The 71,676-nt window shown below is 44.5% G+C and overlaps 3 protein-coding genes across 6 annotated transcripts; 1 reads left to right on the forward strand and 2 right to left on the reverse strand.

The window, feature by feature from the left end:
• Positions 1–5,893: 5,893 nt before the first annotated feature.
• LOC127586306 (NF-kappa-B inhibitor beta-like) lies at positions 5,894–26,101 on the reverse strand. Of its 2 annotated transcripts, none has more exons than XM_052044149.1 (6): positions 25,517–26,101; positions 14,049–14,154; positions 13,618–13,858; positions 12,576–12,664; positions 11,405–11,650; positions 5,894–7,616 (listed from the first exon to the last, which is right to left on the reverse strand). In XM_052044149.1, the coding sequence occupies exons 1-6, from the start codon at positions 25,846–25,848 to the stop codon at positions 7,581–7,583; spliced, it is 1,050 nt and encodes a 349-aa protein (XP_051900109.1). In that variant the 5' UTR covers positions 25,849–26,101; the 3' UTR covers positions 5,894–7,580. The 2 variants fall into 2 exon arrangements, with proteins under 2 accessions (XP_051900109.1, XP_051900108.1); XM_052044148.1 differs by lacking the exon at positions 5,894–7,616 and adding an exon at positions 8,315–8,485 and having other exon boundaries at positions 25,517–26,056.
• A 9,425-nt stretch (positions 26,102–35,526) lies between these two features.
• LOC127586308 (NF-kappa-B inhibitor alpha-like) lies at positions 35,527–50,164 on the reverse strand. Of its 3 annotated transcripts, none has more exons than XM_052044153.1 (6): positions 45,376–45,702; positions 41,499–41,598; positions 40,047–40,263; positions 38,686–38,774; positions 37,653–37,913; positions 35,527–36,533 (listed from the first exon to the last, which is right to left on the reverse strand). In XM_052044153.1, the coding sequence occupies exons 1-6, from the start codon at positions 45,627–45,629 to the stop codon at positions 36,483–36,485; spliced, it is 972 nt and encodes a 323-aa protein (XP_051900113.1). In that variant the 5' UTR covers positions 45,630–45,702; the 3' UTR covers positions 35,527–36,482. The 3 variants fall into 3 exon arrangements, with proteins under 3 accessions (XP_051900113.1, XP_051900112.1, XP_051900111.1); XM_052044152.1 differs by lacking the exon at positions 35,527–36,533 and adding an exon at positions 50,097–50,164 and having other exon boundaries at positions 37,432–37,913; positions 45,376–45,603; XM_052044151.1 differs by lacking the exon at positions 35,527–36,533 and having other exon boundaries at positions 37,432–37,913; positions 45,376–45,678.
• Positions 50,165–63,591: 13,427 nt separating this feature from the next.
• On the forward strand, positions 63,592–71,405 carry LOC127586309 (gap junction delta-2 protein-like). Its single transcript, XM_052044154.1, is given in 3 exon segments — positions 63,592–63,662; positions 70,554–71,170; positions 71,173–71,405. Coding segments are annotated over 3 exon segments (921 nt in total).
• Positions 71,406–71,676: the final 271 nt, after the last annotated feature.

Consider the following 71,676-nt stretch of genomic DNA (forward strand, 5'->3'; position numbering starts at 1 on the left):
GGTTAACTTGGGGGTTTAAAATGGGCGGCGCAGACTCATTGGGCTGGAAGGGCCTGTTACCACGCGGTAAATAAAAATTTTTTTTTAAAAAATACATAACACGGCACATTGTTTTCCAAGTGCACATACAATCCAGTCTTGAAAGTCCCAACTGAGTCACAGGCAGCAGACTCCAGATCACAACCACTCCTTAAAACTCCCTCACATCCCACCATCACTCCCACCCAGTCTTTTTTGCCCATCGCACTGAACTATACTTAAAGTAAATATCAAGAAAGTTCTTGCGGTTCAGTATGCAAAATACTTGGAATAAGTTGCTCAAGCAAAACACTGGAGAAGCCCACAGTGCTGGGGTATCCCGCTAGATGACTTTTATGAATCAGAGTTTTTGTGTTAAATAGAAATGGGGTGATTCAAAATACATTAAAGTCTTTAACTGAATTAAAATACAAGAATGAATGGGTGAGGGATTTTCCCCACCTTAGCTCAGAGTACAGACTAACCCTTCCGAGTCTGGATGGAGCATTGCTATTGGACAATAACTGGTTGAACTGCATTTCTCCTGTGTCTCTATCTTGCATTAATTGCTGTTTAGTTGATGACCCCTGTTAGATTAGGGCTCCAGATTGTTGTTTTTAAAAATTGCGTTTTTCCTTGTAGCTTTCTTTATGCTTGCTCATATGTTTGTACAATGACCTGTAAACTTGTATTTGGTTCTATACTTATGTAGTGTCTTTGTCTGCAAAGCTGAAGTGCAACTCAGTTCACAGGTTTCTTTATCTAACTGGTTCAGACTAGTCTGCAGTATAAACAGAGCATGTGTGGTCAAGCTCTTGTTACTTCTTTGCTTGTAGGTACAGGCTGACCCTATCTGACCTGTACTAAAAACAGCTGTAACCATGAAATTTGCACTTCAATTTTGACTTCTGAACAACCTTCTGGGCAACATCATCTCCAGATCTAACACCTCTTCCAGCAGAATGTCCTACATTCAATGAGTAAGTTATTTCAGGAATTTTTCCCAATGCACATTCCTTTCATAATTCTGTTTGGAACAAGGAGGGAAAAAGTACTACTACTGCAAGTAATCTCATAATTAAATTAGGTGCTATTGCCACTCATCACAAGCTTTTAAGCACAGCAGTTGGCAGGAATTTGGCCTGTTAAATGTAACAATATAATGTGGGACAGGGAAAAGGGTCACCCAAATGACTAACAACTAGAATTATTAATGACTTGGAATTCTCGATTTCTTTTCAGGAGTTGAGTAATCTGAGTTTAGCCAAGTTACTGTTATGAAACTGCAGACTGGAAGTTCCAAACTTCTCATCAAGTACATTGCAATTCAGGCACAACTGCAGATTTTAAAACAAAACCCAAAAGGATGGAAGTCATTTGTTTCACATCCAAGACTTTGACACCTGTGCATAATAGTATCTGACCAGCTAAGTTCCTTCTGATTTCTAGTTACTCACTGTGCTGTTGAAAAATACTTCTACTTTTATCATGCCTTACATCATTTCAGCCCATCTCAAAGCACTTTACAATTAAAAGCACTAATTTAGATACAACTTATGTAGAGAGCTGTTGGAAACAGAAATAAAATGAAAAATAGAAAATAATGTTTTAGGTTGATGGCTGAAAGACCAGGGTACCCACCCAGTTGGCTTTATAATTGCACTGTAAAATCTTATACATCCACTTTGCTTTGAAGTTCTAAATGAAAGTGCTCACTCCCTCAGTAACAGATCAACGTATCAAGTTCTTTTTAATCACAATTATCTGTATGAGATATCTTACACCTTGCAACTTCCTATCAACTTCCATTTTAAATCAGAACTGTAAATTTACCATATAAACCACCCGGTAATTGGGATTGGTTTATTATTGCCACATGTACTGAGGTACAGTGAAAAGCTTTTGTTTGCGTGCCATCCATACAGATCATTCCATACACAGGTACATCAAGGTAGTACAGAAGGGAAGAAGCAGAATATAGTGTTACAATTACAGAGAAAGTGCAGTGCAGGTAGACAAAGTGCAAGGGCCACAACAAGGTACATTGAGAGATCAAGACTTCATCTTTATCGTACAAGAGGTCCATTCAAGAATCTGATAACAGCAGGATAAAAGCTGTCCTTGATCCTGGTGGCCCATATTCTCCAGGTCTTGCATCTTCTGCCCAGTGGGGGAGGGGTTTAAAGTAGTGGAGGGCAAGGACATGGGAAGAGATCCTTGATTACATTGGCTGTGGGAAGTGTAGACTTGAAGGGAAGCTGGTTTGCATGATGGACTGGGCTGCGTTCACAACTCTGCAATTTCTTGCAGTCTTACTTATGTAGATTGCGTTTTAATTACATCCCCTACCACTGAAGGTTTGACATGGAGAAACAAGAGATTCAAAGATCCGTATATTTATATTAAAAGACGAGCATGTGCAACTTCAATATAGGTACTAAATTGCATTTGCTTATCTTCTAATCCTGAGGAGGTCACTTGTTCTCTCATACCACAAGCTATCAGCTGATACAAGTTTCTTCTACTTAAATTTATCCTGTGGCTCTATCAACTCTCTGATTATTTCCTGCATTTATTTTACTTACATGGTAGTTTGTGTACAAGATTCCATTGCTCATTTTCGTACAGCTTTACAAGAAATGTTCTGAAGGCAAAATAAAAATCAGGGAGAGAAAGATTAATTAAATTCATATGTTTGTTGTAATACCTTACTTGTGCAGGTCCTTAATTCACTACTTATGCTCCATCCATATCAAATAGGAAGGCACATTGCATTCAACTGTACGAATACACAGTGGTGCAGGTCACACATCATAGATGGAAGTTTTTTTAAAATATCTGCATTCACTAAGTATCCTTCTTCACTTTAGGTCACTCCAAAGTACTTTAAAAACCAATTTCTGTACTTTTTATTGGGAAGGTTAGTCATTGTTGTATTGCCAGCAACAATAACTGTGCTGACAAAAGTATCCTAAGAATGCAATGCTTTCCCACTTCTGACGGAAATGGGTTAACTCAAGCATGGCTTGAAACAAACAGTAGGTTAGCATTTGGAATTATTGCCATCAGCTCCATCTCCAGTATCAGGAACCAGTGTTCTTCTGTGTTGAAGATCTATTTACTCACCTGCAAGGACACACAACTCCTCCTATAACTTCCCCCAGTACTACTAATCACCCCAAAGGTGCACTGACACTGCTTCCAAGTTTGGGGAAGGAAGCTTACACAAGACTGAAGGAGCTACCTCTTGTTTCCACATCTTGGAGGAATTGGAAACTCATGCAATTTAGAAACTGCCACATCTTGACATTCATCAGAAAAATGCCATAATAGATAATAGGGCAATTTGCATCGCAAAGGAGGAAGAAATATTTAAAACTTAAATTGAGTGAGGGAACGGGGCCAAAAAGATTCTGACAGAATTGTTTCCTCCCAAGTTTGAATTAGGCTCAGAAACAGGCCCCGTGAGCCTCCTCCGCCATTGAGTAAGATCATGGCCTATTTGACCTTTGGCCCAAACTCCATTTCCTCCCCAGTAAAACTGCACCCCCCCCCCCCCCCTTAGTTCAAAACAAAATCTTAGCCCTTAATAAACCTGAAGTTGAGGATTCTAAAGATTTGCATCCTTCCAATGCTCGTGGTGTTCATATTGCCAACGATCAAAGGATTCCATTTATGCAATATAAATTTTTTTATGCCAAAGATCAAAACTACTGATGTTCTCCACCCACACAATGTGCCCCAAACTTTTGCAATCTTATGACGATATTTAGCCTAGCCTGTACAATCATGGGAAGTCCCATGGTCTTGAACACAAATGAATAAGCTGGCAATAATCAGCCACATTAGTAAATTAAGAAAAATGCAGTTTCCTAATAAACAGCTTCACATCTTTGAAAGGGATCCAAAAATTCTATTTGCTAGGCTAATTGTTGGGAACAGCCTCAGTAGATTTACAGCACACGTGAGTGTGAAGAGCAAAGACCCTAAGGAATGTGCAGGTAATTTATATACAGCAACAGAAATGTGATAATGACCAGAGGCTGGTTGAGGACTTCAGGTGGACTCACCTGTCATGGGACTTCTATAATATCCATCCAGGAGGACGAGCAGGTACTCACTTTCTGAAGGGTATTCACACATCAATGTAAAAATACTTCCAGGATAGTAACCTAGCTGCTGCACTTCAATACTGTTTCAAAGCAGGAGAGGGGATGATAAGCTGTAGTGGGGCTTGAACCAACAGGTAAACCAAGGCTGAGAGAGAAACCAAAGACTGCACTCAACAGCACCAAGACAAGCCTGTATTTTTTTAAAACCACAATATTCGCAACATTTATTTGTCAGTTTTCTTTTAAAAAAAAGTGCTGGTTATCCTAAAGTGGTTACATCTGTCTGTAAGGCAAGCAACGCACTAGTTCGCATTCCTGGTGCGTGGCTACAGTGAAGCAAGGAAATAAAAAGATACGATTAAAAATACAAGTCAAACCACTAACACAAAGGCATGGCTGTACACCAAAATACTGCTCAACTTTAGCAACATTATGCAAGACACATTCTCGACACTTCACATCTCTGGAGCATCTACAGTGAACTGAGCATTCTGGACACATGCAAACAAGGTAAAAAGAAATAAAAATATAAAATAGAAACAAAATGATCTAAACGTTGTGGTCTCATCGAAGACAACTTACTAATAAATTGTTCACATCCACAAATCTTCAAATAAAAAAAAGATGGTGACAGGTTTCAGAAACCAGCATATCCCCACAGGTCAGAACTTGCAACTTGACCACGATGAGGGAAGTTTATATGCATGGCTCCCATTCTGCATACTTTTATTTTACAAGCAGCATCAAATGCTGAAAGAAATGTATAATGAAAAATCATTACAATAGAAATTTGAAGAAAGGTGCATGTTAACGTGTGTTTAAACGTGTACATCTCTTCTATATATCACAGCATCTCTCCATTTAGGTTCAAAGGAATTCCAAGAATAGAACTTGAACAAGCTGCTGAGCCAGTTAGATCTTATTTGATACACTCTACTGGATGAGTTTAAATTGAGTTTTTTTTCCTAAATGGCTAATTTCAGTCTGAAGCTTAAGTTGGAGCACATCAGTCAGCTGCCAATCTTCGTCACTCCTGACTCTTGTAAGAAAATGCTTATTGAAAGTTCGTTGCAGGTTAAGATGACTAAATCCATCAGGAATCCTCTTAGCAACTATGACTAAATGATAGCAAGGCAGAGGCTTTCGTGGTACAGCTGATCAAAGCAGTGGTTGGATCACATCTTACTTTCAGTAAGATATATTGGTCCTGGTGGGAGCTCAGGAATGAAACCCAGATCTTCAAATGTTAAGTCAAGAGGAGACATTACACAAAGTAGGATTTTGCCTTGGAATTTACAGTAATAGGGTGATCTGATTGAAGTTCCCAATGTATTCTGGGGAACCAATAGGATAGACAGAGATATTTCTGCTGGTCAGAAAAGCAAAATACTGCAGACCAATGACTTTTATATTAAATACTGAACAGATTAAGCAGCATCTGTGGAGACAAACAGTGTTAGCAGAGAACTGCTCAAATGTCACTGGCCTGAAACATTGTTTCTTTCTCCAGCGGCACTATCTGATCTCCAGCTTTTTCATTTCTTTTTATTCTGGTTTTAGTTTGAAAATTAGAACCAAGCTTTTAGAATGAAGTTAGGAAACAATCCTAAATGCACAGGGTGCCATATGCTTGGAACTGTTTAGCAAAGGATGAATAATGCTGGGAGTCGAGTGTTAATTGCAAATTTGAGACTGCAGATAGGGCAAAGGTGGAAACATGCTGGTAAGTCATGAATCAATCTTGACCTCACTGAATGGCAAAACAGGCTTAAAGGGTTTTATTTTCATCTTCTGATCCCTCTTCTCTCTAGATTCTCTTAAAGGAATTACAGCTGGAAGCAGGAAGTTTGCAAAGGCAAAGCAAAGATCTTAAATTACAACAACTAGGTTGTGAGAAACTTCACCCTTCTATACTAGCTCACAAGGAGCTTGCATTCATCTGAATGGAATTCCCAGTAGACCAACCGATCTTTTCACACACTTATTTCCTTGATAATGCTTCTAGCAGTAACAAACTAGCTTCAAGAGGGATTTCCAAATCTCAGCCTACTGCAATCCAAAGGCCAACACCAAACTTAAGCCTTCGATGAAGGATGAAGGATGGCCAAATTCCAAGGACATAAGTGTTATTGATTGTGGGTCTCCGAATGGGAACCATTACAATGCGTGAAACTTCTGAAGGAACAACAGAGAGGAAGCAGTGAGTACACCCCTACCCCTCACTCTTCCTGGCTTTCAAAAGGAGTCTCACCAAACATACCAATGCAACTGAGAAGGACAAGCTATTGAGGCGAGAAGACTCCTTTAAATATCAAAAAAATTATGTATGAAATTCATCAAATCAAGAAATGGTCTTAACACATGGACTTCCTATAACTTACTTTTATGAAATCGGGAAACTCATTTTGCTTTATACTTTTATTATTCAATTCCCTTCCTTGTCCTAAGCCACTGAGCATATGCTTGCACATTTAAGCCAAGGGAGGTTAAAAGGAAAACTATGAGTATTTTGAATTGCTGAGTTGCAAATTCTTTTACTAATCATTGTGAATGAAGTGATTCTACGCCTCACACAATCAGTAGTCTAAGGTGCAGCTACACACAGACTCTATTCTCCCTATCTGACCAAGAGGGATGAATCCAATTGCATTAAGTTACTGAAACAGCTGTAGTCCATTCAAATACATTGCAATGTAAATCCTTAAATGCTGACTAACTTCCTACAAGTAATTTTGGTACACTATTGCTGGGAAGCTCCTGCAGCAAAAGAAACACAATCAGCATTCATGCAGTAACAAAAGTGACAAGTTTGCACAAGTCAGCATGCACAAAGTGTTCTTTGTCGGTGCCAAGGAGTCAGATGCAGCAGAGCAGAAATACGGGACTACTTCTTTAAAACTTGCGCCAGATTCACTTCCATGGCTCCTGCCAGGAACGACACTGATGGAACCTTGGCTGAAGGGCAGCCATGTTGCAGTGGGAGCAGCAGCAGAGCTGCACATATTAAGAACATCACCCTTTCCTTTTATTCCCACGTGCCTCTTCCCCACTCCATCACTACAACACAACCCAAACCCATCCTCACACTCCTTCCTCCACCATTCGGGTTTAGCGATCAGGATCAAGGCCTGTTTGCCTCACACCATGTACACATCTCCACACTCTGCCCACCCTATGCTGCCAAACTCCAGGACCTGCTCTCTATCCCACCTGCTTGGAATTTTTCTATTGAGTTCCCCTTTTGAAAGGATGGCAGCCAGTTGCATTCAAACCACAAACCCATACTTGCAGACACAAGGATATAAAGACTACTCCAATGCTAGATATTGTTTCAATGCAAAGTTACACAACAGTTAAAAAGGGATTAAAGGATCTTCACAGCAGTCAAGCTGAACCACTTTAATGCTACAGTTTTAATCTTTAAATATGACACTGCAGGATTTTCTGATCTTAACATCCATGCACCACAAAGTCATCATACTCGCCCTAAAAGAGAAAAAAAATTAATAGATCAGAACATCTGAAGAATGTATTTCACAGAACCACTACACATGCACCATTTAGTTTAATTAAGGTCCTCGTACCTTTCATATTGCTCCTTTGGTGTCAACTATATGGACCTTCCTTACATAATATTCAGCACAAAGACTGCCACATCCTAACCACCCACTGTACACTGGAATGGCGTTCTGATCTGCTCATTGGATCTTTGTGGTTGCTCTGAGTTGGTGCTTTGTTGTAATCATCTCAAGAACCAATGCAAATGTTTACAATGCTTCAGCTTTGATCTCCCTCTAATCTTTATCGCGTGCCAGAATAACACTACCAGCCAGTTGAAGATGTAGAAGAAACCAAAATACTTGTTCTGTTGAGACAATCAACTAATTTTTTTTTAAGTGATCTGTCTGCAACAAAATTTACTGTTAAACAGAAAGAGGAACTATAAACATCTGACAGAAGATTAATGCCTAGCAACTGCATGGGATACGCAAAACATCTAGGTCAGTTTTCTGGCTTGTGCGTGTTGAATACGTGTGCTATTGCGCAGGAGGGGTTTTCTAAGGCAGCTAATTTTCACAGTTCTTCCTCCCAACAGATTTGTGCAAATTTAGGTGAGGAGCTAACCTTAGCGAGTAAACACACTGATCAGGAAAGTAGGGAGGCATCCAGAACAAAAATCACTAAGTTTCAACCTCACATTAGATCATCCTACAAAACTGAGAAGCAGGATGCACATCAGACCTCAATGCCAATTGGTAGGGCAGAACCTTTTTTTGGAGATGCTGGGGGTGTGGGTGTGATGAGCGATGAGCAGCAGCCAATTGACAACCAGCAACTTGTTCCTGACCGTACTCCTGGAAGTAGAAAAGTAACCAATTGTCAGATAGCCTGTGTCTAATTTCAGTCTCGCATCTGAACTATGGTCACCACAATTCAGCTTCAAAGTAACTCGTGGACCAGCACCAGTCATTTCAGCAGAGAGCAGTGCAAAACTTGAAGAGCATATTCTTAACAAAGTCTTCAAAGTTTAAGGTGGCTGGGGTGGGAGGGAAGGGGTGAGCGACTAAAGTAAAAAACGGTTTCAAATTATAAACCAAGCAGCTGATATCAGGGGCAACACCTCGACACCACAAGGTCAAAAACCACAATGGTGAAGTGTGCCAAGTATTTGAATATCTGTGCCCCAGTTTTAACTGCTGGCTCACTCAGAGCTATAATACTCTCCAAAGTGATCATTCTTCTTTGGAGATAATGAGTACTGTTCATCCATTTGACTGCACAAGGCTAACATCAAACTACCCTCCTCACCAGCCATGTGCACACTCTTTCTAGCAGTATGTTGTCAGACTAGGGGTGATGCACTTTGAGCAGAGGGAACAATTTGGCCATCCTAGCCGAGACGAACTGCATTAGCATTTACTGCAACAAGATCTGAGCTTTGCCAGCTCTGAATGGCAGAGCAACATAACCAGTATATTTAATCACTGAGTGAACTAGGTCAACAGCTGCTGAGATTCCAAAATCATTCGATTGATGTTTATCACTTGAACACTGCTTGGCTTCCTCGAAGGGGTAATGGTTTCAAGTGAGGATGTGAAACAGCTGAGGTTAAGTTCCCTCATCAGCTCCAGTGCCCTTCTTGCAACATTTGGAGCGAAGGAAACAAAATGGAGGAAAAATGTTGACACTAGCAAAGGTGCACAAAGACTAATCCCCTGGTCTGGGAAAAATTCTATGACTGTTTATTCCAATTATGTTGCTCAAGCACACAATTTAAAATGCTCATTTGACTATCTAATTTTCCTGTCAGTTCCTACCATTTTTCTTGAATCTCATTTCCCCCAACCTGGAGCTGCTTTACCTCACATCCTTGCCACATATTAGGAGGCCAGCCAGTCCCTCAAGTCTATACCAAATCTCTGGGCAATCCTATTCTACCACATTTGTGTAATCTATTCTCTCTAAGGCCCATCAACTCCTCCTTAATTCCCCTGCCACCCACCTACACTAGGGGTAATTTACAGTGGCTAATTAACCTAACAACTAGCATGTCTTTGGAAAGAAACTGGAGCACTCAGAGGGAACCCACGCAGTCACAGTGAGGACATGTAAACTTCACACAGACAGCAGTGGAGGAGAGAACTGAATCCAGGGTTGCTGGAGCTGTGAGGAAGCAACACTACCTGCTGCACCACCCTTTCAAGACTTTTCTCACTAGCTTTATTTTAAATAAAAGGCCTCTAGATTAAACACATTTTTTCATTGTGATGTTAGCATGTTAGAATCTTAATTTTCATGCCATTGTTCCCTTCTTCTGCCTATTGTTAATTTGCATCAAGTCCTGTAATCACTCACTTAATGTATTGCTATAGATCAGGCTTTTTTTTTAATTCTTATTCCATGGTGGCTACTGGAACTCTTTTTTTGTGGTTCCACCTACTGCTGGTTAAATTTTCACCATTAGCAGTTGCTGCAGGCTACATCCCATTGATAAGACATCTACTATAACATACGACCAAGATATTATGTAAACTCACTTGAACAGCCCCTTTAAACCCTAACCAGTTGACTATATAGCACTAACAGTTGCATTCTGTGCAGTCCAAAATGGAATTGTTTGGAGTTAAGAAGATAAGTTTTGATGGAGGAACTTCAATTTTATTGTGGGAAAATGTTCCAAGTACTTTACAGGAGTATTTTCAAGCAAAATTTTATTTCAAGCCATATCAGAAATTAGGGTAAATATGGTTAAAGAGGTTTTGAGATTCATTTAAGGAGCAGTTAAACAGGAGGGAGCTCCAGATTTTAAAAATTGGGCAACTGAAGGTGCAGAAACAGGGAAATCAAGGGTGAGATCAGTGGGAAGATGTAGGGCTGGAGAAGATTACACTAATCAAGACAATGTCATGGAAGGATTTGACAGTAAGAGCAAGCATTTTAAAATCGAAACATTTATGGATCAGGAAGCAAAGTAAACAAGCAAACACTAGGGCAATGGGCACTTGGTGAGAGTTTAGTAATGGACTACAGAGTGCTGGAGCTCAAGTTTACTGGCAGGAGAGTCAGTAACCAAATGACACATTTAATAATACTGGTAAATAACCAGAGGGGAGGCAGTGATTTTTTTTTAAAAACATTCCCTGCTGTCACAATCTGGAATTCATTGCTTAAAAGGCTAGTGAGAGCATCATGCAAGTTTCCAAAGAAAACAGCATGTATGTTAATAGAAGGAAAAATTCACAAGGCTGTGAAAGAACAGGGGAGTGGAATACCCTATGAAACAGCTGGCACAGGCATGATAGGCCAACTAGTCCACTTCAGTGTGCGATACTTTAATAAGGGAACTTATATTCTACATCTTTCTTTATGGTGTGAAAATAGGAAGTTCTTGGAGAAAATAAGGTAGGATTATGCTGCTTAATCAGTACATGAGCAATCCTGCTTGAAACTGCTTGTCCCAATCCCAGGGGTTGCACATTAGGGGGCATCTGTGAAGCTACATTAACAGCACCAGAATTTAGGATCTCACAATGTTAACAGACACAAGATCAGGGAACCATCAAACTGTGCCTCAATTTCAGACAGGAAGAGGAAAGACAAATTCCATTTGTGCAAGGCTCAACTTTACCCTAATAATTTCAGTCTAACGTGGAAATATCCTCCCTCCTTGAAACTATTCAAGTGCAGAAACTCCCCTCTAGTGCCACAGTTGAACTGTACCCACCCACGAGCATTTAGAGTTCATGCACATGCCATTAAACAGCTTTACGTACCACACCGTCTTCATCAATTCCTTCATCTTCATCTGACTCATCGTCTGTAAGCGGTTCTGAAGAGCCATAGTCTCTGAGCATCTGAGTTATTCCAGAATCAGGCATGTACACTGCCAGACAAATTGGTGTGCAGCCATTGTACATCTGGGCATGAACATCTGCTCCCCTATTTAGTAACAGTTTGACGACGTGACGATTCTGCTGTTCTACTCCCAGATGTAACGCAGTCCGACCTGCACATTTCTCCTACAGACAGAAATTGATGTATAAAGCTTTAAATACACAATAGGTTTCTCTACAAAATATCAAACACCTTCTCATTAATTCTAACAATTTAATGTGCAGAAGCAGTAGCAAGATAATAATTTCTGTTCATGCATCACACCCCAGAAACCCTGTTTTAATGCACTTAGAGTGATAAAGTGAAGGTGGTGCAAGTCATTCTGATTGTTCACGTAGCCAAAAATGTTCACTACTTTGTGCACTGAAGATCCTACAAACAGGAGCATAACTAAATGACTTTTGGACTTCCTTAACTGATCGTTAGGAGGCAGGTTTGAGAGAGGACCACTGCTGCTTTTAAGAGGAGTTAAGGAGTAATGGAAGATAGGGCTAAAGCACAAAGTAAACTCTGCTGAATGGGGCACCAGCAATAACAGCCCTGATATTTATCACTAATTACTTTGAAGGCAAACATTTCTGATGTCAGAAGATCCTATTCAGAGAACATGAACTAGTTAATATCTTTGTTGGGATAGCAAGGAACACCAGCCAAGGCACCAATATCTGTGCTCTTCCTTGTAAAGTAAGATGGGATTTTTAACATCTGTCTGAAGGTGGCAGACAGAGCCTCTATACTTAGTTTCAGAGGGTGACACGTTCTGTTTCAGGCTCACATTCTGCAGTGCCTGTCCAGGGGACACTGCAGCGAGACTATGGAGTGAGCTGCCCACCCACACTTTCAGCTGAACAAGGCAACCTGTGGGAGGGGAGAAACCTAAATGGGAAGAGACAAAAATCATTTGAAATAAAAATGGGCCAGCCCCCTCCCCCGTCATAATAAACCAAGAGCAGTAAAGATTATTTGATTCTCTCCTCTCTCCTTCCCCACCCCAATCAACCCAAGGGTGCCTTGTATCTCAAACTGTTTGAGAGAGATTAGAGAACTTGCCTTTGCATTCACATCCACTTCAAAATGCAGAAGATACTCAACAATCTGAACATCATTAAGCAGCACAGCCACATGGAGGGGCGTGAAGCCTGAGGAAAGGGATAAACATATTAAAATGCAAGAAATAAAATATGGAATAAGCCACTCAGTCCCAATTAATGGCTGATTTTTCACCCCGTGCCCCTTTAATGCTCGATTTATAACATGCTTTTGATTTCTATTTGGCTTTTGCACATATCAGCTTTCCCTTTCATTTCAATTTTCTTCTCAGCTTTCCTGAAGGGGCCACTTCCTAATTGGGTACTCTTCCAAGGTTAGCTGAGAACACTTCCAAGTGAACACCCCAAAGGGAGGGTTACAAACCATCCTCTTTTGATGTCCAATGATTCTTACTGGAAATTTGATAAGAGGAACCCTGACACTTTACCACTGAGCAATGTTCTAGGTCTGCCAAGACCCATTTCAATTCTCTTGCTGAGATAATTAATGTAGTGCAGTTTGGATCTGAATCTTTGGGTATATATTGCTTCCACCTTTGACAAATAGGTCATTGGGGTACCCTGCCTTTCCAACAGCTTTCCAACGGCTGAAGACAAGGAGGTCCGAAATTTGTGTAACGAGATATTATGCAAAGCAGTAAAATCTCTGTGGCTTAAAGGACTCGAGAATTGCATTATACTATCCAACATCAGCTGTAAAAAGTTAATTAAAAATCTTCCTGTCATATTTTTACAATCACTGCTCTAATTGACAGGTTTGGTTTGCTCTCTACTAGGTGAATACGCAGTCATAACAATCATCAACGGTGACATGCCCCAGAGCTCCCACCCATCCTGCTCCTGCTGCTTCCATTGGGACAGTGACCACAGACTTTGACTTTGTTAAAACAATGGACCAGGAAGTGGGAAAGCCATTGTCAAGGTTGGAATTTAATTAAGAGTTGGAACCCCTTCAAAAATCAAAGCCTTCCTGTCTCATAAGCAGACTGGTGCATTCCAGTCAGAATTTGTTGAAAGTGAACATTAAATCTCAGAGACTTTACCTCGGTAGTTATAGAAATGTAGCTGCTGTCTGAACTGTGAAGGGTCCAACAAATTGGAATAACTTAGGTCGCTGGAATGGTGAAACAGGAGTGCCTGAACACAGGCAAGTGCCATTTCCTTGCAAGCGAGGTGTAAGGCAGTGTTCCCATCCTTCTCTTGAAGCAAGAGGTTCGCTCCAGCTGCTATCAACTTCTTCACTAATTCTGGTCGCCCAAGGATCACAGCCAAATGCAGCGCAGTCTGCAAGAGATTTATGGTGGGGAAGAAAGCTGAGAATTTTTGGAAACTATAGCGAGGGATGTGGAAGGAGAGTTTGCACTTTCATTAGAGAAAAACAATAGAGAATGATTTGCTGGTGACAAGGAAACATTCTAAACAAATGTCTGAATGACAAAACCGAAGTGATTATTTCCATCTGCACTCTAATTACCTGCTTCATGTCATTTTGCAGGTCGAGAAAATCTGTACCCTTTGTACAATAGAGAAGGTGCTCCAGTAGGCAGTCTTCCTCATGAATGATGGCCAGGTGCAGCATCCTATTAAAACAAAAAATCCAGGCATTAGCTGATCATCCATACTGATAGCCACAGCTTAAAAACCGCTAAATACAGTTTAGTAATGATACAGTGTGAGAGATAGCAAGAGAATGAAGATGAGAGAGAGAAAAAAAAGTAGAAATAGCCAGTAAGAGAGGGGGAGACAGACAGAATTGGAGACTGCCACTACTGTTTTATTATGTGCCCTAGAGGCTAATTAAAAACTGGGTTTACTGTTTGCCCAGGGCAGGTAGTCTGCTCTCCTAATTGCAGGCAACTTGAACACAATGAGGAAGAAAACCAGCAAAAGGGAGGGACAGATGTGCGTTAGGCTTTTAACATCAAAAGAGCTGAAAGCTGCATTGACACAAAATATATTACAATAGATTTAAGCTCAACTCTAGTAAATAGTATATTATTGGAACTCCTGCACCAACTAATACACATTCTTCATTAACAATGGCATCACCAGTCCTCATCCCTACAAAAACTTAAGAAAAAGTCGCCAATTCAAAATGGACATAAACTAGAACAAAGTCAATTTATGCATATCACTGTTAAACCAGGGCAACATTCAAGCAAAAATAACTGTTAACAGAACTTATCAATGTGAGGGAAAAAAGCAGGTACACATTCAGACAAATGTACACGAGGCAAATGCAAAGGCCCAACTGAATTTTTCATTTTACGCGAATCATCATACAAGCCACAATTTGAAATTAGTAATAAATTCTTGCCACAAGTTATTGGACTGTGCTTGAAAAACGTACACCTTGTGGAAGAATTTCCAGGGCATAGACTTCTGGACCAAGTTCCTTAACATCCTCTCATTAGACACCTGGTGAGCAACATGACTAATTTGGAAACTACTGCAGCAAAATAAAACAGGGCAGACATTTTTTGAGAACAAAGTTGGCATTTAATCCCTTTTGTATCAAATTTAGAAACCTCCACTTAAAGGTAAAAATGCTTCAGTTACATCAGTGCCACCAGATCTTCACACTGCTGGATCACTGGACCTCGGTTTAACATTGCATTTCAAAGACAGCATCAACAATAATGCTCCTTTGGTACTACAAACAAAATCCAGAGTGGCACTTGACCCCAAAGTTATCTGGCCAAGGAGGCATGAGCAAAGCACAACATCAGTGGGAAAACAAAATCTGCTGGAGGAACTCAGGCTGGGGGAGGTGGGGGGGGAGAAAGAGGAATTGTCGATGATTCAGGTCAAAATCCTGCATCAGGACTGAGAGGAGAGCAGGAAGGTAGCCAGTATAAAGAGAGGGATGGAGGTGAGACAGGGGCCAACAGGAGATAGGTGGACCAAGGAAGAGTGAAGGATGACAGACAGATGCTTCTTCTCTCTACTCTCAGTCATGACACAGGGTTTCAACCCAGAACATTCACAATTCCTTTCCCTTCCACAGATGCTGCTCAACTTGCCAATTCCTCCAAAAGATTGTTTATATGGCTCCAGGTTCCAGCAGTCTGTAGTCTCTTTTGTCTCTATCAGTGAGAAAACCTGGATCAGTCACATTGTGTAAGGTTTAGTTCAATTCCTTTTTCTCAATACCCTTTAAAGAAGTTCTTTAAGTCAGTGATCCACACTCCAATAATAAAAGCAGTTTCAACAGCAAAAGCCATACTTTCTACCCCACCCTTAGCAACAGCTTCTATTTGCATAGGGCCCATGATACAAAGAAACAGATTCTGAACAGTAATGGAAGAGAAAACAAAATTAAGGGATTTGAATAGGCTTTTAATGGAGATAGAATTAGCATGATGTGGAGTTGGATGAAACTAAAGATATGACAAAGCAAAGCCGTGGAAAGTTGTAAACAATGGCTTATATAATGAATTTTACACAGTAAGTTGCAAAAAAAAAATCAGTGAGAACAAGGCAACTGAGCTTTGAAATAGACAATCGTATTTTGGAAGAATTCAAGGTGTATAGAATGAGCTCTGGGAGATGGGCACAGCATTAGAGGTCAGTTCTGGAGATTCACGAAGCCAATAGATAATGGCCAATATAAATAGATGTCTTCAGCCCTTGTACCTCTTGATGCAGTTTCAATCACAGAACACTAAAAGATTAGCTCCAAAAATATCTAAAGGACACAGCAGATTGTGCTAAATACAAGCTGGAACTATCCAACACAATATTCATTGAATGATAGAGGCACCAGTTCAGATCTTTTTGACATGTTGGTGTTAAGACATAGAATGGGATTTAGTAACATACCCAACTTGCTTTCAGACCAAGCATTACTGTTGAATCTTCTACAGACCAGTAGCACTGAAAGTAACCTATGCTCATGTGGCACTTGAAAGCAAAACATCCTAAGCCCTTCACAGGAGCATTAACAAAAAAGCAACAATACTCTGGGCACTTGAGGCTTCACCAAAGAGGTGGATTTTAAAAGTGCCTTCAGAATAGAAAGGTAAGATTTCAAGACCTTTGGGTAGGTCCAAAGGGAAAGGTCCCCATTGGTGGGATGATTAAATTCAATGTTAATCAGAATAAGAGGAGTGAAAGATCTTGGAGGGTTGTAGATTTGGAAATAAAGATAAATGGGACAACACCACAGATGAATGTAATATTGGGTCTCTACTGAAGTTATTGCTTGAAGTAGATGCAAATGTTTAACTTGACTGGACTTGTTCATTGCAGTAGCTGTCCAGGATGAAGCAAGTACTCTGGGGAATTTCCCTGCACTTGATAGGTAAACATATCCTTACTTTTCTGAATACTTATGGCTTTATGGACTCTTATCACTTTCCAGTTAATCCTCTACCTACTACACAATGCACGCAAGCATTCTGTCCCTATTCTTTCTCCTCAAACTAATTGTCTTTTGATAGCACTGGCACCTAGCCAAAATACCGCTCCACCAGTGTTCTGGTACCTCCTTCAAATGGTCAAGCTGCTCTAAGCAACAAGTGGTAGCAAGCTACCAGGGTGGTGTAATACCTTAACCCAATCTATCATTTCCTCAGTGGACAAAAAACCCACAGCCCTTAGTGGGAATCAATGGATAAGAACCCCAGCAGAAACCTGGTGTGTTAAATAACGGCTTGCCCAGTTAGTCTCCAAGAATGGGAAAAATGAGATTGTAACAGAGCAAGCTGCCGAGTGGTTGATTTTAACTCTACCATGGCACGTCTCTGGCAGCCTTCCTTCTCATGGAATGATGGTTTGTGCCTAGGTGGTCAACCCCACATTGAACAATGATCGACTCAGGAGCCTCGTACTGGCCCAGCAGAGTCTGTTGCACCAGGTGACAAAGTGCTAAGAAACTGCAATATTTGCCAACTGCCTGCCCAGTCGTTTTCTCTGGGTCTGCCACACAGCCAATTGAACTTTCCATTTCTCCAATCCCAATACCCTCCTGAATGGTCAGCCTCTCGAGATCCTGGTCATCTTGAATCCCACACAGGGTCAGTTAAAATAAAACAACTCGATATCATTCTGTGACATTTTACCTTCACCAGATTTCAATGTGCCAAGTTTTCAATGCGCCAAGTTTTCAATGCAAGATCTGTTGAAATCGTTTATATTCAAATGCAAATTTAACCTACAAATTGCTTCCAGTTGAAGAGGCCCAAGTTGCCAGAATATTGGGGTGTGGGATCTATTTCCAAAAGGGGGCAACAGCTTCAACAATCCTTTTTGTTTTCACATATTCAGAGCTACTAAACAGGACAAATCAGCATGTAAGAAATTCAACTGCAAATAAAAGATGGTCTGAACTCTCACCAACTGGATGCAGGCTGATTGTGGCTCACCAGCTGCTGTTAGGCATCATGAACTAAATAGCCATGTAATTGTGGCAAACTGGTGCAATGTGATGTGCACCACAGGTAATTAGAACAAGGGACTTTTTGGGTTTCTAAAAATATATAGACAGGCTGAGTGAACGTTATGGGTTTATTTCCTCAAAGCTGCAGCCAGGAGAAAAATATTTAACATCCAACACATGTTAACATTTATCATTAAGACCAGATGTCTCTATCCCTTTCATCTTACTTTCTCGTCCCTCGGCTAGGAAAGCAGATTAAGCTCAAATACACACAAGCAGTGTGACACCAACATATGGATTCACAGGGTAGGACAACTCTAACAATCGCTTCCTCTACACATCCTCTCATCACTCCCCATAGGATTGGGCCACCGTGAGTTCCACAGGTGACCCAGGAACTTTGTGGGTCACACACTTGCCTTTGTACATAGCGTACAAAAGCCAAATAGTCTTCCCAAGCCTTTACTAACCACTGGTCAAGCCTCTGATGAAATATTATGCATGATGCTGGACATCATGCATCAAAAAGGCTTTGTTCTGGGTAGAGAGATTAATCAAGATGGAAAGATTGGAGAAACTGGGATTAAAATCCTTGGAGCAGAAAACTAAGGGGAGACCTAAAGGTGTCTAGGAATGCTTTTGGTTTCTGTGAATTTGCTCTATTTCTTCTAAAAAAAATAGATCAATAGTCACAGATAATAAAATGGCAGAACTACAGGATTTCTTTTCTTCCCAACACAGTTTTGCCAGGATCTGGAATATTCTACCAGAAGGTGGTGGAATCAAGTTTCAGGTATCTGAGGGGGAGAAACTCTTGGGTAATGAGGAAGTGACTGGGATCAATCTTTCAAAGAATCAGAACTGGCATGACAGCCAAAAGCCTCTTCTTAGAGATAAAGTTTAAATCCCTTTTCCTATTAACATCAAGGTACTACTACCAGGAAGTATTGGTGAATACAACTTCAGATAGCATCAAAGCAGTGCCAATACCAGGCCAACAAAATTCAAACAGGACCAACCAATTAGAGACACAAGAGTTGCTTGGGCTCCAATGGCTGAACAGTCAGGGTTTTAAAGATGCATCTGCATCCCCAAAACTCCCACATGGAGCACTTGAACCGAGAGGTGAAAATATACACTTGCTCTCTGCACTTGGTGTGTTTTGAGTCAGCTGTGGAATTAAGCCATTTTAAAAAGATGTCTCAGAAAGACAAGGGGCCATCGACCTGAACAATTTAGAATTGGCATTTAGCCAACTGTATATTTATTCCTTACATAACAGCACTAAAACAAAACATATTATTTATCTCATTTACGTTTTTAGGAACTTGCTGTGTGCAATATGAATCAGGCCATTTCTGCAATACAAACAGAATTTTAAAAATGCTTCAACCAGTCTGAGAAGCTGCAACACAATGAGGTTGAGAAAGCTACTGAATCAACTGCAACTGTTTGCTCCCTAAGAAACATTCAAAAAAATTAAAAATTGTATTTACACATTTTGGCTGATTATCAAAATTTCCCATAACATAAATAGGAAAATTCAATACTGTCTTTAAATGCAGTGTGTAAAACCAGTGGCACTGGTATTAATCTGCATCTTTCAAGGCCCATGAAGGTCATCCTGAGGGAGCAAATGATCCACAATAATGAAAGACCCCCCCCCACCCCCCCCCCCCCCCCCCCCCCCCCCCCCCCCCCATGAGGTGCTGGTGCCTGTATCTGACACTCAGGCCCCCAGCAGTGACAGTTGATAATGTGTCAGAAACCAAGCCTATTGGTGACATTTCAGGGAAAAAAGATTATTGGCTCTGCTCTTTCATTTATGACTGTTCCCAGAGTCCAAACCATGACTAGAAAAATAACTAGCTTCATAAAACATTTAAAAAGTTGGATGTTACTGTTGAAAAATGTTGTAAGCTTAAACTATACATGAAAATGCATTTTAAAGGCTAGTATGTAGATAGGTTCTTTTGAGGCTTCCAGTGCTGATTAGGTATGCATGCCCCACAATACCAAGTTGCTGATTTCAATCTAGACTGTTGGACAACAATAGTGCTATGTTTAATGGTGGATATCAAAAACCAGACTGCTGCTTTTGAATGCAGACATTAAAAGGGCCCATAATGCCCAAGAGGCTACAACATTAAACAGATCTTCATGAAACAGTGGAAGGTCAGAGGTCTAGAGTAATTGACAAACTCAAAGACATCAGCATTGGAACAAAAACACTAATATTGGAGAAATTGATCAGACTGAAAGTCAATACATTTCCTGGACCTAAAAAACTGCATCCTTGCAGTTTTGAAGGAGGTAGCCGTGTGTGCATTGGTTGTATTCCTCTAAAATTTCAGATTCTAGACTGAAAGGTGGCAAATGTAACTCTGCCATTTCAGAAAGAAGGGAGGGAGAAAACAGGGAACTAAAGACCATTTATCTTGATGTCAGTAATAAGGAAAATGCTGGAACCTATTAAGGAAGTAGTAACAGCAACAATAATAGGATTGGGCAAAGTCAACATGGATTTTAAAGGGAAATAATATTTGACAAATTTGTAAGTTTATTTTTTTTTGAGGCTGCATAATAATGGCACAACAACCTGTTATGATGTACATAACCTTCAGAAAGCCTTTCATAATGTACCACACAAAAGATTATTAAACAAACTGAGAGCATATGGAATTGGGGTGTAATAAACTGGTGTGGATTGAGATTGAATAACTTAGGGAAAACAGTAGGAATTCACAAGTTGTTTTGAGGTTGGAACAATAATTTGGATAAAGGGACTAAATGTGATATATTCAAATTTGCGAATGATACAAAATTAGGTGGCAGGGTAGACCATGAAGAAGACACAGACTGACTTCAGGGAGACATAAATAGTCCAAGTGAACATGCAAGGACTTGGCAGGTGGAATATAATGCAAGACTGTTTCATAGATAAAAAAGGAAAGCGGGGCATTTCTTAAATAGAGAGAGACAAGAAGTTGATGTTCAGAAGGACCCATGTCCTTGTACATGAATTACTAAAAGCTAACGTGCAGGTTCAGTGCACAATTAGGAGAGTGAACAGCAGATTGGACTTTATTTCAAGTCTGAGTGCAAAAAGAAAATAAAATGTCTCCCTGCAATTATATAGAACCCTGGTGAAATCGCATCCTGAAATATTACACACAGGACTGGTTTCCCCACCTAAAGGATATACATACAAAAATGGGAGTGCAGCAAAGATTCACCAGACTGATTCCTGGGATGAGTTTGTCCTATGAGGAGACATTAAGAAGACTGGGCATCTTCTCTAAAGTTGAGAGAAAGTGGCGATCGCATCGTTTCATACAAAATTCTTATGCAGCTTGTCAGGGTAGATGCAAGGGTTACATTTCCCTGGGTTATAGCCCCCAGAATCATGGTCAAAGTCAAATAAGGAGGCAGCTATTCAAGACAAAGATGACAAGAAATCTCCTCATCTTTACAGTAGAGAATCTTTGGAGTTCTCTGCCTAAGAAGGCTGTTAAGTCAGCACGTATGTTGAGACAGAGTTTGATAGATTTTTGGATATCAAGAATAGAGACATTTAAAAGGGCACCGAGATAAAAGATCAGCCAAGCTCTTAATGAATGGTAGAGAAAGAATGCCCTCTTCTTGCTTCTATTTCTTATGTTTTTATATACGTGCAGGTTCAGCTACCTTGCTGAAAGCAATAATCAATGCACAACACTACAGTCTGTTGGTTTTTATCTGTTAATACAGTAATTGTTTCTTGGTGCGAGCAGGATCTCCCTTGATATAGAAAACAGCAAGTTCAACTTCATAAGCAATGTTCTGGGCATCAATTAGGCGGGTTTAATTTGCAATAAATTGGCCAGTGGTTAAAGTCTCAGGATGAAGTGATCTCCTGTCAGAACACTCGCCATTATTAAAGTGACATTGTATATTATACTATGCCAATCTCAAGATACAATCAAGATATGTATAAAATTATGAGGGGCATAGACAGGGTGGATAAGCAATATCTTTTTCCCATTATTGAGCGATCCAATACCAGAGGGCATGCATTTTAGGCGAGGGGGGTAGATTCAGAACAGACATGAGGGGTATGTTATTTTTTACTCAGAGAGTGGTGGATGCCTGGAATGCGTTGCCTGATAGAGTAGCAGAGGCAAATTCATTGGGGACTTTTAAAAGGGACTTGGATGGTCACATGAATGAGGGGAAAATGGGCATTCTGTAGGTAGGAGGGATTAGCTATGTCAGCATAACATTGTGGGCCAAAGGGCCTGTTCTGTGCTGTACTGTTCCATGTTCTATAATTTGTCAATTCTAGAACTTAGAAATCTGTCTAATGGTAGATGCATGCAGCTGTAGGATGGTAGATTGTGAAAATCATACCAAGGCATAATCCAAGTTCAAAAGAAACTTGGAATTCAAAGGAGTATGCCAGAATTACAATGCACACAGTTTCCATTCCAGTTGGCCAAGCCCTATCCAGTCTAATCCCACTGCCCAGCTTTCGGTACATTGCTTTGTAGGTTGTACCACATCAAGCATTTCTCTTTAAACAAATCACCTCCAAGAGCATAGCAGCAAAGCAAATGAGAGGGATGACTGCGCAGCAGTTAGTGCCACTGTTTCACAGCTCCAGGGGACATGGTTTAATCCTGACCGCCGGTGCTGTCTGCGTGGAGTTTACACATTCTCCCAGTGACCGGGTAAGTTTCTGCCAGCTGCTCCGATTTCCATCCACATCCCAAAGCTGTGCTGGTAGGTTGACTGGCCTTTGAATTATCCTATAGTATATGCAAGTGACAAAACCAAAGGGGTGTTGAAGGGTAATTGAGTGAGAATAAACAGCAGAGCTGCAGGGACTTAAGAGGGACAATGGAATGATAGAATTACTCAACAAACAATCTATGGATACTGTGGGGTGGGTCCCTGAGCAAATGGTACAAATCATCTGGCAGAACACCTCATCGCCAGAGCTCACCAACAAACATCAAGACCTGCTTGGCTGGCAGTGAGTAAGGCCCTCCCAGTCAGATCCTTCCTGTACAGACGAAATATCATCCCTAATGCATGCTGCCCTTGGGACAGCTGTGGTGAAAAGACTGTCATCCATCTCTTTTAAGACTGTAGATTAGCTAAGAGGGTGTAGAGGAGGAGGCAAGGGTAATTGTTTCAGTTCATCCCTGCAGCTGTGTGACAGAGGACTCTCTGATAATACGGGCTGTTCCCAAGGGCACATACCGAGACAGATATCAAGTGCTGCTGGAAGATCATCAACTCAGTGAAAGACGCTCTTTGGTCTGCCCAAAACTCGTTGGTCTTCCAGCACTGCGAGATATCCATAAGGGAATGCTGCTGACTGGCACATTCCAGGCTGCAGGAGTATATGCTGAGGGACACAGCAAAACTTGGTGCAGCCAACGCAAAGGCTCTGTGGGTAAGGACCACAGTCTAGGATCCTTCCGCTACAGGACATGGAGGGGCTGAGCCAGCTGGGGAAGTCCCTCGAACAATGAAAGGGTGCATCACCCCATGAGTGGCAACAGTGCTATGGTTTTAAAAAAAAGTTAACACTACTGAATGTATTGACCGTGAATGTAAAATGATTATTCTTTTGAATGTATTTTTTACTGTAAAGTTTACTTTTGAAATAAAAAACCTGCTGGAAGAACTCAGCGGGTTGAACAGCATCTATGGGAGGAAAGGAACTATTGATGTTTTGGGTCCAAACCCTGCATCAGGACTGAGAGTGGAGAAGCGAGATGGCCAGCATAAAGAGGAGTGGTAAGAAAGGAGTCCAGGGTGATTGATGGACTGAGGAGGGGTGTAAGAAGACAGGTAGGTATGCCAAGTGGGCACTTTGGTTGGATCTGTTGTAGAAGGAAGCAGAGGGCTTTAAGACCTTCCTGATGGGAGATAGAGGTGTACGCAGGAAGGGATTGCTCTGCTGGGGAGTTGGTGTAGACCAGATGGACCAAATGACTTCCTTCTGTGGTGTAATAAATCCATCACCCTTTTAGACAGCGTTGCAGATCATACACTACATTAAGTGGAAAAAAAAATCCCTGAACACCCCTCTATTCTTTTCAGTATAGTAAGCTGTGTCCATTAGTTGCAACTTCTCCTCTACAGCAAAGATCCTTCCTATTCTCACTGCCTAGACTTCTACTTCAATAGCCTCAATGAAAATCTCCCCTTAGCCTCTTGAAATAGCAAAACCTCTGCTTCCTCTGATAACAAACGTACCATTTTGAAATGCCTGCCATTACAATCAACAAAACCAACACTTGCATTTATGCAACCGATATGATACCTCTTCAAAGCCTTGAAGAACCTACTCTGGAGACTCCTGCATTGAAGTCTAAGTCAACATACCAGTGTCATACTGAGCAAATGCAACTTTGTTGTAAGTACCAATTTTACGGTTGCAACGTTAAACTATGGCCTAATTTTCTTTCTCAAAAATGTGCAAAAGCCAAACAGGAGCATCCATGGAGAGAGAAAAGAATTAACATCGCAGGTCAATGAACTTTTATCCAAACTCACGCACTTGGGAGTGCTGTGTAGGTACATCTACAAGTCCAAAAACTGAGTTTTACTCACTCCAACATTACAAAGGGGTGCTTTACTGGAGCATTCCCTAACAGAAGTGCCAAACCACATAAGGAGACGTAATGAAAACTGGCTAAAAGATTTTTGTTAATGTTTACACTTTGAGCAATCTTAGAGGGTAGAGGTTTAGGAAGGGAATTCCAAAGTTTATGGCTCATACAGCTGAAGGCATGACGGTCAATGGTGGAGAGATGCCAAAGCTACAAATAATAGGAATAGAGACCCTGGAGGAAGAGTATTTACAAGTGACTATTTGCAGATGTTTAAATGAGAGTACATGCACAAATGAATATGCGTGCGCAAGCGTTCAAGAACAAATGATGACGTGTGCAACTGGGTGTACTTGAGAGCAAGTGAAAATATGTGCAAGTGTGCATGCTCGAGTACAAGTGAATGTGTGCAAGTGAATGCGTTTAGAAGTACGCAAACTTGAGCACAGGTGAATGTGTGCAAGTGTATACTTGTGCAAGTATGCATACTTGAGTGCAAGTGAATGTAGGAGCAGTGCATACATGCACAAGTGATTGTGTGCACACGTGTGTGTGCAAGTGGACATGCTCAAATACAAGTGCTACATGTACAAGTGTGCACGCTTGAATGCAATTGTGCACAAGTGTGCACACAAGTGCAAGTGATTGTGTACAAGTGTATGTGGGCAAGTGTGCGCACTCAAGTGCAAGCATATAGATGTGCAAGTGTGCACACTCAAGTGCAAGTATGTGCAAGTGTGCACACTCAAGTGCTAGTGAATGCAGTACACAAGCATACGTGTGCACACTCGATTGCAGGTGCACAAGTGCATACACGTGCAAATGTGCACGCTCAAGTGCAGGTGATCCATGTACAAGTGCATACTCAAATGCAAGTGAATACGTGTGCATGCTTGAGTACAAGTGAATACAAGTGTGAACAGAGGTGAACACCGGCGCTCCAGTGCCCATACTCACGAGTCCAGATCCTCGGTGCGGTAGCCGAGCAGGCGGCCCACGTCGCCGGGAGGAGAGCTCTGCTCGCCGCCCCGCAGCTCCACCCGCTCCAGGCGGCGGGTGATCTGGCCGATGCCGCACTCCAGCCGCTGCTGGCTACTCGGCCACACGTCGGGCTCCGGCTCGCCGGCCGCCTTGGCCTCGTCCAACGGGCCGAACTGGCGGCTCTGGAGCTCGCTGAGCGAACCGATGCCGCTGTCGTAGTGATCCTCGGCCTCGGCCTCGCCGCCCCACGGAGCCGCCGCCTTGCCCGCGCCCACCTTCGGCCGCCCCTCATCGATCAGAACCTCCATGTTGGCGTCGACGGTCGGACGAGCGCCGCTTCTCAAACTCCCCTCCTCCGCGATTCTAACGACACATTCCGCCTCCTCAGGCGGATCCGTGAGGTAAAGCGCCCATCATTTGGCCCGTTCCGCCGGGTAAACGCAGAGAAAACGCCGGCGCCTCACCACCCCCCCGGCCGGTCCCTCACATGAAGATGGCCGGCGCCTTGTTTACCCTCCCGGCTGACGGGAATCCCCCCCCCAGCCCAGGCCGCGCCCAATCAACTCACCGCTTACTGCTGAGTGGTCTTTGTCTCCGAAGGGGACAAGCTGCGCATGCGTCAGCGCAATGCCTTCTGGTTATTGTAGTCCCATGCCCTGAAGGCAAGTTGGTATTGGTTTATTATTGTCACTTGTACCGAGGTCCAGTGAAAAATTTGTCTTGCACACCGATCGTACAGGTCAATTCATTACACAGTGCAATTACATTGAGTCAGTACAGAGTGCATTGAGGTAGTACAGGTAAAAACAATAACAGTGTCACAGCTACAGAGAAAGTGCAGTGCAATAAGGTGCAAGGTCACAACAAGGTAGATCATGAGGTCAGAGTCCATCTCATTGTGTAAGGCAACCGTTCAGTAGTCTTATCACAGTGGGGTAGAAACTGTCCTTAAGTCTGGCGGGACGTGCCCTCAGGCTCCTGTATCTTCTACCCGATGGGAGAGGGGAGAAGAGAGAACGACCCGGGTGGGTGGGGTCTTTGATTATGCCAGCTGCTTCACCAAGGCAGCGAGAGGTAAAGACAGAGTCCATGGAGGGGAGGCTGGTGTCCGTGATGCGTTGGGCCGTGTCCACAACTCTCTGCAGTTTCTTGCGGTCCTGGGCAGAGCAGTTGCCGTACCAAGCCGTGATACATCCAGATAGGATGCTTTCTATGGTGCATTGGTAAAAGTTGGTGAGTGTCAAAGGGGACAAACCAAATTTCTTTAACCTCCTGAGGAAGTATGGACACTGGTGAGCTTTCTTGGCCGTGGCATCTACGCGATTTGACCAGGACAGGCTGTTGGTGCTGTTCACTCCCAGGAACTTGAATCCTCTGAAGACGTTCAAAGTTAAAGTTGAGTTTGTTGTCATATCAGAATCAGGTTTATTATCATTGACTTATATGTCGTGGTTTGTTGTTTTGCGGCAGCAGTACAGTGCAAAGATGTAAAAATTACCATAAGTTACAAAATAAATAGTGCAAAGAAAAATGAATAATGAGGTAGTGTTCATGGGTTCATGGACTGTTCAGAAATCTGATGGTGGAGGGGAAGAAGCGGTTTCTGAATCGTTGAGTGTGGGTCTTCAGGCTCTTGTACCTCCTCCCTGATGGTAGTAATGAGAAGAGGGCATGTCCCAGATAGTGAGGGCCCTTAGTGATGGATGCCACCTTCTCGAGGCATCGCATCTTGAAGATGTCCTTGATGGGGGGGAGGGTTGTGTCCATGATGGAGCTGGCTGAGCTTACAACCCTCTGCAGCCTCTTGCGACCCTGTAGATTGGAGCCTCCATATCAACACACACATACATAAGCACATGTATGCACAGATGCAATGAAAAACTTATTTGCAGCAGCATCACAGGCACATAGCATCAGATACATAAAATTCACAAGAAAATCATAAATTAACAACATGATTACACTTCTTGAACTGACCTGCATAACCCTAACCCCACCTCGGCAGTGGAACACAACGGACCACCTTTTGCACTACTGTGGATGTCTCTGATTGTGTCTTTTTTGCACTAATGTCTTGCTTTTGAACAGTTTTTCTCTCTCTTCACTGTCGTTTATTGTCATATACACAAGTACATGTATGCACATGTGCAATGAAAAACTTGTAGCAGCTTCACAGATACATAGCATCATATAAACAGCATTCGCAAGAAAAACATAAGCATCTATTATACACAATTTTTGCAAGAAAGAACACAATTAGAACAAAAAAAGCCCCCCCACACACACCTGAATTCACCTATCAACTGCCAGCTCTTGCTCCACCCCTTTCCTCCACCTTTTTTACACTATCTCCCCTCAGCCTTTCAGTCGAGATGAAGGGTCTCAACCCCCAACATCGACTGTCCATTTCCCTCCATGGATTCTGCCTGACCCACTGAGTTCCTCCAGTGTTTGTGTGTCAGTTTAAGTTGAAGTTCAAGTTTATTGTCATGGGCATACATCCCCAAGGTATACATTGGAATTGGAGTTGGTTTATTATTGTTACATATACTGAGATACAGTGAAAAACTTTGCAAGCCTTATGACTACCATCGGAAGTATCTACGTGAGGCACTGTGTCAGGAAGCCAACATCTATCATCAAAGATCCCCACCATCCGAGCCATGCCATCTTCTCGCAGCTACCATTGGGCAGGAGGTACAGAAGCCTGAAGTCCCACACCACCAGGTTCAAGAACAGCTACTTCCCTTCAACCATTCGGTTCTTGAACCAACCAGCACAACCTTAATCACTGCCTCAGTATAGCAACACTGTGACCACTTTGCACTACAATGGACTTTGGGTTTTTTTCTGTTCTAATTCTGTTCTCTCTTGTATAATTTTGTATAATTTATGTTTAGGTTTTTCTTGTGACTGTTGTGCCTCTGATGCTATGTGCCTGTGATGCTGCTGCAAGTAAGTTTTTCATTGCACCTGTGTACTTGTGCATGTGACGATAAACTTGACTTTGATAACACCTTAAGATATAGGGGCAGAGTTAGGCCATTCGGCCCATCAAGTCTGCTCCGTCATTCAATCATGGCTGATTTTATTTTCAACCCCATTCTCCGGCTTCCTCCCCATAACCTTAACCCCCTTACTGATCGAGAACCTATCAATCTCTGCCTTAAATACACCCAATGACTTGGCCTCCACAGCCCTCTGTGGCAATGAGTTCCACAGATTCAACACCCTCTGGCTGAAGAAGTTCCTCTTCACCTCAGTTCTAAAGGGACGTCCCTTTATTCTGAGGCTGTGCCCTCGGATCCCAGACTCCCCATACAAATCGTTTCATCACATCAGTACATCGAGGTAGTACAAGGGAAAAGAAATAACAGATTGCAGAATATAGTGTCACAGTTACAGTTACAGAGATTTCGCAGCAGCAGCACAATTCAGGAACAGCTTCTTGAAGATATCCTCGATGGTGGGGAGGGATGTGCCCGTGATGGGTCTTCGGTCTTTCTTTGAAAGTAGGTCCTTCTTGTTGCTGTCTTTCTCGTCATCATCCCAGTGGACAGGTACTGCTCAACTATCCAGAATTGTCTGAGCTGTGCTCCTCCAACTCAAACACACAAACTGTGGATAGCCAAGAATTGGGTCGACATGGCTCTCCATTCACTCCTTTGTTTTAGGATCATTAGGATATCCTGAACCATAACTAGGCTTATGTCTTCTAGATCTTCCTCAAACTTCCATGACTGAATGGCATGGTCTCTTGCAACCTTAGCACAAATAATGGCTTCATTGACAATTGGGAACAAGAAATCAGCCTTGGATCTGACTCCAGGCTAGTATTTATGCACCATGACAGTGTCCTCCACTATCTCAACCTGTCAGCATATTCTTCTATTCAGAATCAGAATCAGATTTATTATCACTGACTTAGATGACATGAAATTTGTTGTTTTGCGGCAGCAGTACAGTGCAAAGACATAAAATTACTATAAATTACAAAATAAATAAATAATGCAAAAAAGGGGTTAATGAGGTGGTGTTCATGGGTTCATGGACTGTTCAGAAATCTGATGGCGGAGGGGAAGAAGCTGTTACTGAATCGTTGAGTGTGGGTCTTCAGGCTCCTGTACCTCCTCCCTGATGGTAGTAATGAGAAGAGGACATGTCCCAGATGGTGAGGGTCCTTAGTGATGGATGCCACCTTGTTGAGGCACCGCTTCTTGAAGATGTCCACAATGGTGGGGAGGGTTGTGCCTGTGGTGGAGCTGGCTGTGTCTACAACCCGCTGCAGCCCCTTGCGATCCTGTGCATTGGAGCATCCACACCAGGCGGCGATGCAACCAGTCAGAAAGCTCTCCACCGCACATCTATAGTTCAGCCGCACTGTTTCTTCACTAAGAGGAAGCTGGCCTCTCTTGTGAATCTATGAACCTACCATTAGATTGGGTGGGGAGGGGGAGCGGGGTGGTGCAGATGCAAAACGTGTATAAAATAGCTCTGCAGGAGGAAAACAACAGGTGGAGAGATGAGGGACATTGGGTTTTTCCAAAATTGGGTACTGCAGGTCTGTCAGCAAGCAGTGATACAATGTAGATGTGTAGAAGGCTAAATTAACCCTGGACTGAATGCTTCATGTAGATGCTGATCGTCGTAGAATCAAAAGGTATCTGAAGTTTGACATGGGTAATTTGGGATCAGCTACTTGCCTCAACTAACCCAAGCTGCTGGGCTGATTACCTGTCCACCCCAAGCTGCATATTGTTTTATATTGTTGAATATACAGCTTGGCCTCTTCAATTAAGATTCATCCTCTCTCCTAATCATCTTTGGTAATGCTCTCCAACAAACTGGCTGCAGTCTTGCTCCTCACCTTTGGTCTGTGCCTCAGTGACTGGGAGGCAGGTGTTGCTTGGAACGAATCTTCACTGTTTTCTCAAACCACGCCAAGCTTCCTCCCTCCCTGTCCCGAAGAAGGATCCTGACCCGAGACGTTGACCGCCTGCTTTTCTCCACGGATGCTGCCTGGCCTGCTGAGTTCCTCCAGCGTCATCGTGCTTTTCATCTAGATTCCAGCATCTGCTGTCCTTTGTTTCTCTGGGAGATGCCTGTCTGCCTTCACTTAATGAATAGCCTTTCTGAGGATCAGTGAACTTGTCACTGAACAATGTGCTCGAATGCCAGAGCTGAGGACTCTGCAGAGCTCTGACCCACTGAACATAATTCACAACTGACTTTCTGTGAGAACTTAGAAATTATACCCAGAAAACATTGCCTTTTGGGGAAAAGTACTAAGCTGGAAGTGGTGAATGGCCAAATATTCCGTAAAACCGGAATCCTCAGAGTGACCCAGTTAGGGTGGGGCACAAAGGGTGGGCAGTGTACCAGGGAATAGCCAGCGCTGCCTCAACCCCCCCATCTACAGTTATACCACCTGCGTCAAAGATCTTGTGTAGTGGATGACTTGGTGGCCTTTGCAGACTGTATACAGCTTTCCACCGAGCTTGTGTGGGTGTGGAGCAAACTTGCTCAGATTGGATGCTGCACCCACGTACTTCAGATATAAAAAGATTGAGGGTCTTTTTTTGTTGAAGCAGGATGCTCGATGTCGCTCGGTGGTTTTGTGCAAAACTACGCTGACTTGGGCGAGGGAAGATGAGACATTTTTTCAGTGCTGCAGTGATCTGGAGAGCGCTGCCTGGAAGGGCAGTGAACACAGATTCAACAGGAACTTTCAAATGGGAAACGAGGGAGAAAACCATGCAGGGCTGCGGGGAGAGAGCTGGCTGGAGAGGGACTGAATGGGGAGCTCTTTCAAAGGGCTGCCTCAGTCCTGATGGGCCAAATGGCCCCCTTTCGTGCTGTGCCAAATGCAAAGGGATAGTTGACGTATCAGGTCAAGGCCCTGCATCACGATTTACACGAACCCCATTTTATTCTCCCCACATTCCCATCAACTCCCGCTCCCCCCCCCAAATTCTACCCCTCACCTACACACGGGGGGCAATCTACAGCAGCCAATTATCCCACCGACTTACAGGTCCTTGGGATGTGGGAGGAAACCGGAGCACCCGGGGTGGGGGGGAGCCCACGTGGTCACAGGGAGAACGTGCAAACTTCGCACAGTGGGGTTTTATTGAATGAAAATGACTAAATTATTACCAAACTTGAGCTGAGACACATGATAAAAGCAGATGTCACAGAATCACCTAACTCCAGCCTCAAGTGATCACCGAGTAATATTAAACTGAAGCAGAAAATGCTGGAAACGCTCAGTGGGTCAGCCAGCATCTGTAGAAAGTGAAACAGTTAATGTTTCAGCTTTCAGGAACCTTTATCAGAACATAAGCTTAGAACGTGTTCTGACAAAGTTCCCACACCTGAAACATTAACGGTTTCTCTTTCCACTGACGCTGCCTGACCTGCTGAGTGTTTCTAGCATTTTATGTTTTTATTTCAGATTTCCAGTATCTGCGTTGTTTTTTTTGTGTTCTTTCGCCAAATAATATTGATTTTAGCATGTGGTCTGCCACTCTGCACGTTGGTTTTACGTCATCACAGCATAGAAGTGCTCTCCACCTGCCTTGTAGAAGATTCCAGAACCTGCCTCCCACTCGGTAGACAAACCCAAAATGAACTGCACAAAAATTTAAAAACTGCAGATACCAAAGCAGCAAATTCTAGACATTCTTGGTATTGGTATTGGTATTGGTTTATTATTGTCACTTGTACCAAGGTCCAGTGAAAAACTTGTCTTGCATACCGATCGTACAGGTCAGTTCATTACACAGTGCAGTTACATTGAGGTAGTACAGAGTGCATTGAGGTAGTACAGGTAAAAACAATAACAGTACAGAGTAAAGTGTCACAGCTACAGAGAAAGTGCAGTGCAATAAGGTGCAAGGTCACAACAAGGTAGATCGTGAGGTCAGAGTCCAATCTCATCGTATAAGGGAAACTCTCAATAGTCTTATCTCAGTGGGGTAGAAGCTGTCCTTAAGTCTGGTGGTACGTGCCCTCAGGCTCCTGTATCTTCTGCCTGATGGAAGAGGAGAGAAGGGAGAATGTCCAGGGTGGGTGGGGTCTTTGATTATGCCGGCTGCTTCACCAAGACAACAAGATGTAAAGACAGAGTCCATGGAGGGGAGGCTGGTTTCCGTGATGCGCTGGACTGTGTCCACAACTCTGCAGTTTCTTGCAGTCCTGGGCAGAGCAGTTGCTGTATCTGCAGAGAAACTCTGCACAGCTGCTGCTTGCCAACTGAGTATTCCTGGTGATTTCTGTATGAAATGCTGCTTTGTATGATGCAAGTCATTTTATAAACAAAGTACCTTTATCCTATTAATTTATCAGCCATCCTCCAGTATGGTGGAGATATTGAGCCCTAGATGATTCATCGTCCTGTGATATTTGAATGGATTGTACTAAATTACGTAAGCAGCAGCCATGACTTGACTTCATATGTTGCGTAACCAATTATGCTGAAGCAGTTAACTCTTATTATGCAAATAAGCTGCTGATATCTGCACCACTTTAACTGATGTGTAACATATTTGCAGAATTCTGCCCTCGTAAACTAGACAGTCTCTATAACTATTTGTACCGTCTCCTCTTCCAAATTGCTCGTAGTCATGCCAGTAGGACCTAGAAAGCTGAGGTCGTGGAGCCATACAGTAAGCAGCCCACCAAGTCTGTGCTATCATCCACCCCTTTACACTAACTCCATTTTATTCTCCCCAGATTCCCATCAACTCCTCCCCCACCCCCCCCCCCCTCAGATTCTACCTCTCACCCACACACTGGTGGGAATTCACGGCGGCCGATTAACCCACCGACCTGCACGCCTTCAGGACGTGGGAGGAAACCGGAACACCCAGAAGAAACCCATGTGGTCACAGGGAGAACGTGCAATCTCCACACAGGCAGCACCAGAGGTCAAGATTGAATCCATTGGAGCTGTGAGTCACCCAGAACCTTTGTTTACCATTGAGGGGATGTGGGTTCAAGTCCTACTGAGTAAATTGTCCAAGTGGGCACACTTGGAGGTGCCTTAATTCAAATGAGGTATTAACCCATTACCCTGTCTGCTTCTCTGCATTTTAGGAACAGCTTCTTCCCCTCCACCATCAGATTTCTGAACAGTCCAGGAACACCACCTCATTATTTCCTCTTTTGCACTATTTATATTTGTAACTTTATGTCTTTGCGTTGCACTGCTGCCGCAAAACAACAAATTTCACGACATAGGTCAGTGATAATGAACCCGATTCTGAAGATTCTTGCCAGCTCCCTCTCCCTGTGTGTAGTGGGCAAGTGGTCTAACCTTCTACAACTTTGATCCAATCTCTCCCTAACACTGTGGGGAGGAGGAGGGCGAGGTTTTGAACCCAATGCCGTCAGTATTAACTGCAGGTAAACCCAAGATAAACAACTGGGCACATTGGTGGGGAAGGCAGCAGGGTGAAGCAAAGTGAAAAATTGTGTCCGTCCTTCCCCAAACATCACCCCACCCAGCCCCGATGCAAGACTTTATAAATCGCATCAAATCCTCACTCCAAAACACAACAATACAAATTGACTACTTTTTGTTGTTTAATATAAAAAATAAAATTTATCATTCATTATATATAAATGCATGTTCATTTTCCAGTTTTGTTACATACATAAAATTCCCAAAGCAACAAATAAATTCTTCTGCAGTTTGATTTTAAAAGTCCATATGCAGAAGGGTTCTGTACAACTGCCTCAATTTACAATGCAAGGCCTCCTTGGATTGATACATGAATATAATAACTGGTGAATTACAATGTCAACCCCTCACCCCTACTTCTCCCAGAGTTTAACCTTGATTCAGTCCATAATCAGGATTGTTTGGTCAGTGGGAAGGGGATATGGGGGTGGGGGGGGGGGGGGGGGTGGGGGAACCTCTTGACGAGACTGCGTTGTGTAGAACGAAAATGGATCAACAGAAAACACTTGATCAGTGTGATCCAGATTGCCTAGGAGGGCAGGGCTGGGGACCAGAGAGGAATTTTCCCTTTTATTGGCACAAGTGGGTGATGACTTGGGTGCACGAGTCACTGTGAGGCTCCACCACTGTAAGATATAGAGCAAACTAGATAGACTAGTTGTCTTTACCCATCTTCTACAATATTTCGCCAGCTTAACTTTTGAGCATTTCAATAAATAATCTTAGCCCAAAGGCAAATAGCATTGAATTTAAAGCAAAGTGTACTTGTTAGGATGCTCCACCCATTGTCAGTGTGTCAATAATCCAGCACCAATGACTGGGCACAAATTCACCTTTGGACACTGCCCACTTCACAGTACAGTAAAATATCATTAATCTGCCATGCTCAAGACTTTGGCTCTGCCAGACTAACAGATTTTCCCTTTTGATAATACTTTTAACATTTGTAAAATGTGAATTAAACAGTAAGAATAATATTTTCACAATGCACATCAGGTTTGAAGGGAGCTTTGCAACCCAGGCACAGGGAACATGGAAACTGTGGCTCCAGTGTTAAGGAGAGAAAGGGAATCAGCATCCAATGAGCCAGATGTCAAACCTTTGGGACTATCGAGTTGTTGGATAACAGATTGGAGTTTTAGTGTACTGCCCAGTGACGAATGTACACTTACAGTGATGACAATGTCAGAACCACCATGATAAAAAAGTTAAAACACACAAAATCAATATTATTATGCAATCCACAATATTTAGTTTTTAGTTCAACTTTCCTGTTGTCCTTAAACAAATGTACATTGAGTTACTAATTCACTCTGGTACAAGAGATTTGACTAAAAAGGATTAGTGTCCAATGTGCCTCATCAGGTTGCAGAAACTATCTGTCATGTCCAAGGCAGCTGCTAGCTTTCAGGATTTGGCACTGGCCGGAGCGAGTGCCCAGGGTCCGTCATTTAACCAGCTAAAAGGACGAACAAGAAACTCAAGACAATGGCAAGGGTGTTACCAGTGAGGTCGCATTGAGGCTGGTGAGAAAGAACGGAGATCAAAGTCGTAACCCTGAGAAATGTTACCATTTCCCCACAGTGGAGATGTCCCTGAAGAAGAATATACTTTTGTCATGGAGTTACTGAGATGTGGAACTCAGCTAGAGAGGGCTGGAGAAAAGGTAGCACAGACTGCTCATCCCAGCACCAAGTGCTTCAGGGTCAGGGGCACCAGAGTGAAGCAGGAGAGTCCATTGTTCTAACACCAGCCCTCCATGACTTCTCTACATGAGAATCCCACATGTAAAGGGACTCTACCTTCCAGGCCAATGTGCAGCAGAACTAGGTTGAGGTGTCTCTTATTTCCCTGTAGATTTCCATCTACAATTAATAGAAGAGATGCTGGTCAAGGCTAGACCAACCCAAATCTCAGATCTGAACCCAATGACCATCCACCATCACGGCTTCTATTCCACAACACTCAGCCTGGGTGTAGAAACCATGTGCCTGATACGTAAGGTGGGGAGTTGGAGGGAAATGATAGGGACAGGGTGGTGAGACAGGACTCACGTCCAGCTTTGCTTCCTCACCCACAATCTCGTTTGTCAGTTAATACATGTCCACTGGAATTTGAAGTCTAGCAAAAAGCATAGAATGATCTACCGCTGAAGGGTTGGGAGGGGGAAGGGTAGCAGATGGAGCCTGATGAACCGTCTGTTTTTCCCCTGCCCGGCAGCTTTCTGCACTTGTGTCCGTCCAGCCCTCTCCTGCTTTAGCCAATCTCTTTCATCCTCCCTCAACACACTGACATGCCAGTGAGCATTGTGGAGCCCATGGATAGGCAGGGAACAACCTGCTGTGCTTGGACTCAAGAGAAGAGCAGGAGAGTCCGTGATCCAGTGTAGCAGGTACATTGTCTGCTGGTAGTTCCATTTTAATGACATGGTTGTTGTCGTAGTTGGACCGAGAAGGTCCACTGTGCTGTACCAAGGATTCAGTGGAGAGAGTGGCCTCCTATTTGAAGATCATCATAATCCAGAGGCATCTGTAAGACAAATCAGGGAACAGTAAGCATCTTTACCCCAATTCTCATCCTTCCCCAGATGAATCTCCTTTGGTTGGAGTGCCTCACTGCTGGAGGATGGCAAGTTAGGCTGAGACCCTGCCTGCTCCCCAAGGTGGAAGCCAGAGGCTCAGTGTAGTACCTTGAGAGAAAGGAGGAGAATCAGGCCAAGACTTCCCTCTCAACCAAATGATCTGGTCGTGATCATGTTGGAGACACAAGAGACTGCAGATGCTGGAATCTGGAGCAACATGCAAGAGGCTCGAGGAACTCAGCAGGTCAGGCAGCATCTGTGGAGTGAATGTCCATTTCCCTCCGTAGATGCTGCCTGACCAACTGAGTTCCCCCAGCATCTTGTGTGATGATCACAATGGTGATTGTGGGAGCTCGGTGTGCACATATTGACAGCCATTACAGCACTGCTGCAAGGTAGGAAACATGCCGGCCCATTTATGCACAGCAAGCTCCCACAATGTAGCAATCTTTTCATTTCAAAAAGTGTGATGTTAACCAAGGGGTCAATACGGACCTAGAACTTAGAGAACTGCCTTGTTCTTTTTCAATATTGTTACAATATCTTCTAGATTCACTTTATTTAAGAAGTTATTTTTCCCTCTAGACATTTCATTTTTCCTCTATATTTTTCTCTCTAGCTGTGGGCACCACTGACATTTATAACCCCAGCCCTAATGCCCCCAAAACTGAGCAGCCTGTTAAGAGTCACCACATCTGATGCTAGACTGGATGAGGATGGCAGATTTCCCTCCCTGAAGGAACCACATGGACCAGATGGGTTCTACAACAACCCTGAAGCTTCGTGGTCACTTTAACAGAGCCCAGTTTTTAAAAATCTTAAATTCCAGATTTGTTTATTGACTTGAATTAAAAGTTCCCCAGCTGCTGCAGTGGGATTTGAACTGGTGTTCCTGGATCAATGATCAAGAACCCTGGCTGTTGGTCTGCCAGACCCCTGAGAGAGCAGAGAGGTCCCTGAGTCAATGCCTCATCTGGAGTTTGCTTGATGAATTCCCTGCAAAACACCTCGGGAAATTTCACTGTATTAAAGGCCCCATATCGATGCACAGCAAGGTTGACACTCACATCGCAGTCCGATTGGATGTCCCAGTCCGTGTCGGAGTCGGAGTCTGAGGATTCGTACAGTGGTATCAGCGAGGAGTTGGTCAGCTGGAAAAGCTGGCTCTGGATCTCCATGTCGGGCCGGCCCGCAGTGAGGTGCAAGGCCGTGCAGCCATTGTACATCAGCCGGTTCACGTCTGCCCCGCGTTCGATGAGGAGCTGCACCACTTCTCGCCGCTGGAACTCGACCGCCAAGTGCAGGGGGGTCCTCCCACTGTTCGGTTCCTGTCAAAGGGAAGAGGACCAGGAATGACTCCAAAGGCAGAGATACAGCCAGATTTCAGGAGAGACACAAAAAGGATTCCCCCCCAACTCCCCGCCTCACCCCTCCCCTCTGAAGACACCAATTGGAATAGAAGGAGCTTGTGTGCAAAATTGGCTGCCTGGTTTGCAATGTACACTAGGAAGAATCTCATTGACTGCCAAGTGTTTGGGACATCCTCAGGACAAGGAGCCACACAAATACATTTTCTCTCCGAGGGGTAAGAGGCTGTCTGTGCCTGTGTACAATAAGATGCTAAGAACCTCCAGGCATGGGGAAGAATTCTCCATCTTGTGGAAGTTATATTCCGGGTGTTGTCTGTACCTACATGCCTGTAACGCTGCAAATAAGTTTCCCATTGTACTTGTGCCTCACCGTACTTGTGCACATGGCAATAAACTTGATTTAAACCTGAATCATCTTCAAGAAGCAAGATCTTCACTGATTCCCCTACCATCACCATCCCAAGGGTTTATTGTTGACCAGAAACTCATGGGCCAGCCACAAAGAGAGCAGTCACAAGGGCAGGTTGCTGGGACTCCCAACCCAACGGGACTTCCAGGAACATCATCCCTAGGGGCTCAAGAAGGTGGCCCCCCACCTTCTGAATTAGGGATGAGCAAAAGATGGTGGTGCTGCCCATATCTCATGAGTGGAAAGCTGGTGCTGTAGTACAGAAGATACGAGAGTATTGTTAGGACAAAATGCAGTGTGGGTTGGGAGCGGAAGACTTACCTGAGCGTTAATGTCGGCTCCCGAATCCAGCAGCTTCTGAACTGCTTCATAATATCCTCCCATCACTGCAATGTGTAGACATGTGTAGCCTGTAAGCAAAAGGAGGAACACTTTAACACTTGGTTCACTGAGACACATACACCACACTCGCACCTTATACCCCAGACACCAGGTGAAGGCTGTGGCCCGTGTAATACGGAGCCACCTGGAGCAAGCCTGTTGCGTCTTCTGTTCTTCCACTGTCTCGAATTTGGGCACTTTAATAAGCTTCATCAACCTGGGGTCATGGAACCCATGGGGGGCCATTCTCCACTGCCGCCGATCTTCTAACGGGGGTTTCAATGCATGCGTACAATTCAAGGGACAGACTTGGGTTGGGAGGTTCCTGTGGTTGAATAGCTTGCTGCCATTCACATCAGCCTAGGTGAATAAGTAAAGGCACCCTGCCTCATCCCCACCATGGTGTGCTCCCCAAAAAAGGGTCAAAATCTGGCATAGAACGTGCAAGAGAAACAGGCCAGCTAGAGGTGCTGACACTCCACAAGAGTCTCCTCCTATTGATCTATTCCACGCAACCTTTCTCTGCAAACTGTTCCCATCCATCTTCTCCCATGTACTTGTCCAGTTACGTTATTTGCTTCCAACATGAGTGAGGGTCACAATCTAAACACTGAGCAAGGAGATTGTCCTTTAGTTCCTCTGTTCACCACTCTCTCAAAGGCTGCTAAATTTGGGATCTCCACATCCATCCTGACTATCCAATATAAACTGTTAAAAATATCTGTCTGCTCCTTTCTAATGGGGAAAAGTACTGTCTCGTAACAGTGCGGGTGCTGCAGCCTGTCAGTCCTGCCCCGTTAAATCTACTTCTGTGCTCTCTCCAAGGTGTCTTTTTACAGTGTGGAGACAAGACCTGAGAGATCAGGAAAGGGAGAGAATCAACAAAATGGGAATGCCTTAATGAGAGCCATACAGCACAGAAACAGGCTCTTCGGCCTAACTGGTCCATGCTGACCAAGATGCCCATCTAAGCCAGTCCCATTTGCCTGTGTTTGGCCCATATCCCTCTAAACCTTTCCTATCCACATACCTGTCCAAGTGCCTTTTAAATGTTGTTATTGTACCTGCCTCAACCACTTCCTCTGGCAGCTCGTTCCACATACACACCACACTCTGGGTGATGATGTTGCCCCTCGGGTCCCTTTCTCCTCAAACCTGTCCTCTAGTTTTTTTTTATTCCCACCAGGGGAAAAAACTATTCCCCTTATCTACGCCCCTCATGGTTTTATATTTTAAGAATCCTCCAATTATCCCACCCCTACACCAATCCCCTTGGATGGGGCAAACAAGCCAATAAATACCATTGTAATTGCGCTTTTCCAGATTCTGCCGCTGCCCTCTGGCTCCCGTCAGGAACGGATCGAGAAGCGAGCTAACGCACTCCAGGTTTTCCTGCTCGCACGCCAGATGCAAGGCGGTGTTGCCAAGGTTGTCTGTGCACTCCAGATCTGCCCCAGCCTGCACCAGCTCCCTGGTCACCCCCGGCAAGCCGACGATAACTGACAGGTGCAGCGGACACTGGAGAAACAAGGGGGAAGGGAAGGGAAAACAAAGTTAGTAAACCTACTGGTTCCCTGACAGGCAGGAGTGAAGGTTAAGCAAGGAGAAGGATTCAGGACTCCTGAGATCGGTGAAGAATATGGCTGGCTTTAACTCTGATATTCTCCTTCAGCCAGGAGGAGGACACAGCAGAGGAGGAGGCCATTTGGCCCACTGTCCCCCTTAAAGGGCATGCATTTAAGGTGAGGGGGTAGATTCAGAACAGACATGAGGGGCAAGTTTTTTTTACTGGGAGTGGTGGATGCCTGGAATGTGTTGCCTGATAGGGTGGTGGAGGCAAATTCATTGGGGGCTTTTAAGAGGTGCTTGGATGGGCACATGAATGAGAGGAAAATAGAGGGAGATGGGCATTCTGTAGGTGGGAGGGATTAGCTATGTCAGCACAACATTGTGGGCCGAAGGGCCTGTGCTGTGCTGTTCTATGTTCTATGTGTCCCCCATGCTAGCTCCACAATTCTTTATTGGCATGTCCACTTGCAGGGTGTTTGTTATACTTCCTGTACATTATTCGCATACAAGCTGGACTGCTGGCAAGAGCTAGAAAGCTTATTGTACATCCAGCAAGCTGCTTGACTAATTAAGTAGTTAACAACCTCACTAGAATGATTATATAGGTAGGGGACGACTTCATCCACAGGGGGTGGATTTAAGGAGGGGTTTAAAAAAAAAGAGGGGTTAAAAAAGTTCCAAGGCTTGTATCCAAAGACACAGCCTCCAGTGGAGGGAAGCAGGGAGTCTCGGATGATGAGCAAAAGGCCCCAGTTGGAGACACTCGGGAGTGGAGGTGAATGGAGAGATGGGGCAGGAGACTGGAAGTGTGGGAGAACAAGGACACACAGCAGGAACAGCAGCCTGTATAGGTCATAGGTCAGGGATGGAGGTGGAGTCGGGACATGGGACAGGAGAGTTTTCGGTGCAGTCAGGTGTCCAGAGGGTCAAAGGTGACAGGCCAGTCAGCCAAGTATGGAGGGAACATGGGTGCAGAAAATTTGGAGCTGCCTTTGGTGACTGAGTGGATGGTTTGCCGAATTTATTTTGCCACAGTCGAACTGATTTTAGCCAAGCATTGCATGTTACGTCTGAGGCACTGATGGACCAGTGCGATCATTGATCAGTGAGCCCCCCCCACCCCCCCCACCCCCCCCCCCCGGGGCCGACTGGTGAGTACTGTGGGGTGTGATCGACACACTCACCTGTTGGGAGGAGTTGCAAAGGTCAACGATGGATGGGTTAGACCTCACAAGGGGGATGGCAATGTCCGGACAATTGTGCAGTATGGCCAGGTGAAGGAACCTGAGGGAAGACAAAATAAGAGAGAAATGAGGTGGTGGATGAAGAGAAGCTGCAGCCAGGAAGTTCTGAGAATCTTCAGACAGTTCCTGGCGCTAGGAGTGGGTAATTGTTTCCAGCCCAACCAACAAGTGTGAAACAAAAAGCATCGAGGAGTGATTTGCTTTCACCTCACTGATAGCGAAGGGAATTTCCTGAATCAATTCTTACTGTAAAAGGCCTCACTGCTTTCACAACACCAGAAAGGAAGTTGAAAAGGAATCTGTTAAATCTAGAAGATCTTCCTTATGGCCCACTTTCCTTGCCCAAGCAACAGCAGCATTTGTATAGCACCTCCAAGCGTGGAGGCACTTTGCAGGAGCGTCGTTCAGCAAGAAAGGAGACTGTTCGGCCCTCAAGAGGCCATGCTGGTTACAAACTAGGATGTTTCAGTTACTCTCTAACCCCACAGTCACAGCTCTACATGCTCAATAAGGTGCTTTGTAAATGTGAGGATTTCTGGCTTCGCCACCATTTTAGGCAATGAGTTCCAGATCCCACATCTCTTAGCATGAAAGAGCATTTTCAAATCTCCCCTATTTTTATATAATTTATATTAATTTAAGTTCATGTGAACTTATGTTTGTCCTCGTCTTGTAACATACTGTGCTGCTGCTGCAAAAAAACTAATTTTCATGGCCTTTATGCCCTGTGCGTATATGCCTCTGACAACAATAAACTTGAACCTTTCAGCTGCCTTGGATCACCCTGTCCAGTATTTACACACCTTGATTAAATCGCCTTTGTTCCAGACAGAACAACCCCAAACAGGACAATTTCTCCTCACTGCCAAACTCTTCTGTCCTTGCAACCTCATGCACCCTTGCTAGTGATGCAAGAAGCTACTCAGCCCTTTTGTCAATCCCCCAAGTCTCTCACCTGACCTGTGTGCTAGAAGCTCTGGGCTTCCCTGTCTAAAGCTCTGCCTCTGCTTAATTTATGTAATACTATATTTCTTTTAAAATTGTGTGGGGAAGGCTGGCATTTAAAACAGCCTTGAGGAGGTGATGTTGAGCCATCTTCTTCAACCATTGCAGTCCGTGCGGTGAAGGTGCTCCCGCAGGGGAGAGAGTTCCAGGATTTAGACCAGTGATGAGAAAGGAACGGTGATACATTTCCAAGTTGGGATAGGGGAACTTGCAGGCGGTGGTGTTCCCCCAGGTTTTCTACCCAGGTTCCCTCTCGGTGGTAGTGATGGTGAGGTCTTCTCGAAACCTCTGTGCCTTTTGGTGCTAATACCTCCTAACAGACCTCAGAGTTTGGTTTGTACTTAGAGGGAACTTTTGCTACATTTTTGTTTTAAAAAGCACTATATCAAATGCAAAGTCTTACTAGTGCAGAGGGGTGAGAAATTTGATGGCCCATTTTTGGGTAAGTTAATGAAATAACATTAAGTGAAATGGATGGCATGCAAAACAAAGTTTTTCACTGTACGTCAGTACATGCGACAATAATAAACCAATTTACCAATAGATCTCCAAGCAGATGAGTTAGGCACTACAGATCACCGAATCATGGGTGGAGAGATCAGTTAGTCCATGCCAAGAAGGCAAGGGGGAGGGGAGGGGAGAGGAAGGTTCTAACTTTAGCATCGGTGACTCTCATGGTGTGATGTGAAGCACGAGGTAGTTACTCTCCTTCACAAACCCTATGTACATTGGAATCAAGACGTTTCCGCTGGGGTTTCCCCCAATGGTCAGCTTTCAAAATAAAAATAAGACTACTGCCTGCTTTGAAATGGAGCCAGATCACGCCAGGAATATCCCACATTCAATCCCTGGTATGAATCAGAAGGCTGCTCCCCAGCGTCGGAATGCTAGACATTCTCCACACCACACTGAACTCACGCCCAAAGCCCGAGTGGGTTTACATTACAATCGGTCGTTGGGCAGGGTGGGTACAACATCTAATATTTATTTACTGGTTTAAGTTGGCAGCGGCCGGGCAGAAATCGTGACTCATCCCCTCTCTGGCACTGAGACGACAGAGCGAAGATTCTCCGCAGGAACGCACCATCTTTTCCAGTAACAACTGGGCCAGTTACTGATCTACGTAGAACTGGAATTCTCCCAACATTTGCCTGTGGGAAATTTCCTTGAACTTTATGAAGGACAGGGATTTTCACACACAGTTAATGAGATACCTTGAAAAAAAATGGAACCAAAACGACATTGGAAATTACCTGGAGACTATTTAACTCGCCCCACTATGCTGGCATTTCTCCTCTCACATACATGAGTCTCCCTAATCACAATATCCTTCCATTCCTCTCTCCCCGGTTATCCAACTTCCAATTAAATACATTTGTAATTCACCTCAACCACTTCCTGTTGCATTAGGTTCCTCATTCTCACCACCTTCTGGGTAAAGAATTCTTTCTTTATTTCACTATTCCATTTCTTACTTCCCGCCTTAACTTCTGGACCCTTTAGACCACCTTCAGAAATTGGTCTATAGATGTAAACGCCTCTCAGGTCACCCACCACCCCCGCCTTCTCATTTCAGAACAAGCTCGCTTCCCCTCCCATTGCATTTCATTTTGCTAAAATTGCAATTTTTTCCCAAAAAAGTGAAGAAATTTCTTCATAACTTCAGGCCATTGGAAGTGGGAGTTGGATTGCAAGCAGGCCCCAACGCCATGAATTAAGGAAGGAGGGAGAGGAGTCATTTAATGGTTCCAGTTCTGATCAGCAAGAGATCATAGAAGGAAGTGAATTGGACTCGGTTCCGAGTTACTTCCCACTGTCTGGGCTCCCTCAAACAGTAGCTGCAAGGGGAGGTTTGAGGTTCTGAATGGTTTCCATTCCCCCCCCCCCCCCACCACCCCAATCTTATACATGAAGATTCTGGAGTGTGGATAGTCAATTAGTCTGTTTAACTTACGTCTCTCCATTCCATTATCCAGCCCCTAAGATCCCACACCCCCACCACTTTGCCCTGTTTTTTTTTTGAGAAAAAAAACTCTTCTTTCAAAGCCACACAACGCGTTACTAACAATGCACTGCATGTAGAAGGAGATTGCATGGGGTGCTGTGGCTTATACAGAACTGGATCTGACCAGAACAGCGACCAGGATTAGGATCTCAGTTGCAACTCAGTGGTAGCACCCAACACTCAGAATCAGATGATTGTGGGTTCGACTGCAGCTCCAGGAGTCAGAGCCCAAGATCTGGGCCAACAATTGCAGTGCAGTACTGAGGGACTGCTACATCGTCTGTGGTGCTACCTTCCGGAGGCCGGGACAAACCGAGGTCCCGTCCGTTCCCCAAAGGATCTCACTGGACTAATTTGCAGATGATGGCGGAGGGTGTCACTGGCCAATATGTACTCCTCAATCAACACCATATCTCAGTCAGTGGGGAAAAATAAACTCTACAGCAGCAGGAGTCCTTAAGGCAAGGTATACATTCAACCTTAAGATTTGGAAATGCAACATCTTTCATTTCAGACCGGTAATTAATCATTCATGGGGATCAGCACGTATCAAAGGGTATGTGGTATCAAAAAGGTATATTGTATCAAAAAGGATATGTTATATTAAAAAGGTTCTACATAGAACAGCACAGAAACAGGCCCTTCGGCCCACGATGTCTTTGCCGACCATGATGCCAAATTAAACTAAACCCTTTTGCCTGCACATGATCCATGTCCCTCTAAGCTTCTCAAACACCACTCTGGTATCAGCTTCCAGATGCGTTGTACCAAACGGGGAAACGTTGAACCAAAAGTTAAAACACTCACGTGTCACCATCTTCACTCCTGAACTGTGTCCAGTACTGGGCCGGGCTCGGCTCTTGCACACTCTCACAGTTGACGCTGAGATTGTCCATTTGTTCGGTAACGCTGCTCACGCTGCCCTCCGGCATGGAGTCAATCCCACTGTCCAGCCGCTCGGTCTCCAGTCCGGACTTTGCGTCCAGCCCCTTGGACTGCTTATTAAACCTGCTTCTGTCAAATTCATGAGGCCGTCTGAAATTGATGGAGAGGTCAGCCATTGCAGCAAGGAGATTACCCCAGCGGACAGATCTCACTCGACGTGCTTCACTTCTGAACACTTTACTCAGACTGAGGTTCTACTCCGGAGGTGGGGATAGTTATTAAAAGCCCAACCACAATGGGACTTTATCGTTATAACCCCGCCTCTCTATGCCAAATTTAACCTGGGGAATACCCAGCATGTGACTCCGGGTGCTTTTTTAATGTGACTAATTATATTACTGTACTTTGTAACGAAAAAGCCTAATTTCCTTTTTTCCAATTTCCCCTATTGGAGTCTTTAAAAAAATCCAAGCTTTAAACCTTGTGCACGTTCACAAGTTTGTTCGCAGACTTCATCCCATTGATATTTTTGAAACTTTTAATTCATTATAAAAGTTTCCTTTCACTGCAAGTTTGTTTTTGCTGCAGATATTTTCATTGCGATGGACTGACCTGTATTTTTGTTCAGAAATCATTCACAGAGTGGGTGGATGAGGTTAATAGTGATCCCAGCTGGCCCTTGGGGTGGGGTGTAAACCACATTCTTCAAACACTGCGGTCCATTCGGTCCATCAGGAGGCATACTATCAACCACAAGGCGTTGGACCAGAGTCACATACAGAACAAGTAAGGATAGAACCTTTCCTTCCCTGTAGGAGATTAGTGACTGCAAACTGCAAGAAACTGCAGAGTTGTGGACACAGCTCAGCACATCACAGAAACCAGCCTCCCCTCCTTGGACTCTGTCTACACTTCTTGCTGCCTCAGGAAAGCAGCCAACATAATCAAAGACCTCTCCCACCTCTGACACTATCTCTTCTCCCCCCTCCCAGAAGATACAAAAGCTTGAAAGCATGTACCACCAGGCTCAAGGACAGCTTCTATCCTGCTGTTATAAGACTACTGAATGGTTCCCTGGTACAATAAGATGGACTCTTGACCTCAAAATCTATCTCGTTGTGGCCCTTGCACCTTATTGTCTGCCTGTACTGCACTTTCTCTGTAACTGTAAAACTTTATTCTGCATTCTGTTATTGCTTTTCCCTTTGTACTACCTCAAAATGATCTGTGTGGATGACATGCAAAACAGTTTTTCACTGTACCTTGGTACATGTGACAATAATAAACCAATTTACCAAGACATTGACCGTTTCTCTCCACAGATGCTGCCTGACCTGCTGAGCATTTTGTGCTTTTATGTTGGTGAACTGGCTGGATTTCCAGTTTATTGTCATGGGCATACACCACATTCCTGCCTGTTCATGTGTCTCTCTAAGTGTCATTTAAACATTGCTATTGTATCTATGTCTAACACCTCCCCCGGCAACGTGTTCCAGGCACCTACCGCTCTCTGTGTAGAAAAATACTCGCCTCACACATCTCCTTTAAACTTTTCCCCCCTCTCATCTTAAACCCATGCCTTCTAATATTTGACATTTCTACCCTGGGAAAAAAAATGCTATCTACCCTATTGATGCTTCTCATGATTTTATATACCTATGAAGTTGGCCCTCAGCCAAGTTCAAGTTCAAGTTTATTGCCATGGGCATACATACCCAGGGTATAGATGCCATGAAAATTAGCTTTTTGCAGCAGCACAGTACATTACACACATGCAAATATAAGTTAACATAAACTTAAATTAACATAAATTATTCATAACTTACCTGACAAAATAAACATAATGAGTGCAAGTTGAGAGCAAAAAAAAGAAATATTGTTCAAGGTAGAGTTAGGAATTTTTCAGGTCAGTTCAAGAACCTGACGGCAGTGGGGAAGAAGCTGTTGTTGAACCTTGAGGTTTTTGTAACTGTTCAATATTAACTTTTCTTTTGTTAATTACTGGTGGTCTTGCTTTGAAATCATTAGTTCATTTCTAAAAAAAATACTATGCCACTATAGATCAGGCTTGACCCTGGGTCTCTGGAGCTGTGAGGCAGCAGTACTAACTGGTGCACCACTGCACTGCAATGTGGTTCGGTGTTATGGGAGATCGGGACAATGCAGAGGGTCCCCGAGGCAACAGTCCTGCACCCCTTGATTGTCAAACCCAGTTGTGTGGAATAGTGAGGCTGAGGGGAGCCCTGACAGAAGTTTATAAAATTCTGAGGGGCAGAGGTAGGGCAGACAGTCTTTTTCCCAGGGTGGAAATGTCAAGAGGGCATGTGTTTGAGGTGAGATGGGGGGAAGATTTAAAGGAGATGTGCAGGGCAAGTTTTTTTTGCACAGAGAGTGGTGGGTGCCTGGAACGCACTGCCAGGGGTGGTGGTGGAGGCAGATATGATAGAGGCATTTAAGAGGCTCTTAGATAGGCACATGAATGTGCAGAGAATGGAGGGATGTGGACATTGTGTGGGCTGAAGGGATTAGTTTAGTTAGGCCTTTAACTCCTAATTTAATTAGTTCAGCACAACAGTCTCTCGGGGGCTGAACCGCCTCCTCCTGAATGTTTTATTCTTGCCAGGATGGACGGGTGGTGCTGACCCCTAACTACACTGGGTGCTGATCTTGCCAGCAATGCCCTAATCCTGAGAAGAAACAGAATTATCACAGGACCTGGAGCAGGAACCAGGAACTGGTAACAACAAGTTGATACAAGTACATGGTTCCCTGAAAGTGGTGTCACAGGTAGACAGCGTGGCAAAGAAGGCTTTTGGCACACTGGCCTTCATCAGGCAGGGCACTGAGTATAGAAATTGGGAAGTCATGTTGCAGTTGTACAAGATGCTGGTGAAGCTGCATTTGGAATATTGTGTTCAGTTTTGGTCACCCTGCTATAGGAAAGATGCCAGTAAGCTAGAATGAGTGCAGAGGAGATTGATGAGGATGTTGCTGGGACTTGAGGGACTGAATTACAGAGAAAGGCTGAGCAGGTTGGGACTGTTTCCATTGGAGCATAGGAGGGTGAAGGATGATCTTATAGAGGTGTATAAAATCATGAGGATCATAGATAGGGTGAATGCACTTAGTCTTTTTCCCAGAGTTGGGGTATCGAGAACTACAAGGCATAGGTTTAAGATGAGAGGGAGAGATTTAATAAGGAACCTGAGTGGCATGGAACGAGCTGCCAGAGGAAGTTGTTGAGGCAGGTACGATAAGAACATTTAAAAGGTACTTGGACGGGTACATGGATAGGAAAGGTTTAGAGGGATATGGGCCAAATGTGGGCAAATGGGACTGGCTTAGATGGGAATCGTGGTTGTCATGGACCAGTTGGGCTGAAGGGCCTGTTTCCGTGCTGTATGACTCTCTGACTTGATGCCTCTATCTATCACTATCACCTCCACACTCTCTCATAGAGTCATAGGGTTATACAGCATGGCCCAACTGGTCCATGCCGACCAAGATGCCCCACTCCAAGTTAGTCCCATTTGCCAGAGTTTGGCCCATAACCTTCTAAACCTTTCCTATCCATGTACCTGTCCAACTGTGTTTTAAATGTTGTTAATGTACCTGCCTCAACCCCTTCCTCTGGCAGCTCGTTCCACATAGATACCACCCTTTGTGTAAAAAAATTGCCCCTCAAGTTCCTATTGGGGGGATATGCAGGAGGAAGGGGTTAGGTAGTGTGAGGGTGGTTTGATGGACGGCACAACATGGTGGGCCGAAGGGCCTGTTTTGTGCTGTATGGTTCTATGGTTCTATGGTTCACCTTAAACCTGTGCCCTCCAGTTCTTGATTCCCCAACCCTGGGAAAAAGACTGTGTATTCACCCTATCTATGCCCCTCATGATTTTATACACCTCTGTAAGATCACCTCTCAGTCTCCTAGGCTCCAGGGAATAAGTCCTAGTCTGTCCAACCTCTCCCTATAACCCAATCCCTCAAGTCCTGGCAACATCCTTGTAAACCTTTTCTGCACTTTTTCAGTTAATAGCATCTTTCCTACAGCAGGGTGACCAAAACTGAACACAGTACTCCGTGTGCGGCCTCACCAGCGTCCCGTAGAACCACACCATGACCTCCCAACTTTTATATTCAATGCCCTGACTTAAGAAGGCCAGCGTGCCAAAAGCCTTCTTCACCACTCTACCTGTGACTCCAGTTTCAGTGAACCATGTACTTGTACTCCCTCTGTTCTACAACACTCCCCAGGGCCCCGCCGTTCACTGTGAAAGTCCTACCTGGATTTAACTTTCCAAAATGCAACACCAAATGCACCAAAATGCAATAAAATACAGGGCAAGCACGGTAGTGTAGCGGTTAGCGTAATGCTATTACAGCGCCAGCGACCCGGGTTCGATTCCGCAGCTGTCTGTAAGGAGTTTGTACGTCCTCCCCATGTCTGCGTGGGTTTCCTCCGGGTGCTCCGGTTTCCTCCCACATTCCAAAACAAAAGACGTACGGGTTAGGAGCTGTGGGCATGCTATGTTGGCGCTGAAAGAGTGGCGACACTTGCAGGCTGCTCCCGGCACTTTCTTAATGCAAAAAGACGCATTTCACTGTGTGTTTCAATGTACATGTGACTAATAAAGATATCTTACCTCGTGCTTATCCAAATTAAACTCTGGCAAGGGTCGGTTGGTCAGTTCAGCCCCTATTTGAATCGGTTGCCTCAGCACAGAGCTGAGGTTCCCTCCTGGCCTCTGACCATGCCCAGGCAAGCCCAGTTATAGGTGCCTTTACTTACCCCTGTGCACACCCACAAAGACTCAGCTCGTAAAAATGCAAACCACAGTTGGTTTGCCATTTCACAAACTGTGACTCCGCCTGGCATTTGGAGTCAAACCCAGGACATTCCCTCAAAGGTGGTTGTTTGATTTTCTGTTCGTATCCAGCTGAGTCACTTGGGACACCTCAGGGTGGAGGGTGTTCTTTTCCTGGAATGCACTCAGAGGTGTTTCCATGGTTTGTATTTATGTTTAAGAGCAGTTAAATACTTGGATAAGAAGCTGCAAGCTGCTCAACCAGTTTTAGTGCTGCAGTGGTAAATAATAAGAACACACCCAGATGATAAGCACAGAAAGGCCCATCAGGCTTCCCCTCTGTGTTGGCTTGAGTATAGTAACCTCCCTCACCTCACCTCCACTGCCCTGCCCACTAGACCATGAGAGCTCCCAGGAGAGAGAAACACCAGAGAAAAACCCAGAGCCACCAACAGGAGTGGCAGAATGGCGCAGTGGGTAGAGCCGCTGCCTCACAGTGCCAGAGGCCCGGGTTCGATCCTGACCTACGGTGCTGTCTGTGTGGAGTTTGACTGTGTGGGTTTCCCGTGGGTGCTCCAGTTCCCTCCCACATCCCACAGACCACGTTGGTAGGTTAATTACCTGCTGTAAATGATACCCAGTGTAGATAGGGAGCAGGAGAATGGGTGGAGATGGAGAAACAAGAGACTGCTGGAGGAACTCAGCAGGTCAGGCAGCATCTGTGGAGGCAGGGGGATGTTTTGGGCTGAGACCCTGCATCAGGACGGAGAGCGTAATGGGGAGATAGGCAGTATAAAGAGGTAAGCGAGAGGGGAAGAGTTGATGGGCATGTGAGAGAGAATAGGTTACAGGAAAATAGGGCTCTGAGGGCTGGCATAGAACTCAATGGGCTGAATGGCCTCCTCCTATGTCATAAGGAAAAATGAGAAATAAGAGAAAAACAGCTTTCATTTATAGAGCAAGTTTAACGTAACAAAATGTCCCATGGTGCTTTACAGGAGCCAAACACTGAGCCACGCAGAACATTTACAGGTGACCAAATGTTTGGTCAGGGAGAGAAAGTCGGAACGGGGAAGAGGGAGGAAGAGAGGTTTAAGGAGGAAATTATGGAGCTTGGGGCACAGAGAGCTGAACTGACGCAACATGGTGGGTTGATTAAATCCAAGGACAATCAAAGGCCAAAATAAGGGAATGGAGATCTCAGAGGGTTTATAAAAGGGGAAAAATTTTTGACCGAGAAAACCTGAGAAAGCCTCTCTGATCCCCCCGCAGATATCAGAAACCAGTCCAGGTGAGTAAACCCACAACAGATTGTTTATAAAGGCACTTCCTTTCTACCTGGTACACACCCTGGCTCAGGAACAAACATGTGTTCATGAACCCCAATGTACATATCCATGTCTTCACTCACAGTGAGCGGGTCAGGACGATGTGGAGCACATTGTTTAAAGTGACAAACAATCTGCTGGAAGAACTCAGTGGGTCAAGCAAAGTCAAAGTCAAACTCAAAGTCAAGTTTACTGTGTGCACAGGTGCAATGAAAAGCTTACTTGCAGCAACATCACAGGCACATGCCATCAGATAAGCAGCATTCACAAGAAAAACATAAATTAAACATAAATTTTTAAACACAATTCTTACAAGAAAGAACACAATTAGAAGAAGTCCATTTTAATGCAAAGTGATCAAAGTGGTCATAGTGTTGCTATACTGAGGTAGTGATTAGGGTTGTGCCGGTTGGTTCAAGAACCGAATGGTTGAAGGGAAGTAGCTGTTCCTGAACCTGGTGGTGTGGGGACTTCAGGCTTCTGTACCTCCTGCCCGATGGTAGTTGCGAGAAGATGGCACGGCCCGGATGGTGGGGATCTTTGATGATAGACGTTGCTTTCTTGAGGTAGCGCCTCCTGTAGATACCACCACTGGTGGGGAGGGATGTGCCCGTGATGTATTGGGCAGAGTCCACTACTCTCTCCAGCTTCTTATGTTCCTCTGCATTCGAATATCCGTACCAGACCATGATTCAACCAGTTAGTCAACATCATCAGTCGACGTTTTGGGTTGAAACCCTGCATCAGGACTTTCTTGGTAATTCCTCTCCTCCCACAGATGCCGCTCGACCCGCTGAGTTCCTCCAGCAGATTGTTCCTTGCTCCAGATTCCAGGTCTGCAGGCTCCCGCGTCTACGTTGTTTAAAGTGAGCTCCCTGCTCCCTCTGCTGGTATGATGTTGCAACTGCTTGTAAACAGAGCTGAATAAAGAGAAAGACTTGAAAATCTGAACACTACAGATGATCAAAGTCCCTGACGGTGCGTTCCGGGCACCCACCACTCTCCATGTGAAAAAAAACTTGTCATGCACATCCCCTGCACAATTTGAACACGCAGGAACATAAGAAGCTGGAGAGAGTAGTGGACTCTGCCCAATACATCACAGGCGCATCCCTCCCCACCATCAGCAGTATCTAGAGGAGGTGCTGATCAAGAAGGCAACGTCTATCATCAAAGATCCCCACCATCCGGGCCGTGCCATCTTCTCGCAGCTACCATCGGGCAGGAGGTACAGAAGCCTGAAGTCCCACACCACCAGGTTCAAGAACAGCTACTTCCCTTCAACCATTCAGTTCTTGAACCAACCGGCACAACCCTGATCACTACAGCTTAGCAACACTGTGACCACTTTGATCACCTTGCATTAAAATAGACAGTTTTTTTTTGTTCTAATTGTGTTCTTTCTTGTAAAAATTGTGTATAATTTATGTTTCATTTATGTTTTTCTTGTGAATGCTGCTTATCTGATGCTCTGTGCCTGTGATGCTGCTGCAACTAAGGTTTTCATTGCACCTGTGCACACATCTACGTGCATTTGACAATAAACTCGATGTTGACTTTGAACTTTTCCCCTCTCACCTTAAATGCATGTCCTCTAGTATTAGAAATTTCAACCCCAGGAAAAAGATACTGGCTGTCTATCTATGCCTCTCATAATTTTATAAACTTCTAAGAGGTCTCCCCTCAGCCTCCACAGATCCAGAGAAAACAGCCCTAGTTTGTCCAACCTCTCCTGGTAGCACATGCCCTCTAATTTGGGTAGCATCCTGGTAAACCTGGGATGTGGGAGCAAACCCATGCGGTCACAGGGACAACGTGCAAACTCCGCACAGACAGCACCGGAGGTCAGGATTGAACCTCGGTCACTGGAGCTGTGAGGTGGCAGATGTACCAGCTGTGCCACTGTGGGTAATTGGGTAACTGGTTTATATTGTCACATGTACCGGGATGCAGTGAAAAGCTTTGTTTTTCATGCCCATAAGATTTCACCCTTAAGACTTATTTCACCCTCTTAGTTCACCCATAAGATAGGGCTTAGAGACTGTAGATTGGTGAATTAACTCTCTCACTCTCTACACTGTCCATACCGCATAGACGCCACAGTCAAGGAAGTGCAGAGCACCTCTACTTCTTCAGGAGGCTAAAGAAATTTGGCATGTCCCCTTTGACCCTCACCAAATTTTATTGATGTACCACAGAAACCATCCTATCCGGATACATCATGGCATGGTATGGCAACTGCTCTGCCCGAGACCACAAGAAACTGCAGAGAGTTGTGGACACAGCTCAGCACATCACTGAAACCAACCCTCCCTCCATAGATTCTGCCTACACTTCCGCTGCCTCAGTAAAGCAGCCAACACAGTCAAAGACCTCTCCCACCCCAGATATTCTCTCTTCTCCCCCCTCCCATAGGGTGGAAGATACAAAAGCCTGAAAGCACATACCACGAATTTCAAGGACAGCTTCTATCCCAGTGTTATAAGACTATTGAACTCACAATCTACCTCATTATGACCTTACACCTTATTGCCTGCCTGCACTGCACTTTCTCTGTAACTGTAACACCTTATTCTGCATTCTGTTATTGCTTTTCCTTTGTACGACCTCAATGCACTGATGTGATGAAATGATCTGTATGGATATCATGCAAAACAAAGTTTTTCACTGTACCTCGGCGCATGTGACAATAATAAACCAATTTACTATAATGCTACCCGAATTAGAGGGCATGTGCTACAAGGAGAGGTTGGACAAACTAGGGCTGTTTTCTCTGGAGCAGCGGAGGCTGAGGGGAGACCTGACAGAAATTTAGAAAATTATGAGAGGGACCTGTGTTCCAAGGTACAGGATTCAGTGACGTTCATCTTGTAATGTTTCCTAGGCAGTCTGACTCAGATTATTCACCACTTAAACAAAAATATAGATAGACTATCCAGTGCAGTGTTAAGTGAGTTCTACAATGCTAGAGGGGTCACCTTTTGGAAGGGTCACAACGGAGGCCTTGTCCATTTTCTGTGGTTAATGTAAAAGGTCCCCTGGCCACATTTCACAGGCAGTTCTCTCTGCTGTCCTGTGTTGTACTGATCTCTCAGTCAACATCAATCAGTCCTGATGCAGGGTTTCGACCCGAAATGTCAACAATTCCTTTACCCCCCGCCCCCCACAGATACAGCTCGACCCACTAAGTTCCTGCAACATTTTGTCTGTTGCTCCAGATTCCAGCGTCTGGCATCTCCTGTGTCTCCATCAAATGGATTATCTTGAAAATCAAAAAAAAACACAGATGCTGGACATCTGAAATGAACACAGAAAGTGCTGGAAACATTCAGCAGGTCAGGCTGCATCTGTAGAAATAAAGAACTATTTCTCACAGTCTTTTTTTTCAGTGTCTTGCATAATTTATGTATAACATGTTCTGAGTGTTGTCTGTACCTCCGTGCCTGTGATGCTGCTGCAAGCAGGTTTTCCCTTGTACCTGTACCTCACTGTACATGTGCACATGACAATAAACTCAACTCGACTTGAGAAGCAGTTAATGTTTCAGGCCCGGGACCCTTCATCAGAACTGGGAAAGAGAGAAAAGCAAGTTAGTTTTCAATAAGAGAGAAGGGTGGTGATGGGTAGAACAAAGGGGATATGTCTGATAGGGTGAGACCAAGTAGTTCTATCGGCAGAGTTAGAGGCACATTGTGCTTCTATTTATATTATCTTTGATTTTCATGGGTACACAAATCAGTTCCTCGGTTTCCGTTAGTGATTAGCTCTGGTACATTCTGAAATAAGTGCTACAGAACTGCAAGTTCGTAGAGCTGCAACATTACTTTTCCCCCTGCCGTTCCATCTCAACTTTCTGGGCACTGGACCCCCCCCCCCGTGACATTTTACCTGCTATCCCCACCCAGGATATCAGCATGACCTCAGCAGGATATTGAACTATAGGAAGCTTCACTGCCAATCCTACACCCATTGTCTCTATGAGCTGGCAATTGTGAGATAACTTCCTTGTGTGCTGCAGTGCTGATCGCTAGGCCAATGTGAAGGACATTGTCTGAGGTATTAAGCTGAACAAAGGAGTTGTCCTCTGTGGAAAGGTTCAGCGGATTGGGTCCATACTCACTGGGGTTTAGAAGAATCAAATGTGAGATTATTGAAGTATTTAAGATTCTGAGGCGGCTTGACAGAATCAGTGCTGAAAGAATGTTTCCTCTCTTGGGAGAATCTAGAACGAGGGGATATAGTCACAGAACAGGCAGTCGGCAACTGAGGACATGAAGAGGAATTTCATCTCTTGTATGGAGGCATGGTGACGTACAGCACGGAAACAGCGGCCAATCAAGTCCGCACTGACCACCAACCATCCACTTACACTGATCCCATTTTATTCTCCCCACATTCCCATCAATGTCCCCCCAGATTCTACCCCTCACCCACAGACTGGGGGCAATTTACAGCGGCCAATTAACCCACCGACCCCACACGTTTTTGGGATGTGGGAGGAAACCGGAGCACCCGAGGGAAACCCACGCGGTCACAGGGAGAACGAGCAAACCCCACACAGACAGCGCCAGAGGCCGGGCTGGAACCCGGGTCTCTAGCGTTGTGAGGTAGTGGGTCTGTTAGCTGTGTCACTTGTTTATCCCTCCCCCTGAAGAAACACTTTTAACCTCTCCCCTCCCCTCTACCATTTCCCCTCCTCTCCCTCTACTATTCCCTGGACCACCTAACCCGGATCATGTGTATTTGGGATTCTCTTCTCCTGGGAGCTGCGGAGGTGAAATCAATGAATACATTCAAGGCCGTGTTAGATGGATGTTTAGGCTACTGGGGTGCCCAGGATCATAGGGAAAAGGAAGTGGGTGCTGGAGCCAAGATCAGACCAGCCGTGATCTTACTGAACGGTAGAGCAGGCTCGAGGGAGCAAGTGAGAACAGAAACTGCTGGAAACACTCAGCAGGTCAGGCAGCGTCTGAAGAGAGAGAAAAACGGTCAACGGTTTCAGGTCCGGGACCCTTTGTCAGAACTGGGAAAGAGAGACAACTAGTTTTCAGTAGGAGGGGAGGTGGGGGAGGGAAAGGTAGAACCCAGGGAATACCCCCAATAGTGTGAGACCAGATGAGTTAATGTTTCAGTAATCTGTAAAGCAAGGTATATTCCCTCTGTTCTACCCGTCTCCTCCCCACCTTCTCTGTTACTGAAAACTAACACAGAACATAGAACAGGACAGGCTCTTCGGCCCACAATGTCGTGCTGTACTAATTAAGCTAATGATGCCTAATTAAACGAATTCCTTCTGCCTGCACATGGTCCATATTCCTCCTTTCCCTGCACATTCATGTGCCTCTCTAAGAGCCTCCTAAACCCCTCCATTGTATCTGCCTCCACCACCACCCCGGCAGCACATTCCAGGAACCCACCACTCTCTGTGTAAAAACAAATCTTGCCCCGCACATCTCCTTTGAACTTACCCCCACGCACCTTAAATGCATGCCTTCTGGTATTAGACATTTCCACTCTTGGCAAAAGATACCGGCTGTCTACCCTATCTATGCCTCTCGTAATTTTATAAAGCTCTATCAGGTCTCCCCTCAGCCTCCGACACTCCAGAGAAAACAACCCCAGTTTGTCCAACCTCTCCTTATAGCACATGCCCTCTAATCCAGGCAGCATCCTGGTGAACCTCTTCTGCACCCTCTCCAAAGCCTCCACATCCTTCCTGTAATGGGGCGACCAGAATTGAATGCAATACTCCAGATGCAGCCTAACCAGAGCTTTATAAAGTCGCAACATAACTTCCTGATGTTTTCTGTTTTCTGATTCATGTTTTCTATCCTTCCCAATGTGACGAAAGGTTCCAGACCTGAAACGTTGACTCTGTCTCTCTTACACAGACGTTGCCTGACCTGGAGTCTTTCCAGGACCTTCTACTTTTATTTCAGATTTCCAGCACCTGCAGCTTTTTGATTTCTGAAAGACCAAATGACCTATTTCCTTTTTTTTTAATGTTCTTACGTTCTCACTCACCTTATAAGGCTCTGCAGCAACGGATGGGAGCAGATGTTCACACAATCCCAGCAAAGCTCTGTCACTGCCCCTTTAGAGATAGGGAAGATGTGTGACAGCGGCACCACCACATGGTAATAAAAGATACTGCAGTGGCTTAATAACTGCAATGAACATAGAGAAAGACACCACATTCTTACCAAGACTCAAATTCTTTCTTCCATTCTCCCCTTTACACCGGCCATCTCACCTCCCCACTCTCAGTCCTGATGCAGGGTTTCGACCCAAATTCCCTTCCTCTTACTGATGCTGCTCGAGCCGCTGAGATCTTCCAGCAGATTGTTTGTTGCTCCAGATTCCAGCATCTGCAGTCTCTTGTGTCTCCGTAGAGAGACATATCTGGATTGTATTTACTTCATATGTTATGAATAATGGATATTTTTGGAAAAAAAGCCTGCTCACCCTTGGAGGCACAAGAGACTGCAGACGCTGGAAATCTGGAGCGATAGATCTTGCATTTATTGAACTGCTGAAACAGTGAAGATAATCACGCGTTTTGATTATAAGATTTCTTTATGTACATGTACATCGAAACACACAGTGAAATGCATCTTTTGCGTAGAGTGTTCTGGGGGCAGCCTGCAAGTGTCGTCACGCTTCCGGCACCAACATAGCACGCCCACAACTTCCTAACTCGAACGTCTTTGGAATGTGGGAGGAAATCGGAGCACCCGGAGGAAACCTACACAGACACAGGGAGAACATACAAACTCCTTACAGACAGCGGCGGGAATTGAACCCCGGTCGCTGGCGCTGTAAAGCGTTACACTAACCGCTACACTATCATGCTGCCCTTATCACTGTACATTTTAGGAATTAAGTATTCTTTTGGAAAAAATCAGCCCAACACAAAACAACTATCATGTGCAGCAACACACAAAAAGCTGGAGGAACTCGGTGGGTCAGGCAGCATCTACAGAGGGAAATGGACAGTTGATGTTTTGGGTCGAGACCCTCCATCTGGACTGAATGGATAGAGGGGAGATAGCCAGTATAAAGAGGCAGGGATGGGGCAAGAGCTGGCAAGCGATAGGTGGATCCAGTTGGGGAGGGGTAATAGGCAGATGAGGGAGGGGGGAGAGTGGGAGTAGTGACAAGAGGCTGGGAGGTGAGAGCTGGAGGCAACATCGGCCTGCAGATGGTGGAATCTGATCAGAGAGGAAGGTGTAGGACGTTGGGTGGGAAGGAGGACGAATGTGGGAATGAGATGGGGGTGGAGTTGGTAGGAGGGAGAGAGCACTTCCATATACACAAATTTAGTAGCACTACTGCCTGACGGTGAGCGTCTCAGACCTTACTCGAGGACAGAAACCCTTAGGCAGAAAGCCCGCCGAGGGAGCAGTGTCCTATCAGAGGATGGAATTAACACTGTGTTGGAGGGCGGTCTTGGACCCTCAACTTGTAACCGTAACAGATTACACGGCCATTAGCAAATTGCTAATCACATTATCACATTGGGAGCTTTGGCTGTGCATAAATCAGCCGCTGCAGTTCAAACACTAGGACAGCGGGCACCCTGTACAAATCATAGGCTGTAAAAAAACATCAGGATTTTAAGCTTCTAGAAATGCTCTGTACAAATGAAAGGTTTTTTTTCTCATCTTCTCCAGCATTCAAAGAGTTAATTGGACCGGCCCACTTGCTCTTCAGGAGACTGAGTTCAGCCTTGGTCATCAGAGTGAATCTGTAACACGTGGCATCTGTGCTGAGGACAAAGGCAGCAGTCTGACAGAATGAGATTAACTGGTCCAATTCTGCTGAACTGCATTGTCCCAGCCCCTCCCCTTCTCCTTATTTATTTCATTAGACACACTGAGTGCTCCCTTGCCCCTGATTTGCAAATTTATCACCCATGTTTCTGAAATCAAAGATGCTATTCTCATTAAGTCTTGCACTGGATTTCAGTGTGAAGCAGCTCTGAATAATTTCGGCCACCAGCCTTTCTTGCGGGCACTGTCAGTCTCAGTTTGCATGATGCACCAGCTTTGCTCTGCAGTCTTGCTTCACACCCTGTGATATACCATTGCAGTGGGTTTCCCAGCTGCAGGATAAGAGTTCATCATCTCACTGCACGGAGAGCCAGGTGTTATGTGCACACAGTGAAGATACAACCAGTGAAAGCCTTCTTTTGGAATATATCTAACACATCGCTGCACTCAGTCAGCTGAGGAATCCTCATCAGACACAATAATAATGAAACATCACAGGGCAATCATCAAACAAAATTGAATTGTGGATGCTGGAAAACTGAAACTAAAAGTGGCAAATGCTGGAGATAGTGAGCAAACCAGGCAGTGTCTATGGAGAGTGAAACAAGAGTTTGAGGAGCTTTCTCCAAGATTTGACAGGGAACCACATCAGGAGATACTTGTGAAGTTTGGTAGGTTTTAAGGAGTGTCTCAAAGGAGAAGAGAGAGGCAGAGAGGTTTAGGGAGGGAAGTCCAGAGCTTGGGGCCCAGCTGCCAAAGAGAGGGGAGATGAAAATCAGAATCAATCGTAGAGATCTGGGAGGATAGTAGGACTGGGGGAAGTTTCCAGAGATAAGGAGGGAGACCTACCGTAGAAAGTTTGTAAACAAGGGTAATTATTTTAAAATTGTTTAACCAGGAGCTGTATTGGTTGGCAAGCAGCAGAGTGACAGGAACAGGACTTAGGGAGCAAGTTAGGACCCAGACAGCAGTGTTTTTAATGCGCTTATGGGAGGGAGACTAGCAGTGGAAAAACTGTCCTAGAGGTAACAAGGTGATGGTGAGGGTTGCCACAGTGGATGAGCTGTGGTAGGAAGAAAGCCACCTTTGGAACAGTACAGCATAGCAACAGGCCTTTGGCCCATGAGGTCTGTGCTGAGCATGATGCCAGATTACACTACTTCCTTCTGCCTGTCCATGATCCATATCCACAGATTCACTATTCTCTGGGAAAAGCAGTTTCTCCTCATCTCCATTCTAAATCTATTCCCTGAATCTTGAGGTTATGTCCCCTAGTTCTTGTCTCACCTACCAGTGGAAACAACTTTCCTGCCTCTATCTTATCTGTACCTTTAATAATTTTATACGTTTTATAGGATCCCCTCTCATTCTTCTGAACTCCAGCGAGTATAGTCCCAGGCGACTCAATCTCTCCTCATAGGCTAACCCACTCATCTCCAGAATCAACTCGGTGAACATCCTCTGCACCGCCTCCAAAGCCAGTATATCTTTCCTCAAGTAAGGAGACCAGAACTGCACGCGGTATCTGTGGCCTCACCAGTACCCTGTACAGTTGCAGCAAACCAACCTTTTGCGATTCATGCACAAGCGCTCCCGAGTCCCTCTGCACAACAGCATGCTGCAATCTTTCACCATTCAAATAATAATCTGATCTATTTTTCCTTCCAAGGTGGATGACCTTGCATTTACCAACATTGTACTCCATCTGCCAGACCCTTGCCCACTCACTTAACCTATCTATATCTCTCTGCAGACTCTCTGCATCCTCTGCTACATCTATTTCTTGGTTTATTGCCTGTGCCACTGTAATGTTATTATTTGGTGGCCTATAGACAACGCCCATCAGTTATTTTTTCCCTTCACTATTCCTGAGGGCAGGCACGGTAGTGTAGCGGTTAACGTAACGCTATTACAGCGCCAGAGACCCGGGTTCAATTCCGGCCGCTGTCTGTAAGGAGTTTGTACGTTCTCCCCGTGTCTGTGTGGGTTTCCTCCGGGTGCTCCGGTTTCCTCTCACATTCCAAAGACGTACAGGTTAGGAAGTTGTGGGCGTGCTATTTTGGCGCCGGAAGCGTGGCGACACTTGCGGGCTGCCCCCAGAACACTCGACGCAAAGGATGCATTTCACTGTGTGTTTCGATGTACATGTGACTAATAAAGATATCTTGTCTTGTCCCTCCATTCCCTGCATATTCATGTACCTGTCTAAAGGCCTCTTGAACGCCACTGTTGTATCTGCTCCCACTACTGCCCCTGGCAGCCCGTTCCAAAGTTCCCTTTGGTGAACTTACCCTCTCGCTCCTGGCCACTTCACTCCTCCAGCACCTCAGGGACCTTTGGCTGCGGTTTGACGGATAGCACTCACCATTGAGCCAAGAGACTTTGCACGAAAATGGACTTACGCACACAAAGTGCTGGAGGAACTCAGCAGGTCAGGCAGCATCTACGGAGGGAAATCAACAGTCGATGTTTCGGGTCGAGACCCTTCATGATGCTGCCTAACCTGCTGAGCTCCTCCAGCACTTTGTGTGTGTTGCTCCAGATTCCATTGTCTGCCGAATCTCTTGTGTCTCTCCGTTAAAATGGACAATTTTTTGTTCTAATTGTGTTCTTTCTTGTAAAAATTGTGTATAGTTTATGTTTCTCTTGTGAATGCGGCTTATCTGATGCTATGTGCCTGTGATGCTGCTGCAAGTAAGTTTTTCATTGCACCTGTGCACACATGTACAATCAACACGGTAGCATAGCGGTTAGTGCAATGCTATTACAGCGCCAGCGATCGGGGTTCCATTCCCGTCGCTGTCTGTAAGGAGTTTTTATGTTCTTCCGTGTCTGCGTGGGTTTCCTCCGAGTGCTCCGGTTTCCTCCCACATTTCAAAGACGAACGGGTAGGTTAATTTGGGTCTAAAATGAGCAGCGCGGACTTGTTGGGCCATTAATAAAATTTAATTTAAAAAAAATTTAACTCAACTTGACTAGACTATGAATTCAAGCTGCATTCCAGAATGTAATCCAAGGATCCCAGGACAGTAGTGAGGGAGTGCTGCATAGTTGCAAGTAAGTGCTGGTTTTCAGATGAGACATTAAACTGAGGCTGAATCTACCTCTTGGGTGAATAGTCTTTGAAGAGTGGGGCCATTCTTATACAGTCAATTAACTTGAATAAAACAGATGATCCATGCCTCGTGCTATTTGTGGGAGCATGCTGTGCGTGAGTTGTCTGCTGACTTCCCTACGTCACTGATTGTACTTCATTGGATTGGTGAAAGGTGTTATGTAGTCATAGAGTCATACAGCACGGAAACAGGCCCTTCGGCCCAACTTGTCTGTGCTGACCAAGATTCCCATCTAAACTATTCCCATTTTCCCAGCTTTGGCCCATATCCCTCTCAACCTTTCATATCCATGTACCCATCCAAGTGCCTTTTAAATGTTAATGTACCCGCCTCAACCACTTCCTCTGGCAGCCCATACACAGGCCACCCCCGGATGAAAAAAGTTGCCCCCTCAGGTTCCTATCAAATCTTTCCCCTCTCACTTTAAACCTCTGCCCTCTGGTTCTTGATTCCCCAGCCCTGGGGAAAAGACTGTGTGCATTCACCGTATCTATGCCCCTCATGATTTTATACACATACAAGAACACAAGCCTTTTAAAACAGTCGTTTAAAATAGTTGGCAGCTTACTCTAGGGGGGGTCACATGACTCCACAAACTAAGGGAGAGAAGCCATCACTGTTAATTTAGATTAGAAAGTCAAGCCTTTGGGCTTTTTTGGAACAACTACTGATGGATGGAAGCCCAACATTTTGCACAGTGCTGTTTTATTCATTGAGCTTGCTGGTGAGAGAATCATTTAAGAATGCACTACAACATGAGCAGATCTGAGCGGCTTGTGTGTTGGACCTTTCCCTGACGTTGGAGAAATTGGAATCCAGTTAACGGAAGATTAAAAAGGCAGGAAACTGAAATGCCCTCTCATGTTGGACTCTGAACCTGATTAAATGAAGGAAACTTCAATGATAATCTCTCAAATGTGTGGATCTCTGCAGGCAGCACAGGGTGAGTGAGAGAATGTGACTTACTGTAGCAACAGTGGTTCCTTTAGAACCAAGGAGAGACCTCCCACCCCCTTAAACTGTGCAATAGCCTCTTGAGAAGGGGACAAGAAGAAAAGCAGACAGCTTTATTTATTTTTTCCTTTCTTGACCGGCGTCTTTGGAAGCACTTTCAGACATGGGTGAGTGGACCATCCTGGAGAGGCTCCTGGAGGCAGCTGTGCAGCAGCACTCGACCATGATCGGCAGGTAAGAAGGGAAGGATAAGTGGTCAGCCTCTGATGGAAAGCCTGCTTCAATCAAGTGGGATAACCCTTTCTGCAGCTGCAACACTTGCAAGTTGCATCCATGCCCTTTCAAAGATGTACAGTCTTAAATTAACTCTTAGGTTATTTTGCATCTATTTCTAACTGAATTATTTTTTTGCTGGATTATGTGCAGTTAACATTTTATGAATATCCTGCATATACTCTGTACATCTGTGTTTTGAGAGTGTGTTTGCCTGTGTGCACTTATGTGCTTGTGTATGTGTTTGCCTCTGTTTATGTTAGTATGTGTGTGTGTGTTTGTGTCTGTTGGTCTGAGTGTCTCTGCCTCTGTTTGTGTGTGTGTGTGTGTGTGTGTGTGTGTGTGTGTATGCAAGTGTGTATTTGTGTCTGTTGGCCTGTGTCTGTTGGCCTGAGTCTGTTTGCCTGATTGTGCTTCTGGGTATGTGTTTGCCGCTGGTTTTGTGTGTGTGTGTGTGTGTGTGTGTGTGTGTGTGTGTGTGTGTGTGTGTGTGTGTGTGTGTGTGTGTGTGTGTGTGTGTGTGTGTGTGTGTGTGTGTGTGTGTACTTGCCTGTGCAGTTGCTGGAGTGTGTATATCTGTCTGTGTGTCTTTGTTGACTCAGAGCCATCAAATAAAACATCAATGCCAGAAATGAGAAACCTAGTAATCTGCAACCAAAATTAATTCAGACCAGAGTTCTACAATCTGGAATCACTGTCAATAATAATGAGATAGACATCTTTGTTAAAATTAAGATGTGATTTTCTATAGTGCTTTTAGCATCCCTTTCAGAACGTCCCTAGGTGTGTTACAGCCAATTAAGTACTTTTTGAAGTGTCACGGCTGTAATGTAGGAAATCTGGTAGCCAGTTTGCATACAGCAATCTCCTGTTAGTGACCACGGTCTTGACCACATTATCTATATTTTTTGTGTTGCTGGGTGAAGAATTAATATTAACCCAAGACATTTGCTCCTTAAAGTTAAGTAGCGCCATGGGGTCTAAAGAGGGTAGTCGGAAAGTCTTGTCTAAAAGACAACACTTCCAACAGTGCAGAGCCAGCCTTGGTATTTTGTGTCCAGGTATCTGGAGGGGAACTGGATCTACAGCACTCTGACTCAGAGGCAAGAGACATGTGCCCCAGCAGTACTGTCTTAATACTGTTATTCCTGAGCTGGTCCTATAGGGTGCAATCAAAAATGAAATGGGTGAGTCATTTTGCCTTGTAGAAGCAGAGTCATGGCTTTCAAGAGGGAATCGGATGGAAGATAATTTTCAGGGCTATGGGGAAAGAGTGAGGGAATGGGACTGATGGGACTTACCTACTAAGAGAAGGCAAAGGTTCGAATGACTTCCTTGTCAGGTTCTAGACTGACCTATCCATTAAAACAACCTCTCATTTTACAAAGGAATTTTTACGCAAATATTTAGAATTTTTCCATTATCTTAACGATGGAGTGAAATGGACTTACTCTCTGATAGGGTCATAGAATCAGTATTTACACGATAGGGAGAGTCATACAGCACAGAAACAGGCCCTTTGGCCCAAATGATCCATGCCCATCAGAACTGTGCCTATTCTGAAAGAGCCACCCACTTAGTTGCCTCTGTATTGCCTATTTAAGTGTTTCCTTTTCAAATAATTATTATTTCTTATTTAAAAGATAAGTGGATTCTATTTCTGTCACACTTCTGCAGTCTGTGCCTTATGAATAGAAGAAATTCTCCTTAGGTCTCTTTTGCTGCTAATCTTAACTTGATCAACGTCTCGTTACTGTTCCACTGGCAGTGGAAGTAATTTTTGCTGCTTAAGTTATCAGGATCACATCAAACACCTTTGACAGGTCTCTCAAACGTCTGTGTTCTCATAAAGATAACCTGCATTTCTTTACATAAGGAATAGGAGCAGGATCAGATCTTTGGAAACTCGGTTCTCCTATCTGATCTGACAGGTATCAAAGGGTAAGGTGTGCTAGTGGGAAGATGGCATCAAGATAGAGGATCAGCCATGATCGTATTGAGTGGGAGAGCAGGCTCAAAGGGCCAAATGGCCTATCCCCTGCCCCCGTTTTAAGACAATAAAAAGTTGAAATGGAATAGGCCATTCAGCCCATCGAGGCTTCTACACCATTCAATAAAATCATAGCTGATCCAAGATCCCTCAAGTCCACTTTCCTTCCCCCTTTTTCCATAACCCTTGATCCCCTTACCGATTAGAAATCTACCTACCTCAGCCTTAAATATGCCCAAAGACTCAGTCCCAACAGTTCCCTGAGGTAAGGAGTTCAATGAGGAGAAATTCATTCTCATCTCCGTCTTAAATGGGTGCCTTCTTATTCTGAGACCATGCCCTCTGGTTCTGGACTCTCCTAAGAGGGGAAGCATTTCTCAATACTTATCCTGCCTAAGTCCCTAAGGATCTTGCATGTTTCAATAACGTTGCCTGTCATTCTTCCAAATTCCGATGAATAGAGTCCCAGCCTGGTTTCTTCATAACACAATCCCTTCATTCTGTTTCTATAATTCCCACAAACTTTAATTTCCTTGTAGATCAAAATCCTATTTGTCTCACCTTGGTATGTACAATAGTGACTCAGCATTCTCTGAGGGTAGAGAATTCCAAAGATTCACCACACTGAGAGAAGAAAGTTATCCTCATCCCCATCTGACTCTATCCTGAGATTATGCCCCCTAGTTTAAGACTGGCCCACCAGGAGAAAAGTCCTCACATACCCTCTTAGTTTCTTATATTGTTTCAATGAGATCTCACCCCTCCTGCTTCTAAACTCTAGGGAGTATAACCCAATCTGTGCAATCTTTCCTTGTGTGGCGATCAACTCCTTTATCCCAGGAATCAATCCAGTGAAACTGTGCTTCACTGTCTCCAAGGTAAATATATTCTTGCTTAAATAAGGAGACCAAGGCTGCGTACAATACTCCAGATGAGACCTCATCAGAGCCTAGACTTCCCACTGTTTTGCACTCCACCCCTATTATTCATCTGCTAATATAAGAACTAGCAACAGAACTTCCAACAACATAAACCTGTCGCAACAAGCAATCTGCTGGACGAACACAGCGGGTCAAGCAGCATCTGTAGGAGGAAAGGAATTGACGACAATATAGGTCAAAACCCTGCATCAGGATCAGGCCCGAAACATCGACAATTCCTCTCCTCCCACAGATGCTGCTTGATCCACTGTTCTTCCAGCTGATTGTTTGTTGTCCAGATACCAGCATCTTGCAGTCTCTTGTATCTCCTTAACCTGTCCATTGAGATCTTGGCTGATCTGTGACCTAACTCCAGAAACGTGCAATTCCAAACCTCATTCATGAAATCCTGGTTTGTAGTCGCTGGCCCCTAGTTCCAGGCTCCCTGACCAGTGGGAAATAGTTTCTCTCCAACCATGCTATCAGGTTCTCCCTGTTATCTTGAAACTTTTCATCAAATTATCACTTAACGCTCTTAAGTTCCAATTTATGTAATCGCTCCTCATAATTCATCTCTTGGTCACAAACAATAATTTCTACCGTAATGTGTTAAATTAGGAAACTCTTACAGTGCATGCTATACTACAAAGAATGAGGTAACTTGTATTTCTGTAGCACCTTTCACAACAAGTTCAAGTCAAGTTTATTGTCATATGCACACATATGGTGAGGTACAGGTACAATGAAAAACTCGCTTGCAGCAACACCACAGGCACGTAGATTCAGACATCAGAGCATCCCAAAGAGTGTTATGGCCAATGGAGTGTCGTAGGAAATGTGGCAGACAATGTGAGCACAGCAGGATGCCACAAACAGCAATGTGTTAATAACAAAGTAGTCTTTCACTCGGTGATGTCAATTGAGGGGTAGACTTAGGTCAGGACATTGGGGAAAACTCTGGTCTGATTCTAAAAAAAAGTGTCCACTTTGAGAGAGTAGGCAGTGCCTTGTTTGAGATCTCATGTAAGAGGTGGCATCACCAACAGTACAGCACTCCCTCAGTATCGCATTGAAGAGCCTTCCAGTTTTCTCAATTGCGTGAAGTTGGATGAATCCATGATGTTCTGACAAAGAGGCGAGTTGCACTGAAAGTAGTCTGACAGCACTACAATTAACTATGTTGGGTAACGTAAGCCACCTATAGGACATAATGTGATCTTGGGAATGATGCAGCTACAACAATCGGCCCAAACAGGATTACTGGGACTGTGTAGAACTGAACACACGAACCTCATGAGACAAAGGAAATGGGCAGAAGTGAGTAGCATGGGTCACTGATTCATAGTCAAAGCACAGAAGCTGTTTTCCTGGATGAATGAATCACAAGATGTTACTTGGATATTATTCAGCAACTCAATTTTCATCTATCTATGGTCTGACTTCTCTCTATTGCTGGAATTGCTTCCAAACCTGACAACCCTCCGATATCCTCGTGTTCCTCTTTGAATTTCAGATTTATTTAAGTACTTGAATTTAAATTCCCCAGCTGCTATCGTGGGATTTGAACTTGTTTCTCTGGATCAATAGTCCAGGTCACTGGATGCTAGCCCAGTCATTTAGCCCTGTGTTACCACACCATTCTGAGCTGCATGATACCAGGCAGCGGACACATCATGTGGTGCTTGGAAAACAATACAATTGTTGGAATTTTGTTGATGATAACACATGTGATTTGATTGAATGTAAGTTTACAAAGACTTGAATGGACTTGCACCCTGTAGTGCCTTTCATGATAGAGACATACAGCATAGAAACAGGCCCCATGGCCCAACCCAAGTCTGTAATGACCGTCAACCACCCATTTACACTGATCCCATTTTAGTCTCCCCACATTCCCATCAGCTCCCACCAGATTCTTACCACTTACTGCCACACACTGGGAGCAACTTAGAATGCCCAATTAATCAACCAACCTGCACGTCTTTGGGATGTGGGAGGAAACCAGAGCACCCAGGGAAACCTAACTGGTCACAGGCAGAATGTGCAAACTCCACACAGACAGCATGGGGGTCAGGATCGAACCCAGGTCTCTGGAGCTGTGAGGCAGCAGCTCTACCAGCTCTTCCACTCTCAGAATGTCTCAAAGTATCTAACAGCCAATGGCATGCTTTTGAAATGTAATCACCAGTGCAAACAAGTCTCTCTGGTGTGCATGGATTATTTGGAGACACAAGGGACTGCAGATGCTGTAATCTACAGCAACACACAAAAAGGTGAAAGAACTCAGTGGGTCAGGCAGCATCTATGGAGGGAAATGGACAGTCAACATTTTGGGTCAAGACCCTTCATCTGGACTGGAAAGAAAGGGGGAGGTAGCCAGTATAAAAAGGTGGAGGGAAGGGGTGGAACAAGAGCTAATAGGTGATAGGTGGATCCAGATGAGGGGGTGATAAGGATTACTTAATGTGTTTGTTCACTGTTGCAGTCGACTGTGCCTCAGTGAGCACTTTTACCTCTGACACAGGAAGTTCCAATCTAACGACTACAGCAAAACCTCAGCTGACACTTCAGTGCATTACTGAGGGAATGCTGCACTGCCAGAGGTACTGCCTTGCAGATGAGCTGTTTAACTGAGGCTCCATTTACTCTCTCAGATGGATATACAAGAACCAATATTTTGAAGAGGAGCAGGGGAGATATCTGCTCTATCCTGGCCAAACTTAATTCCTCAATCAATACTTCTAAAACAGATCATCTGGTCATTATCACGCTGCTGGAAGTGGGAGCTTTCTGTGCACCAAGTGGCTGCTGGCCCCGTCTCACCCCTCCCTCTCTCCTCTTTATACTGGCCACCTTCCCTCTCTCAGTCCTAATGCAGGGTCTCGACCTGAAATGTCGACATTTCCGTTTCCCCCACAGATGCTGCTTGACCTGCTGAGTTCCTCCAGTGTTTTGTTTGTTGCTCCAGAGACCTGCAGGTCTCTTTTGCGTCCACCAATTGACTGCTGTGTTTCATAAATTACAATAGTTGAGTATAATTCAGATAAATGCAAGGTGTTGCATTTTGGTAAGAGAAACCAGGGCAGGACTTGGGGAATGTTGTAGAGCAGAGAGATCTAGGGGTGCAGGTACATAGTTCCTGAAAGTGGTGGTACAGGTAAACAGGGTGGTGAACAAGGTGTTTGGCACGCTTGTCTTCATTGGTCAGAATACTGAGTACTGGAGTTGGGATGTCATGTAACAGCTGTACAAGACGCTGGTAAGGCCACATATGGATAACCGTGTGCAGTTCTGGTCACCCTGCGAAAGAAGGCATGTCATTAAACAGGAGAAGATACGAGAAAGATTTACAAGGATGTTACCAGGACTGGAGGGCTTGGGTTATAAGGAGAGGCTGGATAGGCTGGGACTTTTCTCCCTGGAGCGAAGGAGGCTGAGGGGTGACCTTGTAGCTTTTCATAAAATCACGAGGGACCTAGATGAGGTGAACAAGTAAAGTCTTTTCCCCAGGGTAGGAGAGTCCAAAACTAGAGATTGTAGGTTTAAGGTGAGAGGGGAAAGATTTAAAAGGGACCTGAGAGGCAACTTTTTCACACAGAGGGCAGTGTTTATGGACCAACCTGCCAGAGGTGGGAGAGGCGGGTACAATTACGACATTTAAAAGGCATTTGGACAGTTACATAGAAAGGAAAGGTTTAAAGGAATATGGGCCAAATACAGGCAAATGGGACTAGCTCAGTTAGCCAACGGTCGGCATGGATGAGTTGGGCTGAAGGGCCTGTTTCAGTGCTGTATAGCTCTATGACTCCATGACTACACTTCAAAAGAACTTTGTTGGCTACAGACCTTTGGGGCATTTTGTAAGGACAGCTTGCCAAAGAAATCCAATTGATTCTTTTTCTTTGTAAGATTGGCTTAAAGAATTTCTCCTTTTATCTCTAGGATTCTCCTCACAGTGGTTGTGATCTTCCGAATTCTAATCGTGGCAATTGTCGGGGAGACGGTTTATGAGGATGAGCAGACCATGTTCATGTGCAATACTCTTCAGCCAGGCTGTAACCAGGCCTGCTACGATAAAGCTTTTCCCATCTCCCACATTAGGTACTGGGTCTTTCAGATCATTCTGGTGTGCACACCAAGCCTTTGCTTTATCACGTATTCGGTCCACCAATCGTCAAAACAGAAGGACAAACGTTTCTCCATGCTCTGTCCTCTTCTGGACAGGGAGTTCACCAAAGCCTCCACAGACCGTAAAGAGGACAAGAAGTCAAAAGGCAGTCTCACCAACGGGATTATGGGGCAGAACATGGAGGGAGCTAGAAAGGCAGTGGAATCAGATTATTTGGAGAACAAGAAAATGCTTAACACATCAGGATGGATCAGTAGCAAAAGCATGAAAGTTCAGCAGCAAGAGGGAATATCAAGATTTTATATCATCCAAGTGGTTTTTAGGAATGCTTTGGAGATTGGCTTTTTGGTGGGACAATATTTTCTCTATGGGTTTAACGTTCCTGCAATCTTTGAGTGTGATAGGTATCCTTGCGTCAAGGAGGTGGAGTGTTAGTGTCCAGGCCAACAGAAAAGACGGTATTCTTGGTCTTTATGTTTGCAGTCAGTGGCATTTGTGTGGTTCTGAACCTGGCTGAGCTCAACCACCTGGGCTGGAGGAAGATCAAGGCAGCCATCAAAGGAGTGCAAGCCAAGAGAAAATCAGTAGTCGAGATTAGGAAGAAGGACCCTCCATTTTTCAATGTCCAAGGGAGGACCCAATCCAATGAATCTGCATATGTCTGAGTAACATGTCCGAAGTAACATGTCCTCAACTAAGGTTACTTTAAGTTCAGAACACAGAAGGAATACTTTACATTATGGAAAGGGATCTGTGTTCAGTCCACAATTGTGGCATGCAGCTTTGCAAAGAGCAAGGAGACATTACACAGACCAAGAAGCTTAATGTGCTGGTAACTGCCCCCATTAAGTCATTTCGACCTATCCTATCATAGACATTCCCATTTTTCTACACGTCCCTCCCCCACTTTCTCTCCTTGTATCTCTTTCTTCCCCA

Source organism: Pristis pectinata, chromosome 35 (assembly GCF_009764475.1).
Source record: "Pristis pectinata isolate sPriPec2 chromosome 35, sPriPec2.1.pri, whole genome shotgun sequence".
In the NCBI taxonomy this organism is placed as follows: domain Eukaryota; kingdom Metazoa; phylum Chordata; class Chondrichthyes; order Rhinopristiformes; family Pristidae; genus Pristis; species Pristis pectinata.

Bases quoted from the DNA above. Each gene is read 5' to 3' on its own strand.
- LOC127586306 (XM_052044148.1), bottom strand. From the start codon at position 25,848: ATGGAGGTTCTGATCGATGAGGGGCGGCCGAAGGTGGGCGCGGGCAAG. The intron at 13,859-14,048 runs GTAATTAGAGTG...AATCTCTTGCAG, and splicing joins TGCAAAATGACATGAAGCAG to ACTGCGCTGCATTTGGCTGT. The intron at 12,665-13,617 runs GTAAAGTCTCTG...CCCTTTCCTCAG, and splicing joins ACATTTCTATAACTACCGAG to GCTTCACGCCCCTCCATGTG.
- LOC127586308 (XM_052044151.1), bottom strand. From the start codon at position 45,629: ATGGCTGACCTCTCCATCAATTTCAGACGGCCTCATGAATTTGACAGA. The intron at 41,599-45,375 runs GTGAGTGTTTTA...GTCTTCCCTCAG, and splicing joins AGGAGTGAAGATGGTGACAC to GTTCCTTCACCTGGCCATAC. The intron at 37,914-38,685 runs GTAAGTCTTCCG...TCCCTTTGACAG, and splicing joins GAGCCGACATTAACGCTCAG to GAACCGAACAGTGGGAGGAC.